General features: G+C 50.1%; 2 protein-coding genes across 6 annotated transcripts; one reads left to right on the top strand and one right to left on the bottom strand.

Moving 5' to 3' along the window:
• Positions 1 to 13,633: 13,633 nt before the first annotated feature.
• FNDC11 (fibronectin type III domain containing 11) lies at positions 13,634 to 18,851 on the top strand. Its single transcript, XM_050918377.1, has 2 exons — positions 13,634 to 13,742; positions 17,902 to 18,851. The coding sequence occupies exons 1-2, from the start codon at positions 13,634 to 13,636 to the stop codon at positions 18,849 to 18,851; spliced, it is 1,059 nt and encodes a 352-aa protein (XP_050774334.1).
• Positions 18,852 to 21,398: 2,547 nt separating this feature from the next.
• HELZ2 (helicase with zinc finger 2) lies at positions 21,399 to 68,633 on the bottom strand. 5 transcript variants are annotated; one of them, XM_050918243.1, is made up of 20 exons: positions 68,409 to 68,629; positions 51,724 to 52,872; positions 51,306 to 51,489; positions 50,399 to 50,506; positions 49,105 to 49,628; positions 45,656 to 46,288; positions 42,805 to 43,588; positions 41,980 to 42,055; positions 36,476 to 40,001; positions 35,445 to 35,530; positions 34,038 to 34,172; positions 33,571 to 33,729; positions 32,966 to 33,110; positions 32,126 to 32,242; positions 31,124 to 31,319; positions 29,638 to 29,772; positions 28,125 to 28,343; positions 26,140 to 26,296; positions 25,382 to 25,549; positions 21,399 to 24,205 (listed from the first exon to the last, which is right to left on the bottom strand). In XM_050918243.1, exons 2-20 carry the CDS (start codon positions 52,728 to 52,730, stop codon positions 24,084 to 24,086), a joined length of 8,481 nt encoding a protein of 2,826 aa, XP_050774200.1. In that variant the 5' UTR covers positions 52,731 to 52,872; positions 68,409 to 68,629; the 3' UTR covers positions 21,399 to 24,083. The 5 variants fall into 5 exon arrangements, with proteins under 5 accessions (XP_050774200.1, XP_050774201.1, XP_050774205.1 ...); XM_050918244.1 differs by having other exon boundaries at positions 34,038 to 34,169; XM_050918245.1 differs by lacking the exons at positions 21,399 to 24,205; positions 25,382 to 25,549; positions 26,140 to 26,296 and adding an exon at positions 26,297 to 26,378 and having other exon boundaries at positions 68,409 to 68,631.
• Positions 68,634 to 70,839: the final 2,206 nt, after the last annotated feature.

The raw sequence follows: 70,839 nt of genomic DNA, 5'->3' as shown, positions 1-70,839 counted from the left end.
GGCCTGGGTTGGAATGGGCAGGGGGCAGCCCTCACTGGGCCTTCTTTTTCTGTCTCAGATAAGCTGCTTGGGTTCTCCCATCACCAACTGGTCGAGCAGCCTGTTGTCAGAGGAAGCAGAAGCCTATGGACACTGCATCCCCTTCTCTGAGGGCATCCTGGACAATCACACCTGCTCCCCTAGGGGCACTCACGACAAAAATGTTGTTTGCCCCAGAGTGCGGCCACCAACTCTTGCTGGTGGCTGCTCTGACAATCTTTCCTACAATACTTAATCAGCTTTGGGAAAAACAAAGAAATATGCACATATCCATGTCCAAACAACAGATCAGAACAAAGCAGGTGCTTTGCATGTTGTCTTTTTTCTTGTTTCTTTTGCTTTTTCAGTTGTTTTTTGGTTGTTTTTTAAAGCCTTGCTAGCTATTAAGTCTGCTGAGAAACGTGATATTAACATCCAAACAAATATCACTTTCCCAGCAGACTTGCTCAGCCCCGACAAGCCTGGGGACAAATTAAGTCCTGAATGAGGAAGTGGCTATGGAAGCAGTGGGGGCCAGGGGTGATGGAGTATTGGGGGAGGCAGCGGGGGCCAGGGGATGTTGCACTCAGGGCCAGAGCCTGCCACCGCGTGGCTGGGGAATGGAGCACAAAGCCCTGTGGCTGGAGCCTGCCACCCAACACCCCAGGGCTGAAGCCCAATCTCACAGCCCCTGGGAAGGTGGGGAACTCATTGGCTGCCTGCTTCTCCAGCTTTTGTGTCTCGGGGGCAGGGCCCAACCACTGCTTGTGGCCCTGGGGGAGGGGCCACTGCTTTGCCCCTTCTCCCCCCAGTCACCACCCAGGCAAGGAGGCTGTGGCCACAAGAAAAGCTCCTGGTGGCCACATTTGAGAAACACTGCAAGCCCCTTGTCCTACCAAACTCGTCTCCCCTTGGCAGGAGCCCAGCCTGCTTCCTTCTCTGTTCTCTGCCCTTCTCTCTACGGACTAATGCTGCCGGGCCCTCCCACCAGGCTTGGGTTTGTAACAACTTGTGGGTGGGGTAGATCTGAGACACTGTGTTTGGGACAGACCCTGCCTGCCCTGGCCCAGTATGTGGGACTTGTACATCTCATCCCAAATGAGCAGCTCCTTCACCAAATGAAGATTATTTCTGAACAAGTGGCTGGGGAAGGAAACGATACTCCCCGCTCCGCTTCTTTCCAGGGCCACCCTTTTCCCCCAGACCCTAGTGGACTATTTACCTTTGAGACTACGTGCAAGGCAACATTGAAACATGGGATCAAAGACAAACTGTGAGGACCAAGGCCCCCATTGCCCACCCCTTGTGATGACAGGGAACTGATCATATTGGATGTAGCCAGTTGATCATGATGTGCCTTCCCTTCTTGGTGCTCCAGAGGAAATTCTTCCAAGGTCCCAGTCAATATGGCATGGAGATCAATCCCTCCCTGGCCCGCCCACCCGCGCCCCTGATGTGGGTCAGTAGCATGTGTGAGGAGTCAGGTGGCTAGCAGTGTCCAGTTGGAGGATCACGGTAATGTCGTGGAGTTCCACTGCACAACTGCTAGGAATGGATGTGACCACAGAATTGGTGGTGGCAGGGAAGTGGAATGTTATTAACAAGGCATCCTAACATCCTAAAAACTCAAATCCCCCAGGGATTGGGCCCATTGTACGGCTTTGTGTAAACACAGACCACAAAACAGTCCCTGCCCAGAGAGCTCATAATCTAGTCTCCCCAAACCCTCTACCGCTTCTGAAGCAACTCCATCTGCCCCAACTTTTTAAAGGGGGCAGGGGCAGAACAACGTGCTCAAAAATAATACAGCCAAGTATTTCACTTTCTCCTCTGATGGTTTATTTATCAGTAAATTACTATTTCATTAAAGCAATAGACATGAAATACGAGGACAGAAATTGCCAGTGACTTTTAATTTGGGTACTGCTGATTCCTCTGTTCCAGCTATTGATTTTCCGCAAAGATGAACCCCAGCTCCCCAGCCCACAGTGACAGGCAGTATCTGAGCATTTTGCTCACTCCTCAAGATTGGAAATATTTGTTTTATTTATTGTCAGACCGCACTAATGAGGAGAGGAGGAAAATCAATTGGCTCCTTATACTTTGATCTTGAAGACAGAACCAACCAGTTCTTAATTGGAATGGTGTGGGAATGGGGACAGGACAGAATAACTGACTAATGCCACAGATAGCAGCTGTCAGCACTCCTACAGGCCTATCCTGGCTGATGAGAGGGGGAAAAGGGAGTACACGGAGTTCGATTGCTTCATGTTAATTTATAGTCATATTAATTTATAGAGATTCACAGAGTCTTGTAAAGTCTCATGGGCAAACCAATCCCTGGCGTAATGCCACCAAACTCAGTGGAGTTATAGTAAGGATGACAAGAAACTAAGATCATCAGCCAGTATATTTTTACATTCCTAAAGTCAAGATGGAGGCCCACAGGCTATTTGGGATTCTCGGTGGGGTGGGGAATTTTTAAGGGGACCCCATCTTTTTCTGATTACATTTGGGGTAGATAGTGGTATTTATGGCAGTGAGGAACTGATAGCGCTCCCTGGAGCAGGATCTGTGCAAGTTTCTCCACACAGCTCTAGCAATGCCCCAATTCAGACGTACAACACCCTTACCGTTAAAAAGTACTGGGGTGAAATCCTAGGCCTCTCCAAGTCAGTGGGAAAACTCCCACTGACCTCAGTGGGGCCAGGATTTCACCATAGGTCCCTAAAGAGCTGTGCCAATGCACCTAGTTTAGATTGCAACATTTCTACTTTTCTAGTCTTATGCCCCCATCTTCCTCAACTCAATCCTGACCTACAGGGACATGTCAGTGTCATAAACAGATAGCTAAGGGTTAATGTCTCTTTCACCTAGAAAGGAGTAACCTGAAACACGTGACCAGAGGACCAATCAGGAAACAAGACTTTTTCAAATCTGAGTGGAGGGAAGTTTGTGTGTGAGTCCTTTGTTCTTGTCTTGTGTCTGTTCCTCTCGGCTATGGGAAGGATTTTTCTATCTCCTGCTTTCTAATCTTCTGTTTCCAAGTTGTGAGTACAAAGATCATAAAACAATAGGGGTTATTGTTTTTTTCTTTTGTATTTACATGTGTGTAGTTGCTGGAGTGTTTTGAATTGTGTTCTTTTGAATAAGGCTGTTTATTCATATTTCTTTTAAGCAATTGACCCTGTATTTGTCACCTTAATACAGAGAGACCATTTTTATGTATTTTTCTTTCTTTTTACATAAAGCTTTTCTTTTTAAGACCTGTTGGAGTTTTTCTTTAGTGGGGAACTCCAGGGAATTGAGTCTGTAGCTCACCAGGGAATTGGTGGGAGGAAGAAGTCAGGGGGAAATCTGTGTGTGTTAGATTTACTAGCCTGACTTTGCATACCCTCTGGGTGAAGAGGGAAGTACTTGTGTTTCCAGGACTGGAAACAGGGAGGGTGGCGTCCCTCTGTTTAGACTCACGGAGCTTGCTTCTGTGTATCTCTCCAGGAACCCAGGGAGGGAACACCTGGAAGGGAGAAGGGAAGGGAAATGGTTGATTCCCCTTTGTTGTGAGACTCAAGGAATTTGGGTCTTGGGGTCCCCAGGGAAGGGTTTTGGGGGGGACCAGAGTGCCCCAAAACACTCTAATTTTTTGGGTGGTGGCAGCTTTACCAGGTCCAAGCTGGTAACTAAGCTTGGAGGTTTTCATGCTAACCCCCATATTTTGGATGCTAAGGTCCAAATCTGGGAATATGTTATGACATGGTGTGCAGTGGTGAGATAGATAGAATCCAGAAGCCAGTAGGAATATTATATTTTTCTTTTCTCTGCTAGGGGCTTTTAAGCAGAGACAGTTTGGTTTCAAAAGGAATCAGAGAGAATTTTTTTTTCTCTGCTCTCTCTTGCAGTTTCTGGCTTGCATATTAAGCAAGGAACCATTAAGGAACTATTATGGGTCTTTTGTCACACAATAGCACTCCCATTAGGAGTCAAATACCAGCACTATACACATGCAAATAAAGTGGTTTTTCTGGTTTACTTTACATTTAAAAGATTAACTAGAGGAAGAAAGGGAAAAAGGCACTGTTGCTAGGCAGACCCTAGGAGACAACAGAGCCTGCAGTTCAGACAACAAACACCAGAGGGCACCCCAACACAAGAAAACAGGAACCATGACTTCTAAGGCAAAAATGGAGGCTGAAGAACAAAGCGAAGGAGCAGAACACAGGCGACAACTGGAAAAAAGAGAAAAAGAGGTGGAGCTGAAAGAAAGAGAAGAACAGATCAAACAGGCAGCCCATAAAAGAGAACAAGACGCCAAAAATGCAGCCCACCACAGGAAACAAGAAGAAGAAGAGGCAGCCTACAGAAGACAGATAGAACTCCAGAGGGAGACCCACCGACAGGCCATGAAATTAGAAAAGGCTAAGCAACAGGCTCCAGCCAATCCTAACAACCCTTCGCCAATTATGCTTCCACATCCCAAGAAATTTCCCACCTACAAGGCAGGTGATGACACTGAGGCCTTCTTGGAAAATTTTGAAAGAGCCTGTCTTGGGTACAGCATCCCTGAAGACCAGTACATGGTAGAATTGAGGCCACAGCTCAGTGGACCTTTAGCAGAGGTGGCAGCTGAAATGCCTAAGGAGCAAATGAACGACTATAAACTTTTTCAAACCAAGGCCAGATACAGAATGGGGATAACCCCGGATCATGCCCGTCGGCGTTTCAGAACCCAAAAGTGGAAACCAAATGTATCATTTCCCAAACACGCCTACTACGTTGGAAAAAATTATAAGGCCTAAATATCAGAACACAATGTTAAATCCTTGGAAGAACTGCACCTCCTCATACAAATGGAGCAGTTCTTGGATGGTGTTCCTAAGAACATAACACGGTACATACAAGATGGAAAACCCAAAAATCTCACCGAGGCGGGGAAGATTGAAGCCAAATAAATGGAAGTGGCAAAAAGCAAAAAAGCTACTGTCAAGAAAAACAAATACCCCAGGGGGCACACCGACCATAAACCCTACAACCGAGGACAGCCAAAGACCCCACATACAACCCAAGTAAAGCCACAAACGCCCTATTCTTCCACCTCACCAGTCTCCAGTAACCCACCTCGACCCAGTGACCAGTCAGATGGAAGATGCTTCAAGTGTAATGAACTGGGACATATCAAGGTCAACTGCCCAAACACCGCCAACCGAGTGCAGTTCATTACACCACCAGCACACCAAAGATCCCCAGGCCCACATGCCTCTCAAATACCCTTGGAGCGAAGGGAAAATTTGAGAGTGGGCGGAAAGAAGGTTACTGCGTGGAGAGACACGGGGGCACAAGTGTCAGCTATCCACCAATCCTTCGTACACCCCAAATTCATCAACCCAAAGGCCCAAGTGACAATTTACCCCTTCATGTCACAAGCTGTAGACTTGCCTACAGCTAAACTGCCTGTCCAGTACAAAGGCTGGTCAGGAATGTGGAATTTTGCAGTCTATGACAACTATCCCATCCCCATGCTACTGGGGAAGACTTGGCCAACCAGGTGAAGCGGGCCAAGAGAGTGGGAATGGTTACACGTAGCCAAACCAGGCAAGCTTCCAGACCCATTCCTGTTCCTGAGCCGTCCACAGGGGCCCCATCTGTGTTACCAGAGACCCAGACAGAGGTAGTGGACCCGGATTCCATGCCAACCACTGAAACAGCCACAGCACCTCCAGTCCCAGACCCGGAACGGGAACAGCAACCAGCACCAGCAATTGCAACCACATCTTCAAACTCAACGCCAGTGGGCGCCAGCGAGCCAGAACTGGCAGAAGCAGCAGACAGCCATACCCAAAAGGCTCAGCCAGAGCCTGAAATACCCTCAGGTGCACCAGCGGAGAGCGGTGCACCAGCAACGGAAACAACCCCATCACCTACATCGCTTCCAGAGGGACCAAGCCCAAGTCCCCAGTCTGAGGAAGAACTGGTGACCCCAGCCGTTATGACAGTCAGCTCTCCAACTCCTTGGCCTCTCGGGCCCCAAGACTCAAATTCAATGCATTACAGCGTGGCAGACCTTCTCTTGTGGAGCCCAAATGAGCTCATGTCGCTTATTTCACTTGTGATCTAATCCAGATTCGGTTACTGGCCTCCAGAGATGAAACCTCTGCTCCATCACTTGACCCTTTTCAAATGAAGTCCTTTTATAAATTATACTGATGTGCAAAAAGCTCCTAGACTATACAGGCAGGGGGCAAAGGACAACTCCAAGCAGCAGTGCACAAGGACCAAACAACAGCATCTGGGCCTATGAAATGAAAATATCAGTGTATCATTTCCTGATTAATTTCATTATTTCGGTTACAGACCAGGTACATCCACTGCCCTCCTCATCAGCACCCATTGCCCATGAAAAAGGACACTCCGCTTTCCTTTTTACCCATATTTATTTCCTCAAAATCTGCAGCAGGACTGCATCTGACAATTGCCTAGTTAATCTTGCCACGACTGGGAAAAGAAATGGCAAACTCATGCTGCCTTGGAAAACTATGCTGATTTCTTAAAGTGACAGCTCTCTTATTCCTATGCTATTCAAACTCTTCCTCTGCAGGGGCTCAGGCCTGGCATTATGGAGCACAACTCTCATTCAGTTAAGAAACTTCAGGAGAGATGCACCAGCATGTCTTACATGCAGCATCATTTTTGAGCTCTGATCCAATGATTTCTGCACAGAGATTCTGCAAGCTGCTTCAGAGGACAGGACACATGGTAGATTTGCTGATGAAAGGACCAGTCATTACACTCAGCTCTCTAGGAGTGATAGCAGAGGGTCTGTTATCTGTAATAAAGCACCAGTGAGTGTTTGGCCAGTCACATCCCTTAGGTAACAGAGTATCCAAATCTCATCACTTAGAAAAGAGGTTTTGCCTCATGATGGGGCAACTAATGCCCAGTCCCAGTGTCACTCTGGGGAGGAAGGTCTTTAAAAGAGATGTGTTTATTTGTTAAAGAAGTTAACAAAACTCTAAGGTGAGGGAGAGTCAATAGGCAGACCAGGGGCCAAATCTGAACCGCCAGATGCTTTTGAACGGACTCCAAAATCTTTTAGTTACTTATTATTATCATTATTGTTATTTTCTCTGGAATCCGGATCTTGACTAGACCTTGCCCAAGAAATAATTGACTACCTCTGTCCTAGGAACGTCATGAAATAGCACCAGTCCTATGGTGGATGGCAAAACCCAAGCATACTTAGAGTCACAACTGTCAGACTGTCAACTCTGTCAAAGAAAGAATACTTGCTTTCATCTACAACTCGTCAGGAGAACGTGCCCCACTTCACCAAGCACAGAGCTGTCTGTATTGCTCCAAGTCTCAAGATTGGATCACTGCAGCTCACTCCATTAAGGAACGACACACCAATATTAACCAAGCTTAACGAAGTCCAGAAAAGCAGCATCCGCCTCCTCGGCGTGATCAGCTGCAAACAGCACACGTTGCTTTGCACACCGTACTGACTCTCTGCAGAATGCCAGGCCAAATTCCAGGCCTAGGAGTTAAGCTTCAGGGTCACCCATGGAACTGGCCCACGGTAATGAAGAAAGCATCTCTCCTCCCCTAACAGCTCTGTTCCTCAGGAATGGTGGAGCTGTTACCCTCAAAGGCAAAGCTCATGACAGTGGCAGCAGGACTTTCTCAGCTGCAGAGTCAAGGCTTGGAGACTTAGATCAACCACAAATCACACAGCCTTCAGGACATTAGCGTTCCCACAGCCCAGATGAGAGCAGCGAGAAGAGAGAAATAACAGTGAATCACAATCAGCCTGACTGCCACAGGGGAAGCAGGGAGGAAATTGGGCCCAGATCCACAAAGGCATTGGAAGTTAGGCACCATCATGCCTTTTGGCTCCAGGCCTTAGTGACTTTTCTTTTTTGAGGGCTCTCAGATACCAAGAACCTAAACAGTCAGGCAGACCCTGCAAAGACCCTCCTCAGCATCGCCTTCAAGCAGAGACACACCTCACATTTAAAAGTACAGGAAACTGAATCGTAAGATCTGGCAATACACTAAATGCATCACTCTAGGATAATGTTAGCCAGCCATTGTTCTCCAGCTCATTCTCAGCAGCCTGAGTCACAGCTTCAGAAGGAAAACACACATATCTAATTCAAAAGGAAAACATCACTCTCCCCTCCACAGACTCCAGGGAGGAGCACAGAGGCCAGCTCCTGGCCCTGTGGGAGTGGGGTTCTAAACTACTGTGGTGTGGAATTGCTTTCCTGTTTGAAGCATGCACTGTGTGACATGGAGACAGTGTGCATGCAGGCAGCATAGCCTATTGGTTTGGAGTAGGAGAGAGGGAGTCAGGACTTCCCAGCTCTGCCACTGACTTGCTGTGTGGCCTTGAGCAAGTCACTTAGCAGCTCAGTGCCCCAGTTTTCCTATCTGTAAAATGGGGATAAGATTTGCTGCCTCCCAGGGGTGCTGTGAGGCTTAGTTCATGAGTGTTTGAGACAACTGGATGAAAGGCACTGTAGAAATGCAAAGTACTGTGGTTAGCTGGAGTGTGGCAGGAGCAGTGCCACCTAGGAACACTTCCAGCAGCCAGCCAGAGTTCTGGGGAAGTAGTTCAAAATCAGATCTCTGGAAGACCTCTGAGAGTCATAGTCTTCCCCTCCCTAGAGATGAAGAGAGGCAGATGAGATCTGAGCTGTTCAGTCCCACTTACTCTCCCAAGATGGGAAGCATCAGTGTGAACAATAAGGGTACAAACAGGAGACCTGAGATTTGCCAGGGTGATTGTCTGATTGAACTTGGCCTATGGACCCGACAGCAAAACAAGATCCTGGGACCAAACACTACACCCTCCAATGCAATCATGATGTGTCACATCACCACCACACACGAGTTGTAACAGGGCTACCAAGGGTGCTGTGGAAATCACCACTTTAAAAAGCACGTCTGGAAGAGATCTCAGCATATACAATACACTCAGATGCTGATATATTCGGACATCATCCAGAGACACACATGTCAAATTGTCAAACACAATGATGAAGGAAACAGACTGGGATCTGATTTCAGGGATATGAAACACTATTTGTGTATTGCTGACAGGGTTTGTTATCGTGCAATGAGCACTGAATACAATTATCCACTGCAGTCATGGGACAGCTGCTGCTTTTCTGGTAGACTGTGATGATGTGCCTGTCACGACACCTTTGTCTAGGACATAAAGCAGGATTTTAAAAGGCTGTTGAGACTGGCTTTCCACGTATTGCTCAGCTAGCTATTTGTAAGCACTGCACATTTGCTGACAGAAATCACCTCCAAGTTTGATCCCTACCCTCCCATACATTGGTACTTTGGGTGATTTTATGTCACCATACCAATGATGGGAAATATCACTAGTTAAAAAATACCAGTGGGTGAGCAGATGCATTTTGTCAAGAGCTCTTTGGTACCCAACTAGCCCTAGAACCTCTTCAGAGCAGTGACCATTTATTCTGCAGCTACATCAAAACCCAGGGGAGGGGCCCAGATATTCTACCACTAGGAGAGGACTGAGAAGATAGACATTGGGGAAGAACTAACCTTTGGTCTCGCTGTCAGCAGAAATTTAGCACAGTGCTCCTGGTGGATATAAGTTATGAGGTGACCATAAACTGCATAAAAACTGTGGAGGCCAGATGAATCCATTGCAAAACCAAAGTGCATTTTACAGTTACTTTGCTATGCAACAGTGAGAGCTTGTGCTTGCCAGCGGATGGAGCACAGGGCTGGGAGCCAGGAATTTCTCAATTCTAATCTTGGCCCTGCCCATCACAGGGTCAGTGCTTTGCCTCAGCTTTTAAACTGTGTCTTAGAGGAACCCCTTCAGCAAGCCAGCCCCCCAAGAACTCACCCTTCCTTCATGGTAGGCCTCATGGCCTCAACACCTCCGAGAAGTAGCCTCTGGACTCAAGCACCCCTGCTTCACACCATGAGCTCTGCCCTTCAAGTCCACACTGAGACTTGTGCCTCTGCAGAGACCAATGCCCCTCAGCAAGGATTTGCAGTGACACCAAGTAGCATTTTCAGAACAGAGTAGCATTAGGCACCCGGAACACGGCACTGGAAGTGCTCAGGTTAGCATGGAAATATGAAGATTAAAACACAGGCTGTCTGGCCAAGCCAGAGCAATCAACTAGCCAAGCTGCAATGGATTCCATTTCAGGTTCTATCTCTCCCGGATGCATTGGTCAGATCCTGCTGCAAGCAGCCAGCTTCTGCCAGAAGCCCACCCATTGTCCCCAGCTGGTCACTTCCCAGTTCTGTGTCTCCAGGCAGGCACACTGAGTTTCCCACTGTTGAGTGCTGATTGTTCAGTCACTGGAGATTGCATTCTCCCTCTGAACCCTTGGTAATCTGTTCCTTAAAGACCTATTCATTGCAACCCAGCCAGCAAGCTGACACCCACACTATGTCCTGAGCTGTTCCAGGAGCCCTGTTAACCCTTTTGCACCCACTGCGTAGCAATGCAAAGTACAGAGGGAAATTGAGGCAAGCAGAGTTCATAAACATATACAGAAAACTCCCCCTTTGTCAAACCTAGGGCGAGCAATTATGGGCCAGCATTCCTAGGCACTGATCAGTGAGGTTCCCATTGACTTCAGTGAGAGCTGCAGGTACTCTGCACCTCTGAAAAGCAGACCATTAACTGCTGTGCCTTGGGTTCCTCCTCTGTAAAACCGAGCTGCCTGTTTCACTGGGCGCTGTAAGGCTTGGCTGACGTTTGACAGCATTCTGTAGAGGTACAGTGCCAGAGCAGTGCTAAGTAGCATGTTCACAAAGGGAGTCACTGTGCATCGAGAGGAGGAAGGAGCCTGGATCAAGGTATAATAAGCTATCATAAATTGTGTGCAAGAAGAGAAGATGTAGTGGGTGGCAGGTGAAGGTCATGGGTACAGAAGGTTTAAACCGAGTGCTGTGCAGGGTGGGTGGCAGCAGAGAAAAATGTGGAGAGGGGGAAGTGAGCGGCATGTGTGCAGTGGGTGACAGGTGAGGGAGGAGGGTCTAAAGGCTATAGAGTGATGGCTTTACAGTGGGTGGCATATGAAGGAGATGCTCATAGAGGGGAAAATGAGCAGCTCAGTTCTCTCTCTGCACTGGACCCTCTCAAACCCATCTAGTTTTCCCTCTTCTACTCTGGGAAAGAGTGTGGAGGGGGTTGTTTCGGGTAGGTGACTTGGATGCTTCATGTTGGGCAGCCAAAAACATCTCACCCGTATTTCTTCCCCTGCCTAGTCACTATTCAATAGCACGCTCCTACTGCAAGGAGGCAAAGTTTAAAACAGCATAAATCTTTCAGTTTTCTCCACTGACAGAGGGGGGAAAACAATTTTGCTGCCCTCTTGTGGAGAAAGGATACAGAAAATTATCTTTCATCCTTAAGTTCTGACCTAGCAATGGGGTCCGAGGGGGAGTAGAGCAGAATCCCTCTCCTAAGGACTCACTAAAAGCTTGTTTTTCCCACAAGGTTAATTCCTGTAAATCAAACCCCATGGACACTCACCTTCTAGCCTATGAGTGCACTTGAGGTTGACCGGGATTCTCCTGTCTGTTCCAGCCGGTGACACTCCCAGGAGTGGATGCAGAGCAGTCTCAGCAGAAGGCCTTTGCAGCTTGTCCCTTCCGGCTGCCTAGCAGGTCCTTTGATTCCACTTTTGGGATAGTTCTCTGTCCACTTCTCTATATTCTTCCAGTCTTCGTACATAGAACTTAAATGTTAAGAGCCACACTAGGATCCCCTTACTCACACCCCTTCCGCCATGAATACACCAATCAGCCAGCTCCAGGAATCAGGTACTACACAGTATCTGAGATCTGGCCCTAAGGCAGGAAGTTTTGTAAACTCCTTAAAGAAAATTAATTGAAAATGGGCTCAGGGCCACATATCTGCACCAGTTTGTTTTGTGCAGCAAAATGTATTTATTAGGTCCTAAGCATAGTTCTCAGTGCCCAAACCCCACGCGGAAGGAGGTAGGAATCAAATCTATAATAGTAATGCAAGCCCAGGATGGGGTATGGGCCCAGGGCCACCCGGGGGAGGGGAAAGTGGGGCAATTTGCCCCAGGCCCCACAGGGGCCCCCACAGAGTTTTTCAGGGCCCCTGGAGCGCGGTCCTTCACTCGCTCCGGGGATCCCAAAAAACTCTCGCAGGGCCTGGGCCCCCTGAGCGTCTTCCGCTCCGGGTCTTTGCTGGCACTTTGGCGGCAGGGGGTCCTTCCTGCCTGGTTTTGGATCCTATGATTTCATTGTCCCAGCTCAGACCCTCCCATCCTGCCCAGCACAGCAGAACCAACCCAGCTGCCCCACACTCACTCACTCACCCACCCCTCGTTCCCCACTCATCCAGACCCCCACCTGTGCCTCTCCAACCTCCCCAGCCCCCTCCTCTGCCTCTCCCTGCCCCCCCCCACAGCCCTGCTCAGCCCCCCCTTCTCTGCCTCTCCCAGCCCCTCACAGACCTCCCCAGCCCCCTCCTCTGCCTCTCCCTGCCCCCCCCACAGCCATGCTCAGTCCCACTTCTCTGCCTCTCCCAGCCCCTCACAGACCTCCCCAGCCCCCTTCTCTGCCTCTCCCAGCCCCTCACAGACCTTCCCAGCCCCCTCCTCTGCCTCTCCCTGCCCCCCCACAGCCCTGCTCAGCCCCCCCTTCTCTGCCTCTCCCAGCCCCTCACAGACCTCCCCAGCCCCCTTCTCTGCCTCTCCCAGCCCCTCACAGACCTTCCCAGCCCCCTCCTCTGCCTCTCCCTGCCCCCCCCACAGCCATGCTCAGTCCCACTTCTCTGCCTCTCCCAGCCCCTCACAGACCTCCCCAGCCCCCTTCTCTGCCTCTCCCAGCCCCTCACAGACCTTCCCAGCCCCCTCCTCTGCCTCTCCCTGCCCCCCCCACAGCCCTGCTCAGCCCCCCCTTCTCTGCCTCTCCCAGCCCCTCACAGACCTCCCCAGCCCCCTTCTCTGCCTCTCCCAGCCCCTCACAGACCTTCCCAGCCCCCTCCTCTGCCTCTCCCTGCCCCCCCACAGCCCTGCTCAGCCCCCCCCTTCTCTGCCTCTCCCAGCCCCTCACAGACCTCCCCAGCCCCCTTCTCTGCCTCTCCCAGCCCCTCACAGACCTTCCCAGCCCCCTCCTCTGCCTCTCCCTGCCCCCCCACAGCCCTGCTCAGCCCCCCCCTTCTCTGCCTCTCCCAGCCCCTCACAGACCTCCCCAGCCCCCTTCTCTGCCTCTCCCAGCCCCTCACAGACCTCCCCAGCCCCCTTCTCTGCCTCTCCCAGCCCCTCACAGACCTTCCCAGCCCCCTCCTCTGCCTCTCCCTGCCCCCCCCACAGCCCTGCTCAGCCCCCCCTTCTCCGCCTCTCCCAGCCCCTCACCCCACAGACCTCCCCTTGCCTCTCCCACCTCCCCAGCCCTACTTGTGCCTCTCCCAGCCCCCCACCCCCTGACCTCCCTGTGCCCCCCCAGCCCCCTCCTCTGCCTCTCCCCGCCCCTCACCCATTTACCCCCCCACTCGAGCCCCCCTCAGCCCAGCGCCCTGCCCGCGGGGGGCAGGCGGGGGGGCCCCGGAACCCGCGGGGGGGGGGCTGCACGAACAATGGGTTCCCATGGCAGCTGCCTGGGGCTGGCCGGAGCCAGGGCAGCCCGGCCCAGCAGAGGGGGCGGCGGGGAGCTGCCCCGGGACACGCCGCCCGGCTCGGCCACAGGTCAGGACCCCCCCGCGGGAAACCAGCCGGAGGGGACCCGGGGGCAGCAAGGGGGCTGGGGGGCCATGGAGGAGGGACACCTGAGAGGGTGGTGCAGGAAAAGGGGGGAGGCTGCAGGAAGGGGGGGGTCCCGGGGGGGGAGCATGCAGGAGGATCCCTGAAGGGAGGGAGGGAGGGTGCACAAAGGGGGGAATTCCCAGGGGAGGGGCAGGAAGGGGGAGCCCAGGAGAGGGGCATGGAGGGGGGTCCCCAAAGGGAGGGAGGGTGCACAAAGGGGGGAATTCCCAGGGGAGGGGCAGGAAGGGGGAGCCCAGGAGAGGGGCATGGAGGGGGGTCCCCAAAGGGAGGGAGGGTGCACAAAGGGGGGAATTCCCAGGGGAGGGGCAGGAAGGGGGAGCCCAGGAGAGGGGCATGGAGGGGGGTCCCCAAAGGGAGGGAGGGTGCAGAAAGGGGGGAATTCCCAGGGGAGGGGCAGGAAGGGGGAACCCAGAAGAGGGGCATGGAGAGGGGACCCCAAAGGGAGGGAGGGTGCAGAAAGGGGGGAATTCCCAGGGGAGGGAGCAGAAAGGGGGGAATTCCCAGCAGAGGGGCCTGGAGAGGGAAGGACTCCCAGGGGTGGATGGCGGGCAGAGAGGAGGGGGTGGACACCTCCTCCCAGGAGCCAGCACAGAGGCTATGGGGAGCCCCCCAAGGCAGTGGGGGGTCCCTTCTCTGTGCCTCCCTGCTCTGGGCACAAAGGGTGAAAGCCAAGGAGGCCTGGCACTCCCCAGCTGGTGTGGGGCAAGCCCCGGATCCCCTCACTGCCATTAGCAAAGCACCCAAGCTGCTCCCTTCCAGCGCCCCACCTGCCCCTCGGCTGGAGCATCAGCTGCCCCCCGAGTCAGGGTGTTGCATCAGGGTCGGACTGGGCCCTGCGCTGTCATGCCCATAAGGAGGAGGAACAATTACCTCTTTCTAGGGTACAACAAAAAACACAAAAGCAGCCACAGTTCAGCACCACCAGACCCTGTGTATCATACTGGCAGCACCAGGCTGTCCCTAGCTTAGGCCTGCTGGCTGGGATTGTCCAAGGTTCCGCAGGGAATTAGGCACCTCCCTCCCAACAATTTACATCAGCCTCAGTTACTAAAGCTGAAGACATTGTTAAAATCTAAATTCACTTCTCCCTCATCCCCCTACCTCTTTTGTCTTTCTCTGACCAAACTGCAAAGCATAAGGTCAGTTATAGTCAGTTTCACTTTCAGCATCTTCCCTGCTTTCATTTTTGTCAGGCCCTACTTCCTGCAATTGTTGCATGCAGCTAGCTCAGGGGTCGGCAACCTTTCAGAAGTGCTTTGCTGAGTCTTCATTTATTCACTCTAATTTAAGGTTTCACGTGCCAGTAATACATTTTAATGTTTTTAGAAGGTCTCTCTCTACAAGTCTATAATATATAACTAAACTATTGTTGTATATAAAGTAAATAAGGTTTTTAAAATGTTTAAGAAGACTCATTTAAAATTAAATTAAAATGAGAGCCCTCTGGACCGGTGGCCAGGACCTAGGCAGTGAGAGTGTCACTGAAAATCAGCTTGCATGCCACCTTTGGCACACATGCCATAGGTTACCTACCCCTGAGCTAAATCCTCACTCCTCCATAAAGCCACGCAGGTGTTATAAAAGCATCTCTGTCCAATGGAATGCAGAAATAATTATAGAAACATTTCTGTTTGATTTAGCTTTGTAAGAGCTCATTTTTACATCATCTAAAGTTTGGGGCCATATAACCCAATAAACTGCTAGCTCTATATTACATTTTATACTGTGGTACCCTGGGACTGATCTCTGTCAAATTTTTGGCTTTATCTTGTTTTCCTGCATTGTTCTGGTGGAAAGAATAAACATTTACAAAATTCAGGACATCCTTGAAAAAGTATCCCTGGGAATGAAGGGATTATCATTAAAATAAGTGCATGGAGTGTTGGTCCCAGGATACGAGAGAGATAAGGTGGATGAGGGAATATCTTTTATTGGACCAATTTCTGTAGGTGAGAGAGAGAAGCTTTCCATCTACACCAAATTCTTCTTCAGGTCTGGGACAGGTACATGCTAAAAGTTCAAAAGCTTGTCTCTCACCAGTAGAAGCTGGTCCAATAGAAGATATTCCCTCGCTCACCATGAGAAATAAGTGACACTTTTGCACTTCTATAATCCAAAGACTGAAAGCACATCACAAATTGAATTATACCTCATGATATAATGCCCCATGAAGTTAAGTATTACCAACGTCATTATATAAATGGTAATCATTGGGCACAGATTGGTGCCGTTCTACGCACCAGGTAACACGGTCTTGTCAGAAAACATGTGAAGAGGAAGAGTAAAATTTCAGAATCATGCACTGTAACCACTTTATAAAAAACAATTCTCCAAAAAAAAAAAAAAAAAGCCGCTAATGCCATGGATGTCAGATAGCTACTTGAGAACTATTCTCCGGGTGGAACTAGCACCCTCTTCGTGGCACTGAAGCCTAGCTAGGGCTAGCAAAGCAACAGCTCGACATTGCACATTTTCTGTGTCTTCCATATCAACTGTGTTCAGTTTTCAAGCCTAAATATGAGCTTCAAACTGGCATCCAAAACAAGCTGGATTCTGGTTCAGTCATTATCACTGTCAGTGAAGATTCAAGAACCGGAATTTAGCTGACAATTCTGTTTTTGATACCTAAGCCATAGATACCTCAACTAAAAGATAATACAGGTAGGTCTTCCATGGCTACATTGGCTCAGCAGTGGCATCAAATAGGACCCTTGCCTTGGTCATTGTAGGAAATAGATACAACGAAGGAGACAGAACAGATGTGGAGTTATAAAGGGCCATTTCCATTGTCCCTTTTCTGACTGATTAACCATTACTTCGTTCACGGTTGTTTTTCATGTGTTGTGTGTCATGTTACAGTGAAACGCATATAGAATTACACGTTACATCCACAGGCAAATTAATATAATTCATTTTGAACCATTATAATGTAAACTAAACAAAAGGTGGGGAGAAGGATTGGTCATTCCAAACATTGACATTCAGCAATGGGTTGCACTGTCAAACAGAAAGGACATGTGATAGTTCCTCTCCTTACAACTCTGGTGAGGTAGCACTGTGACCATCACATTCAGTTCAGGCCACTGCACTCCCAGAAAGATGTTGATAGATTGGAGGTCTTTTAAAGATAGTAGCCAAGCTGATTTGAAGCCAATATCCTAAAGGAAAGCCTAAGACCTGAATATGTGTATAGCTTGGCTAAGCAAACTAAGGGAGGGATGCAGACATCTGCAGATATGAGAGATGCGAATGACCAGCAAGAATGGAGAAAGAGATAACTTAAGGTGGTATAAAGTGGTCTCAATAGAACGAATGAGATAAGGACAAAATGTGAGAGTATCAGGATCAGTTATTTACCCCTTCACATAACACAAGAACCAAGGGTCACCTAATGACATTAACAGGCAGCAGATTTAAAACAAACAAAAGGAAGTATTTCTTCACACAACATACAGTCAATCTATAGAACTCTTTGCCAGAGGATGTTGTGAAGGCCAAAGCTATGGTGGGGTTAAAAAACAAAACAAACAAACAAAACAAATTAGATGAGTTCATGGAGGATAGGTCCATCAATGGCTATTAGCCAAGATGGTCAGGGATGCAACACCATGCTCTGAGAGAGGCCCTAGACCCTGATTGCTAGAAACTAAGTGTGGACGACAGGGGACGGATCACTCGCCAATTGTCCTGTTCATTCTCTCTGATGCATCTGGCATTGGCCACTGTCGGTAGACAGGATATTGGGCTAAATGGACCATTGGTCTGACCCAGTATGGCCATTTTTGTGTTCTTATCCATTAAATGAAGATATAGTCCCTCAAGGGAAATAGCAGAGCCCAGTTGATTGGGATATTTAGGACTAGACTAGACAAAGCACTCAAAATCATAATGTTAGAAAAACATTCTTGCATTGGCAGGGAGCCTAATTGAGTCTAACAGTTCTTATCCCATCTCTAATTTCCAAGATAATTTATAATTAATGTTAAAGTATAAGGAAAAAGCAGTCACCATCATGGTATGCTCCATACTGACTGCTTTTCCTTTGGTTCTTAAATGATGTTATTGTTACTTTCCTGCACAGAAACTATGAGTTTTGGAACCATGGATGTGTATTTGAATGAGATAGAAAACCATCTGCAGAGTATTTTGTACAGCGAAGAGGAGGATCAGGAGAATGAAACCTGGAAGATGTACATGGAGAGGAAAAACATTGTGCTGGAGTTCCTGCACTCTGACTTGAGTCTCCACCTGCTGAAACGCCACCATAAGCGAATTGAGCTTCTGAAAAAGTGCTCTTATTACATTGAAATTCTGCCCAAGCATTTGGCACTGGGAGACCAGAACCACCTCATGCTGCCCACCACAATGTTCCAGCTGATTGACCCCTGGAGATTCCAGAGGATGAAGAAGGTGGGAACAGTCCAAACCAAAATCCAGTTGTTGCTCTTAACTGACCTGTTAGAACAATTGGAACAGGGGCGGGAGGAGCTGGTCCACTTCCTGGAGACCTATGACATGATAACATTCCTCGCCAGGTGGGACTTAGTCAAGCAAAAGCTGTCAAATTTGTCTGAGCTGATGGATAATTTCCTTGCCATGCTAGTGCCTGGAAGGCTGTATGTCAAGCATCGTCTGGTGTCGGATGTTGGGGCTACCAAAATCCCACATATTAGGCTTGTTCTGAGTACCAAGATGCCAGTGATGTTTGATCGAAAGGAATCAGTGGCACATGAGGACTGGGTGAGCCTCAAGTGGTTTATCACAAGTCAACAGTCACAGCCTGAACAGTATGAACTCAGGTTTAAGCTATTGGAGCCCCGAGCCCAGCAAGAGAGGATCCAGTGTGGAATTATGCCAGTCACGTCCAACATGTGTGAAATCCGGAACCTGCTGTCTGACAGATCCTATAGATTCACAATTAAAAGGGCAGAGGCTTACACACTCGTCTATGAACAGTGGCGTGATACCATCACATTGAAGACAAAACCTTACCCTGATGAAGACATGGAGAGCACCATGTGCGAACCCTGATGGATGAAGCAGCAGATGAGAATTTTCTAATTTTATCAATTCAAAGAAGTTGAATAAGTAAAATTTAAAATGTATTTTTAAAGGTTTTTGCATAAAAATTGAGCTTGTTCTGTCTTAAATTGTAATTTCACAAAGTGCCTCATATACATCTTTATGGTCTGAAAACAACACAGTTTAACAGTCACCACCACCTTGTGCCTCCACCTACCCTTTGTGCCATCCGTTGCCGACGAAGGCCAGCTACCCCTTGTAGTGAGTAGGCTAAGCAGACTATAGCAGTGGGTAAAAGATGACCACATTGTGTGTGACACAAAACAATTTAGGGAAAGTTTCTCCACTGTCTGGTGCCTACCTACAAATAAAATAGCTGACCCAGTGCCTTCTTCCCACACAATGTCCTCACTTTTCATTGCCCTTCCCCCCCCGACTCCTTGTGTCCTTTCCTCATTGCCCCTTGTCACAGTAACAGTGCTCTTTTTACGCGCACATACACACCTGAATCACAATCCCCCTGGTCGCTTACCACTGCCCAGTCTCCATGCCCAGGTTCCTTCCACCAGCCTCTGCCATGTAGTTGCCCTCTCATTTCCCATCCCATGGTAATGCTCTACAGTGCAGGAAAAGATCTTTTGACTTAAAACAGGAGAGGGCAAAATCTCCAGGGATCAACCTCTGTAAAACAGTTTCTTCTGTTGAATATTGGGGTTAATGCTAACTTCCTCTTTTCCCATGTTTCTGTCCAGATTCAGTTCTGTAGAGTCCTTTCAATTAAATACAGCACAGAGTCTATTCACGCATGGACACATACAGAGAGAGACCTTGTCTCCATAAATAAACATTTTTCATTTAATAAATTCAATCATCTTTACAATTATGGCTTAAATATGAAATAGGAATGTTGATGTTCTCATTTAAAAACATTAGGGGCAGATAAAAATATTTTTATCCAAAATGTTGTTCCAAATCTGTTACAAGTCACACGTTACAGACACACACAAGATAAAAAAAAAACCTGTCACGTTTAAGGTTCCTTAATTTGCATTTCACAACATGTAACATTTTATTTCCATTTAAAAACTGATCTATTGCAGTGGATCAGATTCTACACAGCTGAACGGCTCCTCAGGAACAGCACCACAGTCTATTCCTACTGAAGCCAAGGAGAATTTTTCTATTGGTTTTACTGTGAGCTGGAGCAGACCCACAGGAGATTGCTAAAATTACAATGATCTGTCATCTTGAAGCCTGAGACATTGTTTACTCTACATAGAATAGATTATTAGGGTTGGAAGGGACCTCAGGAGATCATCTAGTCCAACCCCCTACTCAAAAGCAGGACCAATCCCCAGCTGGCCCCCTCAAGGATTGAACTCACAACCCTGGGTTTAGCAGGCCAATGCTCAAACCACTGAGTTATCCCTCCTGCTTCCTGAACTCACATAGGGTCAAAGTCTAGGCAGTGCCGGGGAAAGCAACGCTACCCTCCAGTATGAATGGACATGTACCACAAAGGCAATTTTAACAGGTGCTTGTTTTCTGGCTGAGAACTCAAAGACAGCCCCTTACCCCAATCCTGCAGAAAGAACAGGCTGTATGGAGTAGGGGTGGTGACAGGGCCAGTGCAACCATTTAGGCGACCCTAAGATTTGAGGGGCAGCATTTTCCTCAGCAGCAACCACGGTGGCCGAATCTTGCCTGCAGCAAGGAGGGGTGGCAGCACGTAGGGGAACTCCCCGCCCCAGCTTATCCCTGCCCCGCCTCCTCCCCGAGCACTTTATAGCTGCTTCACTTCTCCTGCCTCCCAGGCTTGCGGTGCCTAAGCTGATTGGCGCTGCAAGCCTGGGAGGAGGGAGAAGTGAAGCAGCGATGGCGTGCTCGGGCTGGCGGTGGAGCAGGGGTGAGCTGGGGTGGGGGGGCTGCCTCAGGGCAGAGGGTGGGGAGCTGCCGCAGGGGGGCGCCTCAGGGCAGAGGGGAGGAGCACGGGGACAGGGGTGGGTGCAAGGTGGAAGTTTTACCTAGGGCACGAAGCATCCTTGCACCGGCCCTGGGTGGTGAGGGTGCTGTGCTTAGATTGTACTCCAACCTCTTAGCTACAGCCCATACCCACCCCGCCACGACTCCTGTCAGACGCACGGCATAGTGGGCTGTTCATGACTTTTCAGGGGTTTCAGGACTGGGATGGACACCTTTTCACCCAAACTGCAGCCATTGTGCTGTTCTTTGGGCATGCACCTATGGTCAGCACCAGCTGGAGTTCAACTCCTGATGCGTACGATGAAAGACTATTCCCCACTCATAGCATCTCCCTAGGAAACCATCCTGATCTCCTACTTAACCATTCACAAGCCTTGTTTTTACTCAAACTCCAAGATGTGGTGCTTGTGATGTGGCTGACAAACTGCACACCATCATGCCAGACGCATGCCAGGGAATTATAGTGGGGGCTTTTTTCTTCCCCCCAATAATAAAAAAAGGTTTGTCTTTATGTCAATAGTTTTATGTAAAAATCCTTCCATCATAAATAACTGATTCAAATCTCTCTACGCATCAGAAGCTGGACTACATTTAATGAGTCTTTTCCATATTAACTTATCTGATTCCGTATATCCAGAAGCACAATATCCATAACGCAGTATTCAGTTATCAGTAATAGTCTTTACAAAACGTTCCATTAATTGCCCTTCCTATTAACCCCTGGCTACTGAGGCTACATGATCAATTATGCAACTACCTATTTACAACATCAGTGCAACCCAGCAGTCTGAGCTGCGATCTCACTGTAGTTGGTAGGCCACAGGGCAGCATTTTCAAACACAGGTTATGGGACCGATCTCTTTCAGAATAAGTTTCTGGAGAAGATGCTGCTCTGTTGCCTTGTAAGATAACAAGGACTGGACAAAGCACTTCACTCCAGACTTTGCCTCACAAGGCAGTAGTTTGGTGGAGAGGGGGGTGTTTTTTGTTTTTTTAAATACAAACAAGTGGAAAATGGTACACGCCAAGGTAACACAGCTAAATAATGCTCAGCAGTATCAAACTAAGCCCCTACAGTGTGTCTGGTTCTCCTCTCACTTATACCAGTTGTACTCTGGTGTAACCTGCTTCTTTCCATGGAGAAACGCTGGATTTACACCAAAGGGAGGAGAATAAGGCCCACTGGGTTTAACGGGACCATGATGAGTGTGTGAACTATACAATGTTCTCTCTGCTAGGGTGTGTGCGCTATACTGAAGTGTTTAATTTAAGGATTCCAATACTGTCTGTCACCATCCGTTTCACTAGTCCACAAAGCGACCCTTGTTTAGACTTTATTCTGGAGTCATAAAAACAATTAGTTTGCAAAAACAAGGCCCATTTAGAATCCTTGAGATAAGAGGCTTCAAAGTGGGACAACTGTCAGGCCTGAGAACTCACCCGTTCTCTGCCTGTGGCACATAGAAATTTGGTCTCTTGAGGCTGTAAAACTTTGGTGGTTGGGTTTAGTGTGCAGTGACCTGTGATACACAAGAGGTCAGTCTGGATGAGGTGGTGATCCCTTCCGGCCTCAGAGTCTATGACCAGCCTTTACTCAGTGCCCCTTAGAAATAATGAGGAGGCCTTCTACAGTCTTTCCTCAGACATGGGCCTTGGACCCATATGCTGCAGTACTAGAAGAGCAGATGTGTGTGTTCTCTTTCACCAGAAACCAGGTCTATTACATGGCAGGAGAGCAAGCAAGCAGTTTCAAACCAAGAAGTAGAGGAATAAGAACCTTTCTCCACAGTTTCTGTCCTTTCCATGGCTGCACATGACTCAAACCTAACAGGAAGGATCACAGAAATGGAGCATGACATTACATGCTGGCTGTTCAGGTTTTCTTATTGCACATTCCTTCCCATTGGGGAAGAAGCCCTGCAAAACACAACACTCATTCATCCCTGCTACAACCCTTGTTGAAGTCACAAAGGTCAGTACAGGGACGACACTTGGCCCACCTTGTTTTCATTTGATTTAAAAAAAATGTTGCAATGGCAGCTTGGATCAGTCTTACACGGACATAGATTCACAGGTGTCCATGTGTTTGGTCTCAGGGAGCGCTGAGGCAGGCACACATATAGTCAGAACTGAACTAATGAGATAAAGGCGCTATCCCCCAGAAATACCACGCCTACATAAGCAGCTCCAGCTTAACAAGGCTCAGTGCTGAGCACCATTTCACTACTACACAGGCATGACCAGAACTGAATTAAAGGGAAAAATAATTCCTGTTCCCATCAGCCTCCTGTTCTCTACTGATTTACATCTCCCAGTTCACAGGAATTTGGCTATTTTAAAAATATATACACATACATATCACATGGCCAAAAGTATGGGCCTTTGATTGCAAAGCAAAGTTCACTGAGTTAAAAGTCAATAAGTTAGAAGCAGCTTTAAAACAAAACAAAATGAGGAAACATTCTTTACACGAGGAAACATTTTCAAGTAAAACTAGGTGGGCAGCTTAAAAATATCTTTACAATGTCAAAATCTGCTGGTAGAGGTTGTTCTGCATGGTCTTCATTTGCTTTATACTGGTCATCAGAATCTCCTTTGCACTAAGAGTCGATATGTCTATTTATAAAAATACTTGGCCTTGGCTAATTGATATTTACCAATTCTTAAAGGCCAAGAATATTTCATGTTCTGGGTTTGGTTTTGCTGGTTTTCTCCCTGTTTCTTCCTTCATTTAAAGTAAAACACAGATTGTTCTTTCTGCTTTGAGAAATGAGATAGCTGTAGCAGATTCCTGGCCTTGGGTTTCAGAATTAGTGGGAGCAGTCAGCAGCCTTGATCCTAGTATGACACATCACAGCTCAGCTGGAGGTCTGTCACACACCATCCTTCGGCTCCTGATGAAGTGGAAATATCTATTTGGTCCCCAAAGAATAGCTGCTGTCACAAAAAGGCAGGTTGGGAATTCCCCTGAGGCTCTCTTGGCTTCCACAAAATAGCACAATCTCCCCCTGCAAACTTCCAAAGCCTTTTGGTTTGCAAATGCTGAAAGTCTTGATCCAAGGTTGCCTTTTCATTAAAAAAAGCTTAAGGTGAATGGTCAACATGCAAGGAAAGTGCAGCTTGCCAATCCCTGGTGCCTTTTGTTCACTGGTTAATGCCTGACGGGTGGAAAAGAGGCTTGAACACAGCATTGTTCCCCAATGGGCCCATCAAACATTTCAGGCAGGGACTGGTTTATCCAGTTGTGATCCATTCACATCAGCGAAGGGCTGACTTCTTCCTGACTCGAATGTCGTGAGCCAAAGTGCTGCATCCCATCTGTTTGTAATGCTCTAGCAGTCTTCTCCACAAAGGGTTGGATTCCAGGAGATAACGGTTTCCTGTTGGTAGAAGGGAAAAACAACTGAGCAGAAAAGGCTAATCTGTTTCCACAGAACACTTGGCAGACCTGTCTGTAACCTTTGGGCCTAGAGAAAAAAGCCAAACTGCTGGATAACTTGGGGGGACATTTCCTTCAGCTCCAAAGTCCCCAGCCAGGGCCCACCCATTGCCACATCACTATAAACATATCCTGTCCATGTGACCAACAGAGAAATACCAACCGGTCAAATTCTGCTTGTAGTCAGTAGCTACCGGTGTGGTACTCTGCTCTTGCACAATGGTAACAGTTGGCTGCATGCGTGTTCCCTCTGTGCGCTGCCCTGGCTCTGCGCAGAGAGCTGACACAGCAAACCCTGAGAGACCCCCAAAGACCACAGGCTCTAATAAGGTACGAAGGAACCTGGGCCAGGTTTATTGTCAAACGAAGCACGGTAAGAGTTTCCTACAGACTTTACAGGACATACTATGAATATGTGCCCCCTGGCAATGGACGCAGCTCAGTCAGTGGTGGGACACTCCACTGACCTCTAGGCTGGACAAAGATGCGCACTCTGGGACCTACTTTTATACAGTTACAGGACAGGTTACTCATCCCTACTGATGTATTGAAGTACAGCCCCTTGGTTCATTAGGGGCTGTCTCCTCCTTTGATCATGTTGTTTCAAACAGATCTATCCATCATGCTGGCCTTTTGACCCTGCCTTTAAGATGCGCCTGCTTCTAGCAGCCCTCTTCTCGCCAACTTCTGTGAGTGGGGCCTGCCTCTGGCTCACAGCCCAGCTTTTGCTTAGCAATGCCTGGAAGTACTTTGGTTCAGGCTTCAGGCCTCAGACTGGGCCTCTGACACAAGAGTTTATGTTTCAGGGCCTCATCTTACTACACTGCTGGACTAGAGATCCAGCATGCAAGCAAAGAAAGAATACGATCAAAAACAGAGAAACAAGGCAATACACTCTGAATGTATGTTAACAACATGCGAGAGATGCATATGATCACTGCTCTCCACTCTGATGGGTAGTTCCAATACATGGGTTGGTTCCCAGCCACTCGAACTTCAAAATCATTGACATTGTAACGGATAGAAAAACGAAGACAGACCATCTTCTTTTGGTTCTAAGTTCAGATCCCCACTTCCTTCTCCCACCCTGCTTCATGCACCTTCCCAGGAGACTCACCTATAATGCAGAGCCCCTCTTGAGCCCGAGTGATGGCTACATTGACCTGGTTTGGGTCAATAACAAATCCCAGATACTTCTTCTGCCAGCTTTTGGTGGGTTTCCTATCAATATCCGATCGTGAGCAGGAGCGTACAGTGGACAGGATCACGTACCTCCATTCACTCCCTAGAGAGAAGGAATTGCACCAGTTTTATTGATGGAGAAGTTAAAGGCATTTAGCCAGAAAGTGTTTAGTTATGCTTCCCTACTGGAATAACATCCATTCCTCTACAGCAAAAGTCTAGAATATCGCAGCTTACAGCTGTGTTCCTACAGCATTTGGAGCCCTTACTGTATCCCATCGTCATTTTTACGAGAGCAGCTGTCTTACTGCAAACCCTGGCTCTATGAAGAACGCTCACTTCAGGAACCCCGACCTCCCCTCCAAGCGTCATTCACATTTAACTTCTTCACTTATGTTCAACAATTGCGCTCCATCCATGTGGCTGGTTTTTTCTGACACACAAAGATTTTGGGGATTTCTCTAAATAGGTATTTCAAGGGCTCCCTTCACTGCTGATTGCGACCAAGAATCACCCAGAAAGCCAGCTCCGTGGGGTCTCTCCTGGTGGCTGAAGCAAGCCCTGACCCATGAGATTTGGTGATTCAGTGTGACAAGGTGCTTGACCCCACAGGAGGGTGCAGAAGGGTAATGACCTTACTTCACACCAGCTGGAAGCTGAAATAGAGAACTCTGCCGTTCCCTACGACCTTACCTTGGCTTTTCATGATGGTGCAAACTGTCATCCCGCGGACACCCTCCTGGGTGAGACGCTTGTTGATCTCCGACACCTGGGCGTTGTACGGGCTCAGAATGGCAACACTCACTGGCTTGATGGTGCCATCCAGGGTCAGCTGCTTTGCTATCCTCACCTGAGGGGGGACACAACGTGAGCTCCTGCTTGTTTGGGTGAAAGAACAGCCTTTCCCTTCATTCTGCACATAGGTGGAATCACTATGGAGGGACAGAGGAGAACAGGTCCCTCAGATTGGGAAGGAAGAAGGAAGAGAAGAGAAGACACAAGGTTCCCTCCTGCTTTATGCCAGCCCATTGACACCCCACTCAGTGATGCATTCTGGCTCCTTGTCCATGCGGCCCCTTTCACCAACACTGTTTTGGTATGTGGTTGCACTGCTCATCCCAGCCTCCCCCCACCTCTGTCCACACGGCGAGGAGACCAAGGGGGTGGAGGAAGAGACTGGTGTCGAGCTAGTCTTGGGCAGCAAAGCCAGAGATTTTAACATTAAAGCAAGGAAAATCAGCCTGGCTTTCCCAGCTCTACCCATGGCTCTCCGAGGGCTCAGTGAGGCAGAGCACAACTCCTTGCTCACATCACTGTGTCAACCTGGGAACAAGACAATTAAAAAGAAAAAAAAAAAAAAGATGCAGGACAATCTCATCTTGGTTTTGTGCTAGTAGCCACATTAACTAAGGGTGAGTGAGGGCTTCACACTGACACACTGCGGAGAGCCTTTGCTAGCTGTGACATCAGCAGGACCATACATCTTTGAACTGGTGCTGGATATTTCAGCAAACCCTGACCAATGCTCCCTTTGGGGCCCGTCTACAGCAGACCAGAGCTGTGCTGGCTACAGCAGCATTTAAAGGCAGCAGTTGTTATCACTCCAATGCTTTCCCTGTGACCACCCTGTGCACTGGCTTGTGCTCACCAAATAGTGATGTAAGCCGGGCTTTCCTGAACAACGTGGCCCAGCCCCGCTGTCAGACCAAGCCTAGGCCTGGGCCTTTCACTGGATGTGTGAAAACACGTGAATGCCAGGGGCTGCCTAGGACAGTCTCTGAGATTCCCCATGAGCTCCTGTCAGCTCCAGTACCTCCACCAGGACTCCATGGACACCAACCGGTCACTGGGGCCATTCTGTTCCTGGCACTGAGGGCAGGGAAGACTCATCTACTCTCAGTGCTTCCTCTGCTGCTGCCAGCCACCAGGGAAGAGAGCATGGCTAAGAGGTAGTGGTAGTCTGGCTGTATCAGGGATTTGATAGACAGAGGGAATAAAGGGAGCAGCCTGAGGGATGGGGAGACAGGAGTAGCCCGATCCTTCCCCCCAGCCGAGTCTTTTGGTGGGACTTGGCCCTCACTCTCCCGTTACCACTGGAGTCCGTCCTTTCCTAGCAGGATACGCTCCATGCACAGAAACCTGCTCCTGCATCTCACCGAGAGGCATTGTGGTATTTCACCAATGGCTGATTGATACAAAGACTGTCTCTAGTACACAGGAAGGTGGGGCCAGAGCTTGTTCGCTATGCGGAAAACAGGTGGCCGGCAAGAAGCATAAGGCTCCCTGGCAGAATTTTATGAACGAAGACTGATCGTAAGTGCCCATCAGCACCGGCCTGAGAGATGGTGCAAGAACCGTGTCATCACAGCTTGTGCAATGGGCACAGCGAGGGCCGTGTTGTTTCGATGGATGCACTGACCTTATTAATGTTTAGAGCTTATGCGTCTCTTAGCAACTCCTTTCAGTGACAAAATGGCAGCTGGGTTGCATAGACTGAACACCACCGTCAACGTTCGCAGCTAATTGGCTGAAGAGCATTTCAGGCTGGATGACTATTATATGGGACCCACTCAGCAAGCAAACAATACCAGATGCCAAACAATATGTCCCTAAGTCCAAGTGCTGCCTTATTCCACCCCCACCATCTGCCAGCAAAAAATGCCCTGCTGGCTACTCACCACCTGTTCCACTTCTTCCAGGTTAGCCCTGGAATTCTCGTTTCCCTCCTCGGTGGAGACCATCAGACTCTGCTCCTTTCCCTCTATGTGTCCGAAGATGATTGGACAGCTGCTTTTGTGTCTGTGTTCAAGTGCGCTGGGAAGGCGTTTAAGCTCAGGGCAGGTTGTCAGCTTGCTCCTGTAAAATTCCTGGGATGGGAACCCGCAGATGTCCTTTTGCTGACAGATCAAAAGGAGAGAACCTTGGGTGAGTAACAAAAGTGACAGCTCCGGGTCCCGCAGTACCTCTTTAAGCAGGCTGTCTACTAGCAATTTCTCAAGCCATAGCTTTTCATACAACCGGCCACAGAGCCATTCTTAATAGCCTCCAAAATGCTGCCCCTATGGAAAGGGCAAGAAATTCAATGTCACCTGTTATACAGATAGATATTGACAAGAGAGCAGGTGTGTAAACATGCATTCCGCATGTGCCAACAGCCAGTCATGACAACTGGGTACCCAGCCCCTTGAGTTGTGTATTCCCATATCAATCAATTGCATGGGCAAAATCAGAGGCCAACCAACATTTTGCCCATCTGCTATTTATAATATGTCCAATGCTTTACAGAAAAGCTCTTCTGACAGTTAAACTGGAAGGCAGCGCCCGCTCAAGCAGCATGGTGACTGCCTTTTTGGCCTGCGTCACCTAGATCAACAGCTGTGCATTCTATAAAGCAGCAATTCCTCCAGTATTGAACCCACTGAAGGTGGCTACTGCTAATTAATTAATTCAGAGCCATCCCAGAGCCTGCATTATACAGGAGGTCGGATTTGATTATCACAATAGTCCCTTCCAGCATTAGGACCTATGAATTATTTGTATTGTGACAGCACCCGAAGGCCTGAGTCAGGATCAGGGCCCAATTGTACTAGGCACACTGAGACAAGGACTGTCTTTCCATAAGAACAACAAAGAGTCCGGTGATACCTTAAAGACAACAGATTTATTTGGGCATAAGATTTTGTGGATAAAAAACCTCACTTCTTCAGATGCAAGAAATTACAGTCTAATTTATGACAAGACAACCTGTGGGTGAAGGTAACAAATAGGAGTATGGAGCAGGGTATCAGTGATAGGAATGTGTATTTACTGGCTAACAATATGCCAGTTAGATCGGCTAAAGGATTACACTAAACATATCAGCAACCCCCCCGTGACCCTGCACCTGCCCATTGTCAGCTGGCGATCTAAGAGGTGAGAAGAACTAGTGAAAAGTTGGCCAACGTACTAGGGAAGCTGAGAAAACCAAGTTCAGAAAGCTCTTCTGCAGTGGAGAGTAGCCTATCCTGACTAAAACAGTATCTAGGAAGGCTCCCCTAAAGGTAAATACTCAGGGCAGACTCTGGATTAGCAGAGGAGCATCCCCGGCAGAGGAGATGTTACAGCAGAATATCCACATCCCAATGGGCTGGAGCAAGTCAACAACACTTCCTATGGTGGGAGGTGGGAGAAAGACCACCACGGGACTCCTACCATGCGGTACTGTGTGTCCAGCATCTGGGCTTGGTCCTGGTAACGTTCAAAGAGGGACGTCTCCATGCCAAGGCTCTTGCAGAAATCGTTGTGGACCACAGGCCGCAACTGCTTATGGTCCCCAAGCAAAACAACCTGGAATACATGGAGTGAACACATAGGCTCCAGTTCTCTGCCTCTCCCACCCTACTCCTTCAAGCTAACTTGTTGGAGGAGTGTGTGTGAAGGCACATACATTATTACTCTTTATTTCTATTCAGACAGCCCTTACGAACCCCAATCCAAGATCAGAGTCTCACCAAAGAACATAGTCCCTAGCTTACAGTCTAGGTGTCACCTGTTATTCAAGACACTTTGCTGAGCAAAAGCCTGCCAGAATCTCCATTATATTCTCCAACTTCAGGGCCAGGGCCAGGGCCAGGGGGGTCAATATGACAAGCACGGCACATCTCATCACACTGAGACTGTCTATCTGGGCCAGCACCTTTTCTGGTTGCAGTGACAAATGCCTATTTCAGAGAACGCCAAAATAGCATCCACATCTTCCATCTACTTTCCTAAAAGCACATTTGGAGCTGGAGAGAAGAGTCAAGCCAAAATATAGATTTAGCATGTTTGAAAGATTGCACTTGTGGGGCTGAGATGAGATACTTGGGGCTAGTGAGCATACAGACTAGTTTAATACTGCAGTTGTCACCATCATAATAGACCCCTGTTAAGTGTGTGTGTTTATACACTATACTGACGTGTGTGCGCATGATCTTTTTGGTTATGTGTGTTTATGCAGAGGGGTGTGAATGCAGATGTACAATGTACACCTGAGCTTGGGATGCATCACACCAGTTTGACCGGAGCGGAGCCTCACTTGCAAGTTAAAAGGGTGATTCGTAATGGGGCAGAAAGCCAAGCACCCTAGTGCTTCTGCTTGGTGCTCCGTGCTGCCGAAAACAAGGAGGAGACACCACAGAGTGCATGCATCACCACAGGGGCCATCAGGGACAGTCCTGAAATACGACTGCAAACTTCAGTGAGTAGTGAGGTATGGTCTAGACCAGTGGTTCTCAAACTAGGGCCGCCACTTGTTCAGGGAAAGCCCCTGGCGGGCCGGGCCGGTTTGTTTACCTGCCGCCTCCGCAGGTTCGGCTGATCGCAGCTCCCCGTGACTGCGGTTCGCTGTTCTCAGCCAATGGGGGCTGCAGGAAGCAGCACGGGCCAAGCGACGTGCTGGCTGCCACTTCCTGCAGTTCCCATGCGCCGAGATCAGCAAACCGCGGCCAGTGGGAGCTGTGATCGGCCGAACTGCGGACGCGGCAGGTAAACCACCTGGCCTGGCCCACCAGGGGCTTTCACTGAACAAGTGGAGGCCCTAGTTTGAGAACCACTGTACTAGAATGAGTGCAAAGCCAATGGAGAGATCCTCTGAGCAGGGAGTAATTCCAGGGGCAACTGACAGCATCCTAATGACGCACCACTGGGACGGACTCACCTTTTCCGCCATCTTGTAGCTGACCAGGGGTATGAGAGTCTCTGGCTCAGTGGACATGGCGCACTCATCAATGAGGATCTGCTTGACATTCAGGAGGTCCACAAGGCAGGCGGCAGAGGCAGCAGAGCACGTGCACAGGATCACATTGTGGAGCTGCAGCTCATGCACACGGGCTTCTGACAACAGGTTTTTGTACCTGTAGGTTAAGGTGAAGGATGTCAGATTCTGCACTATCGGCAGCACCTGTGAAACTTTCACCTCTGCTCAGTTCCTACTCCGGAAACGGGATACACCTTCCCAAAGGGTTATACCTCACACTCCCCCCAGCATGGGCCTCTCCATAAAGGGTTTCCAACAGGCCCTGCTGGAGACATCCTCCAGTCTGAAATCCATGGAACGTATAGCTTCAGGGCACAAAGTCCAAAATTCTTCCACACTCCCAGTCCTAGTAGCTTCAATTTTCAGTCCAACAGCCCAGTGTTTCATGAACCACACAAGAAGAGCCCTCTAAGCAGAAAGAACTCTAGAAGCACTCACAGCTACAGTGTTACCCTGAGGAAGTATTCCTTTATGCTCAGTTCACAGTAGAAAATGCTTCATCTGATGCATCTTCTCTCTCGGAGGATTCAGAGTTATGATCTCCACAGCATATTCTGTGCTACAGTTTCAATGGGATTTGGTTGTATTTGTTGTTTTTTTTTAAAGCAACCTCAGGAACATAATGTGGTTTGTTCTTTAGTTTCAATTTCCAATCTCAGCAATGGCTAAGAGGGCCAGATTCTTAGCTGGTGTAAATCAGCAAAACTCCATTGACTTCCATACAGCTATGCTGATTTACACCAGCTGAGGTTCTGGCCCAGCAACTTCATCCTAAACCTCTCCCCGGTGAGGATTTGAGTAACTGCACTGTGTTGCATACAGGTACTGGCTATTTCATACCAATACATGCTCCAGTACAGCCAACGATAGCCAGCCCTCTCATGCGGGTCTCTTTTCACTCACTTCTTAACCTCCTCTTCTGATATCGGCTCTTCTCTTTTCACTTTTGCATCAAAGTCACGGATTTTTCGCCAAAAAGGATTGGACGGCTGCCGGATTCGGTGATGCAAAATTATTTCACTGAAATAAATAAATAAATAAATAAATAAATTAAAAAAAAAAAAAAAAAAAAAAGATTTTTCAATATAAACATTACACACACCCACATCCACGCACATTAGGAGATGTCCCACTATAATGGAGTGTACCAGCTTGGTTATACGCCAGCAGCATCTCTAAGAAAATACATCCCAGCTTTTACGTTTTCTCAGGCCCTTTGCTTATTTCTCCCTAGATGGATCAAAATATTTTCTTCTTTCTATTCCAGTTAGTAAACGGAATGAATTTATAACAAATGTCAACATTTGTCAGAGAACTCAGTAACCTCTTATTTCTGAAGTTATCCAGAAAAGAAGATGGCTTCATTCTAAATACATGTCCAAGCATCTGCCAAGGCTGGTGGGCAGCTGGAGGGACACATGAAAGGGGCCAAATCGACAGAAAACCCTCCATACTCAGAGAGGGAAAACGTAGGGGACTTATCAGAGAGGACATGCAGAGAGTGGCCTGGCAAAGGCAGAGATGGTTCATGACCTAAGTGGCATCTGATGGTGCCGGAAGGATTCAGATTCTAGTGCAGAGACCCTCCTGCCCATAGTTCCCCACTCCCAACCTGCAATTCCCCAGTATACTGCAATAGGATGTATTTGCCCTCTCTCGAGCAGACTATAGGATAGCTCCCTCAGCTCTGGGGGGGGGTGAACTCAGGATACACTCACTTTAATCTGCTTGGGGTTGTCCTACCTGAGCTCTGGCTTAGGTTTTGCATCCCGCAGGGCCTTCCGGGAGAAGTGCCGGCTGCTCCCGGGGTAGGGGAATTCCATCGACTCCATTGCCTCGCCATAAACCCTCAGAGGCTTCAGGTTCCCCTTCATCTTCAACAGCATCTCTGGGGAGGGAGCGGAATAGACTCTACTGGGTGACACCAGGACTCCTGCTCTCCTAAGATGCTCCCCAGCAACAAGCCCTTTCAGCCTCAGGGTCCCAATATACAGCCTTGCACTCAAAAGGCACAGATCTCCAAGCTCCTTTGACAGCAGGTCAGTGAGGGGTCTTTTATAGAACAAAGGGATGCAGGAGCAATCCCAGACTTCAATGCAAGCTGCACCAGGCACCCTGAGCGTAGGGACCATCTGCTATTTAAGAACAGGCATTATCTCACTTTGCCAGATATACTATTCCCACCCCCTCTGCAACTTCTGATCTGCCACTGCCTTGTTTGCATTTAAGAATTTCGGACTAAGACGTACGCTAGGATCTCTCTCCTTCTTACCTCCCAGCTCTCCCCAGAAAGGGGTAAATAAAAAGCCTGTATCATGTGACCCTCAGCAGTTAGCATGCCAAGTTACCTGCAACAACGTCAACAGACTTATTGGATGGGCCACAGTACAAGATGCATTTTCTTGCTTTTTCCGCATCGTCCAGAGATGGTTCCTTCTCCAGCCTCTCCTCATTCAGCTTGTTGAACCAGTAGACAATATGGACCCCAACCACCGTCTTCCCAGTGCCTGGGTGAAACAAGGTCTGCTGAGAATGTTCCAACACCCTGTCGTTGGCGAGTGGAGAAGGGAGACTTTCCAGACTGGCGTGTTTGAGAATTTAGAATTGAATGGATTTGCACAGCCCCGAGTGTCATTGCCCCACCCCACTTCTGTCTCGCTTGCGTGTGGTCCCACAAAGAACACGTCACCTCAAGGGCTTGGCCCGAATGTCACGAGCAGAGGACTCTGGTGGAACGGCAGGCCAGGCTCAAGCAGCTTCCATAAAAAATGCTATCACTCATACCAACGCGTGCAGGTACCCCCTCTTGTCTCACCTGGTGGTCCCTGGATGAGAGTGAAGGGTTTTCTCAGAGCATCTAGGATTGCCTTGTTTTGACTTTGGTTGAGTTTCCTCAGGCTCCCAGAGATATCAAAGGTTTTTTGTGTCAGGAGTTTGGATTTCTTCTCTGCTACATTTAAAAAAATAAAAACAAGAACATGCAACAACTTTAAAACGGAGATTACAGAGGGCCCCAAACAAGCAGGACACGTTGCAGTGTCACTGACCACAGCATGGTCCAAGCTGAGAACTCCCAAATTTAATCCTACTTTAACACCAACTCCCTCTGCCACTGAATCACCTGTTAAGATCCAGAGGGTTAAATGTTAGCTGCTCTAATATGGCAGCTAGGTCCCATCACTCCACTCCCTTTCAGAAAGAGGAATCCCTAGCCAGGGAACAGAGAAGAAGCAGATGCTGAGAACAGCTGAGCTCTATCTGGGAGCACACTCGCTTCTCTATCATAAGGACCTGGGCAGACAGCTGGGACTCCCGGGGACATACCTAGATAGAGGCAGGTAGCCACAATACAAGGGAGCTGGCGCAGCCCTGTGAATGACCTGCTTATTGACTATCCATGAACAAAGGTAACCTGTGTCAAACCCAGAACCAGGACCGTGCACATATCTGGGACCTGTAAGATCTCAAACCTCACATCAGCTAAGAGACCCCATGCAGGAACTGGGGAAGATTTTTTTTTTAAACTTTTTCTGCCTCGGTTTCCCCATTCACAGAGGAAGGATAACTGTTAGGCCTGGTCTACACAGGGGGGTGGTGGGAGAAGAGTCGATGTAAGATGCATTGACTTCAGCTATGCTATTCCTGTAGCTGAAGTCAACATACCTTATTTCGACATACCTCCTGCCCTCATGGCGTGGGATCGACAGACGCAGCTCCCCCGTCGACTCCACTTCCACCTCTCGCCCTGGTGGAGTTCCGGAGTCGACGGGAGCACGTTCGGGGATCGATTTATTGTGTCTAAACGAGACGCGATGTATCGATCCCCACCCACCAATCCAGCAGGTAGTGTGGACGTATCCTTATTCAGCTGCCTCACAGGGGCACTAATTAATGGCTCCCAAGGGCTCCAGCGAGAGTGGTATAATTACAATGGAAGTGGCAGTGTGGCCTAGTGGATAGGATACTGAACTGGAACTCAGAAGACCTAGATCAGTTCCTGGCTCTGCCACTAGCCTGTTGGGTGATCTCAGGAAAGTCACTTCCCTGCCCTGCGCCTCAGTTTCCCCATGGGAAGAATGATAATTGACTTCTCATGACTGGAGAACTATGTAAGAGCCAGATTGTTTTATTATCACCACGAAGTATTGTCTTAAACTTGGCCCATTTCCTTTGGCAACTGAGCAAAAGAAGCCTGCTGCACCCTATGAACGTTTGCACATACCTGTCTGAGGAGGCTCCTGGCCCAGCGCTATGCTCTTGGCGAGCATAGAGGCATTTTTCAGTTTCCAGATTGCATTTTCCTTCCGGCTGACAGAAGGGAAAACAGAGAGTTACTGAAACATAGCCCCACATGGTGAAAAATGTGACACGCAGCTTTCTTGAACTGCCTTTCATTATCCTACCACTTTGCTTTGTTCACTCAACAAAGGCTCTAAGCAGAGAACTAAAAGCAATTTGTGAAGAAGTTGTACTGGAACAGTGTTACTCTGCACAGGTGACAATTTTCCTGCCTGCATGAAGAACTGAGCCAGGCAGGATTTGGGGGGCAGAGGATTATATTTCACAGAGCAGCAGGGAGCACAGATGACATCCCAGCTGGCACCAAAGGAGAGGTCACTCCATAACGAGAAAAGCTAGAGCTGCCTGTAATTGTAGCTGGGTTGATCCCAGGGTATTAGCAAGATGAGGTGGATGAGGTGGTATCTTATTGGACCAACTGCTGGTGAGAGAGACAAGCTCGAGCCACACCGAGCTCTTCGTCTGCTGGAGCGACCTCGAGTGAGACTGGCCGCCCAGCCTGTTAATGAGGCTTGATTCTAAAGGTAGGCCATGGATCCACCCGAAGAGTGGCTGTCTCAACAAGGCACACTTGCAAAGGAACCAGCATAAAGGAGAATAAGAACGAGAAATCAGGGGGCACGGGGCTACGAAAGAAACCAGAAACAGCCTTTCAAGCTGAGTGTTTTGTGAAAGACGCTGTAGCAAGGTGAACTGCTACAGTAACAGAAGTCGGAGCTGTCACCCCAGGGCTGCCTCTTTTCTCAGCCCCTCAATCCTTTGCTCTTTAAGAAAGCTAGGACTGCAGGGAGCAGGGTGTTTCGGGAATGGCTGAAAAAGTGACAACCCAAAACACAGAGCACCCTGCCAGAAGCCCAAGGGCCTGGGTGATTTGTGCAGGGACATGAGGATTTCCAGCGGACCGGAAATGACTGAAATCACCAGCTACGCGCTGAATATCACACCCACACTTACACATCCGGAAGCATCTTTGGAATGATCTCCACCGTAAACCTGGCTGAGTCTTGGGAGATCTCCGCAGGAACCGTCTCCATGGACAGAAAATGGATGTAAAAATTCACAGTCTTCAGACCACTTCTGTCCAGTTTCTCATTTTCACTAAACTCTTCGGACAGCCCATGGGCTACCCAAGTGTACGTAGCTGGATCAACCATGAAGCTGCCACCTGCCACGCTCTGGTTGGACAAGCTGAGTTTCTGGAGGCTGTGGCTAAGACATGCCTCGTCGTCACGGCGTTCATGGAGTGTCAGACCCTCTAGCCGGATGCACAGGTAACAGTGGTTGAAGTCTACATCAATGGCGCACTCCTCTAGGAAGCTTTTGGTTAAGGAGAAAGTCCCCTGCAGCTGCCCTTTGCTGTTCCTTTGCTTATCCCAGGTTATTTTGACATCCTGCAGGACAATAGAGTCGTTTTCTGCCACAGCGCACGAAGCAGATTCCATAGCACTGAGCGGCTGCCACACCCTGCTATAGTCTGATGGATTCTTGTACTTGTCCTTGGACACGTGTGTGGCATAATCTGAGAAGCAGTTGATTGGCTTTTCCGTGTGCTCCAAACAGACGTCGAAACCTGGCGTCACGCTCCACAGCTGCACAGAAGGCACCAGAAATCCCCGATGAACCCCCGTAGTGAGCTGCAGCTGCACAGCATCCCCAGCACTCAGTTCTAGAGACAGCACCACATAGTGCGAGCAGTCGCTTCTCTCCATTCTCCCCACCTGCCTCTGGCGCGTGGCCCGGCCCTGCCTGAGGAGAGCAATCACACTCTCAAACTCTTCCTTTCTGATGGCCGCCAGCACGTCTTCCCACACCTGAGCGCTGAAGAGGGTGATGTGGCGGTCTCGAAGCGGCGAGAACCGCGGGGTGAGATCCTTTGAGCTCACCACAGAGTACATTCGCCGCCTCCACGTCAGCCTCATGCTGTTCCGCTCTTGATTAAACAAGGGCTGTTCCACTAACTGCAGAGCCCGATAGTTGATCACTTGGGGATCCGGAAGGGTCTCCTTGTTCAACGGGAACAAGGCTTTAAAGAACCTATCAATTCCCTCAACACTCACAACGAACGCGATCTTCTGCAGGACTTGGCACCTCAGCCGGGTGGCCATCTGCAGGGAATGGGCCCTCTTCTCGTAGGTTACTGCCCGTAAGTTCTTCCTGTTGAAGTCATGGCAGAGAAATTCGATGTCCTCCAAAGAGTACAGCACTGGCTTCTTGCAGAGCACAGAACGAAGGTGCCGCTGGACCACGATGTCCAGGTATCGGCGGATGGGGGAGGAGGCCCAGGTGTAAGAGTCGACGTGCAAGGAGTAATGTCCTGCCTTAGACTGAGCAGTCGAGTTGGAGCGACTGAAATAGGAGCGGCTCAGCAGCCTCCTGAACTCCAGGACAATGGGGGCGAGCTTTGGGTGAATGTCATCGGTAGCAATGAGGTCGAGCATCTTGTGGACATCATGAGTGTCTGCAGCTGACTGGAGGTGCTCCCACAGTGGGGTCAGGAGGCTGAACTCACCCCGCCCAGCGGGGGCTGGGCCAGCAGGCAGAGCTCCCAGGTGGTGTGAGAGGTGAATAGACAAAGGGATGATGTGGCTGTATTTGTTCTTTATTTGAGCCACCTGCTGGGGGTTGGGCTCCATTTGACACCGGAGAGGAGTGACGTTCTTGGTGTGGTCTTTGTTGGTTAGAAACTCAGCCACGAAGCTGTTGAACATGATCATGAACTCCTCTATCATCTGGTGGGATCCCCTGTTGCCCGGAGTACTTTCCTCGTCCAGCCGGTCATAGTAACAGTCTTCCTGCAGCCTGAACTGTCGATGGACCCTGGAGAAGTGATAAGCCACAGCTATACAGTCCTCAAGCGTGTCAAAGCGAAGGGCCTTCGATTCCCCACTGTCATGGTTCTTAATGATGCTCTCTGCTTCCTCGTAGGACAGCTGCCGGTTCGAGTGGATTGTGGACAGGGCGAAGTTCCCTTTCATCACCCTGTCTGTCGTCTTTTCTACAGTGACAAACAGGGAGATCACGTGGCGATCCTTTTGGGGCAGGAGGCTGCAGAGGTCTTGGCTGATCCGGGCTGGAAACATGCACAGCGGCTCCTTACCAGGGGCATAGTAAGTAATGCCTCGTTTCTTCGCCTCCATATCCAAAGCACTGTCTTTGGAAACAAAGCCAGCCACGTCGGCAATGTGGATCCCAATCTCGTAACAATCACCCTCATCTCGGACACTTATGGCATCATCCAAATCTTTAGAGCCTGGGGGGTCAACAGTAAAAGTCAGGTAGCCCCGGCAGTCCCTCCGATTCTCCTTGGGAGGGTTGGATTTGCTGGAGGTAATTTTGGCCAGCTCCTTGGTCACTTCGCTTGGGTACTTTTTTGCCAGACCGTACTCCAAATCAAGAATCTTCAAGCCTTCTTCCAGAGTCAAAGCCATGGGCAGGATGTCTGTTACTATGCCCAGAGGGTAGTAAAAACCTTCCCGCCAGGAGATAATTTGGACACAGAAGAGCTGACTTCTTTTCATCTCCTGGTTTATCTTCTCACACTTGATCACCTGGTACTTTCCCTTCACCAGTTTGCGGATGGGGACGACACTGGGTTTTTCTTTCAGCCCTGGGACGAATATTTTCGTGATGGTGTGGTCGATGGGGATCATCACGCGGGGGTCGAACTCATCCATCGTGCAGATGAAGGTCCGCTCTCGCTCGGCCCGCGTCAGCACCCCCACCACTCTCCCCTGGGGGCGGAGGGTGCCGCCCTCAGGGGCGCAGGTCTGAAGGAGCTCCACTAGCACTTCGTCGCCAGTGAAAGCCATGCCACAGCGAACTCTGCCTTTGATCTGAATGGTGAGGGGAGGCGAGTCATCGAAGGCGAAGGCAGATGCTCTGTCAAACCCCTCTTTGACCAGCTCACACCTCTTGTACATTTTGGGGTGCATGCGAAGATATTCCTGCATTGTGTGAGAGGAGAAGTTGACATATTCCAGCCAGCCGTTCTGCTGAGCCGACGCCTCGGAGTTCACGTTCAGCAACCCTTCTTCGGAAACGGTCACCTGGACGTTCTTGCTCTCATCCAGGAGCTCCTGGAGAATGGGATCATCGGGATTTGCATTATCCAATTCAGAGGCCCAGGAATCCGTGTCGCTGTCATCATCCTCCTCACGCAGCTGCTGCTGCTCCGCGCTTCCCCGGATCCAGCTCTGCTTGTCCGACACTGCCTGCTTAATCTGCTCCAGCGTCAGCGTTTCCGGAGACACGCTGCCCTTCTCGATGCACTCCTGAAGGAAGCGCTTCCAGACCTTGCTGCACTGGCCATAGGAACACAAGGCCACAGCATCTCCCACCACGATGACCTGCGACTGGGCCCTCGTCATGATGGTGTTCAGCACCCTCGCTTCGTTGAAGAACTCCATGTTGGGGGAGGCGGAGCTGAGCAGGCTTTCCTTGGTGTGAACTGTGCTGATGATGATGACCCGGAACTCCCTCCCTGCATGGAACAAGAGGAGAGAGAGGAAAAAGGTTACCGACAGGAACTGAGTGAGAAGGACTCTCTCTGGGAGGAGCATGTGTCTTTGGGAGGTGTCCGTGCCTACACAGTGCTGCATGTGGACCCCAGGAGTGACAGGCTAAAAACACCCACATGTGATCATTTCCCTAAGTTATAAGAGTGACTTGAGATGTAACCCAATGAAACAGACTCCTTGATATTGCAGGGGCCTCACACACAGACCAACACCCAGGTACCACATGAGGAGTCCAAGATAAAGCAAGAGGCCGAGCAAGGTGACTAATACAAGAGCAGTGTTTGTGGACTAACGTTCGGATTCAAGCCACTCGGCGGTTTGACGGTGTTCTGCCCCTTGTTATCCGCTCCTCGTGAACACGTGGGAATGGGGTTTGTTCACAGGGACATTTGGGAACAGGCTTTTCTGTCCAAAAATCCCAATGGGAACCAGAGGTTTCGTGCAGGAAGGGAAGTATTCAACATTCACCTGTTTTAAAAAAAAAGTTTTGATCGTCCAGTCCGAGAGTAGAAACAAATGTTGTCTGGCTCCAGTAACCATGGGGAACACTAGTGATAACAAACAGCCAGTCAATGAGTTCATAAACCAGACAGAGCCTGAAAATGGTTTGTTAAGAAGGAGGGATGTGGAGATGGGAAACGCACACAAGGCATTCATTATTTCCACCACAAGAGGTCTCAGCTGCGCCATAACTAGATCAATCTTCTCTGGCTTGAGAGTTAAAAAAAACAAACCAAAACCCTCTTCCTTCAGCTCCCATGGCAGAGTCACATTTCAGCAAGCAGCCTCACTGGGAAGTCATGTGCCAGTTATACTGTGTCAGTACCCAGAGGCCTTTGCACATGGATGCCCTGTTGATTACAATCATTAGACTCTGCCTTTGTATCCTGCGAATTTTAAATATAGACATGAATCACACCAAGATACCCAGTCTCTGGGGCTCTGGCAAGTACGCGCATTTCTGCTTGTATGGCTGCAGGCCGGGATTATAAAAGGGATCAGGACCTGTGTCCAGGCTTCTCAGGAAATAGAGAGATAGGCCATGAAATTAGTTGGGTGAGACTAGGATACGGACGTACTTCAGGAGCCCGGTTTTCAGTTTAAAACCCTATTCATGTGTAAAAACCAACCGGGAACCATTTTAAACTAGCCAGAACACTTCTGGGCCCCTAACTCCTGTAGCCACCACTGCATTGTGCCGATGCCTGGGCAGGACAAGGCAGTGATGGGGAGGTGGGTAATGTGGGAGACAGGAAGAGATCCTCAACACTGCTGGCAAGGGCTGAAAAGAAAGGCAGAGCTTTCTAGGCCAGCAGCAACATGGAAAGGAGCTAAAAGCGACTCACCAATTTCTTGCAGGGAGGGGAGGAGTGTGCATGCACTCATTGTATCCTGTATAAAAATGTTAAAGTGATGTGTGATTCTGGGCACCCAATTTAGGTACCTTAAAGGGGCCCAGTTCTCAGAGTGTGGTGCTCAGCAGGGTCCCTTCAAAAGGTATCTGAAGCGGGGCACCCAACATATATCTATATCTATATCTCACACACACCCCCCTCTAGAAGGCTCAGCCAGCAGTTGTACAGTGGGCACAGGATAAGGACCTAGATGGAACAGAATGGCACCGTATGCCTGTGTGGCTGCCCCATATCCATATGGACACATCTGCTGCAGCTGCTCTCCCCTCTGCGGTTTACAGAGGAGGATTCTGAAGGTGCCAGAGGCGCCTCTGCTAGTCATCCAGCATTTGGTCCAGGTTGCCCCTTTATCCGTCTGTAGCGCCCAGCAGTGTGGGAATCTTCTCCCAGCTTTTCACTGGTGTGAGCACGTGAGTTCTCACCAGCCTAGAGAGAGAGCCCGGAGTGGAATGGCTCCTTTTTCCTGCCACCGGGAATGGATTCCATTCCTGCCACAGCAAAAACAGCCACTCAGCAAGATACACACCTGGTAAGTTTTCGAAGTTTTCCACTGCCACCTCTCCCAGATGCTTCTTCCTCAGCTCCTGCCTTATTGCACTGACCTGGTGGGAAAGGGAGGCACAAAGTTACAAAGCAGGGAGCAGCTCACCAGCGCCTGATCTCCAGAGAGCAGCTATCCTACGGCCACTAGGTGAGAAGAAGATTTGATTGGCTCAAGCTTGTGTTATTTCCACCATCACTACCGAAGGGCTCCCTATCAACACGCAACGCAAGAGCATCTTGTTTAACAATCCAAGGCTCACCAGCCATCTGGGAAGGCCAGGCAAGCCAACCTTGGTGCATCCTGCTAAGACCCTGCCCCTCAGCTCTGCGAGCTCTACCCAGCAGCCCGGGACACACACACACTCGCTGAGGTAACCTGCAGCTGCGGGCGGGCAGTGGGAATCACATTCAAGAGACTTCAAGAACAAAATGGACCCTTGAGGCTCAGGGGAGGAATGACATCAAGGAGAAGGGCAGGAAAATTCTGGATTGCCAGTTGGGCTGAGAAGGACTTTAGCAGATTTGCGCTCTGCCCTACCTAAAACCATCCCCTTATAAAGCACCCCTGTTCCACCCGTCTCTTCCACTCCCATACGCTGTGAACAACCCCTCAGCAAAATGCACTGGACAAAAGTAAATTCACGCTTCCGGCAGCAAGGATTTGCCAGCAACAATAGAGAAGGGTGTTTACAGAAAACAACCCAAGTCCAATGTTTGGCATTTACAGACAACAATGCATCCCATGCAGCTCCAGTGCAGAACGATAGATCGACAACACATCGGCTCGCCCTGGAGCCGTTCTGCCTACCTGCATGCCGTGGGAGACCACACAGATTCTCTTCAGGTCCCGGGCTCCCCATTCATCTGGCCACTTCTGGTGCATCTCTTGCACTTTCTCGATCACCTGCATGATCTCGGAGACATTGTACCAGGACGTCATGGCCATATCCCGCTCGGTCGAGCCGGGCACATGGCAAAACATTAGCGGGTGGAGCTCAGGGTGGGGTGGGATGTTGCCACTGGCATGGATGGTGTTGCCTTTGCTGACGTAGAAATGCTTGGAGACAAACTCGATGATGCCGGCAGTGGAGCGGTAGTTCTCGTTGAAGATGATCCTGCTTTTCAGAGCTACTTCGTGTTTCTCCTTCTGGTAGTACTGGAAGAGGCGATTCAGCAGGGTGTGGTCGGCCGACTGCTCACCTCCCAGGCAGAACAGCTTAGGGGTCACTTGCATGTGGTCCCCAGCTAGGACAACTCGGGTCTCAAAAGTAGCATACGAGAGCGGGATCAGAGCTTCGCATTCCAGCATCTGAGCTGCCTCATCTATCAAGATGTGGGTAAAATATCCAGGGGGAACCCTCAGGTTCTTGGACAGCATGGATGTGGTGATGATAATGCGGTGCCTGTCGATCTCTGCTTGAGTGGGTTGCCTGAAGGTCCTCTGGTCTGGAGAAAGGCAGCAGTACAGCTGAGTGATGGGGTCGGTCAGGCTGATGGAACGGTCTGTGTATTTGATCCTCAGCGGGACTGCCCCAGGGTGCCCGTTTGTGACATACTCGTGGAAGTACTCACGGATGTAGATGTCAGCCGCACTGGAAGCGAGAGAAAACAGGAGTGTGATGCAGGTAAACCAAGTGCCAGCTCTGGCCAAGGCCACAGATGTGAGCTAAGAGCTGACAAACTCATAGCTGGAAAGCAACACCAGCTCACCCATATGTTAGTATTGTTCAAAATAGGTAACGGTCCTCTAAGAACGTATTTAGTGTTCAGACTATGAAATGCTTGTAAGCTGTTCCATGCATTAATCTCATTGGTAATGTCCGTATTTCATGCTATAAGGAAATATAACTTTGAAAACTGAAGCAAAAGATCCCTCAGGGATATCCCTGGGTCTGCCCTGAAAGACATTTCGAATGACAGAATTGTAGTGATTTGTCCACTCTTAGAAGCTGGCTTCTAAGTCATTTGTGTGTAGATGTTTGCTTGCTTTCACCTGTAAATAACTCCTCTGTTTTTCCTAGTTAATAACCCTCTAGATAATTACAGGACTGGCTATAGGTGTTGTCTTTGGTGTAAGACCTAGGGCACCAACTGATCTGGGGTAAGTGACTGGTCTCTTTGGACTGGGAGTAACCTGAATATCTTGTGGTTTTTGGTGTAAGTGACCATTTATCACTAAGTCCAGCTTGCCTGGCTGGAAAGATCGACGAGAGACAGTCTAGGACTCCATGGCAAGACTGTTATAGTGATCCAGGAGCTCATGCTTGTTACTGGCTTGGTGAAGTCTGATTAAAGAACACACCACCAGTTTGGGGTGTCTGCCCTGATGCAGGCACTCACGGACCAGGCAGCATGGCAAGGGAAGGTGAGTGGGAGTCTCAGACAAGCCCTTCATCCCAGATGCACTGGGGTAGTCTGTCCCATTGTTTATTCATTTGGGAACGGACGCTTTGGACAAGGAACACACTCAGTCACAATTTCCAGAGCTCTGGCACCTGATTTACAACCTGTAGGCAATACTCACGTACGTGCAGGAACTAGAGTATGGGATACACACGGTTATCCGCATTGTGCACACAATGAGCCCATGCTCATGTTTTTCAAGAGTGCGATTTAAGGTCTAATCAGTGGCTGCGCGGTGCCTAGAGCCTCACTTACCAAGGGACCTCTGAATACATACACTTGGGCCCTCAGTCACAACGCCACATGCCCAGGGATCACATGGGCACAAGGATGTGTAAGGTCCCAGGTATCAAAGTATAGCCCCAGGCATTCTTCATCCCATAACCAACCTTCCTAGAAGCCTGTGCTGGTGGAGTATGTGCAAACATCTCAGAGAGTAGAACAAGTCCCAGTGCAGCCAGAAGGCAGGACACAGGCTAAGACTGAAAGTCATCTCTTTTTATTATACCTTTCAAAAAAAATATTAAGGAAATAATGGTCCCCATAGGAAAGGAAATGGACCCTCCACCGTGCCTTCCTTCATGCACTGTCGCTTTCATTTAAAAATCTCGGAATAACAAAGGTCAGTTCAGAGCCTCCCACATTTGCGTGCATCTCGACTTTCCCTCCCCCTAACTCTCCTCTTTATGGGACCTGCAGAATCAATATTGACGTATACACATGCAGCACAACAGCTTTTGGAAAAAGTCAACATCGGAAGGCAAATACAAGAATGAAGTCACCTGGGCAAGACCAAGAGGGGAAATTAAGGGGCAGAAGTGAAGGTATTTCCATTTCACCTGGTGTGTAACTGTTACCTATGGTGTTGTGGGGGAAAGGGGGAAGAGGACCCAGAAGGGAATGACTGTAGCACACCATAAAACACATCCCTCTCTAGCTTAGAATCAAGGTTCCCATCAGGAATGTATCCTGGTCTCCTTCCACCCACATCTTTCTGCCCCGCATCTAAGCTCAGATCTCTACCAAGAACAGGAGAATGCTTTTCTTTAAGAAATAATGTTGTCGTATTTCAATAACGGACCAAATGTTTGGATTGTTTGCAAAACTCTTGGCATCAAAACACAACTGAGTTGCCTTAGGAAAACCCGCACATCCCCATCACGTGGGAATCTGGCACAGCTGAGCACCCAGCCTTCAGTCTATGGCCTCCCAGCGTCTTCCCCTGGAGAAGAGCCACGGCAAAACTAGCAAGTTACCTGTTGGTGTGTGTGCAGATCAGCACTCGTGTGTTGGGCTGCTTGATGATTTCCTGGGTGGCCATGGCCAAGGTGAAGGTCTTCCCTGTGCCAAAAGGCCCATAGATCAGAAGAGGAGGGACCTGCCTGGTGCTGGTGGCCTGGCCGGTGATGAAGGAGATGGCCTGCATCTGCTTCTTGTTCCCGCTCAGCAGCAGCGTGGGGGAGTGAGGGATGGAACAGGCTGCAACGTCGGGCAGGATCAGCCGCTCGTCCAGCAGCTGGTCCACCGCGTAGTGCCACAGCCGGAACTGCAGTCGGTCGATCTGGAACTGGATCTCCACCTTGCGGGAGGTGCCCTGCTGGAAGCCAAGCTCGGAGCAGCATCTCTTGGGGATGAGGAGCCAGATGCTCTTCTCCGTGATGGCCTTGCTTTCCACCTTGACCTCGTACACCCGGTTGTCTGTGGGTGGGTCAGGTACCAGGAAAGCGGTGCTCACAGACCGGCTCAGCAGGTACCCCTCGTTGGTGTCCGGTGTTAGGGCACAAGGGGTCGGTACTTCAGCAAAGAGCTCACCAGGGAGGGCGAACTTCATCCCCATGGACAGGGTCTGCAGCATCGGGGTCAAGGATATGGTGACCTGGAGGTTGAGCCTGAGACAAAGAAGGCACCAGAGCTAACAGTGCTGACTGCACACCTCAATTCATCAGCAATATTCCCACCTACGTGGGAGGGACTGTTTGCATCACGAGGATCCCCTCCCAATTCCCCACCTCTTCACCCCATCCTCTCCCCTGAAGAGGGCCAGTGCCCTGGTCCTTGTCCCCTGGTGACAAGATTCTCTCTGTGCTCCCCTAGATCAACCAGAGATCACGCCCAGGAGAGTTTTGAAATTAAATGTCACTTGTTTAAAATTACATCATGCAGACTTGTTGCGCCTGCAGGAGAAGCTGCTTTGGAGACTTGGTCACGTCACTTACTGAAAAGCTGCACTTAAAAGAACAGCAGTTTCGCAAACAGGTTGTCAATCTCCAAGAAACTCAGCAGCACTAAACTCCTACAGGACACCTTCAAAACAAGGCTTAGAGAGCTGCCTGCCTATGGAACCCCTGCAGGTTGCTGGTAAGTAGAGCTACACCCTAGGCACTCATCTACCCTACATCGAGCTGGTGCAACAAGGATCACAGACATCCCAGATGCATTCACTTTTTTCAGGGTAGGCTCCTCGTGGTGGGTCTGGCGGGGTGCACAGCACAGCTCCCTTTGTTTCTCCCCAGGCAGCAGCACTGAAAATCTCCACTTACAGCTGGCTAGTTCTCAGCACAAACCAGAGCCCAGGCAGTAGCCAAGATGTGGAATGCACAGCACAGCATTAGCCAGCCATACCAAATGGTGCTCTCTGGAGACTCAGGGCAGGAGATTTTGCCTTGCCTCTTGAGATGGGACAGGGGAGAGTGACCAACCATTGCACTCCAGAGGAAAGCAGGCCCCGGAAGAGGCCATTCCCCTCCCACAGCTCGCTTTGCCTTCTCCCCGTCACAGACACAGACATTTCTCCTCCTCTAACCCCTCTACTTACCCCCGTGACCCCATCTCCTGACCTCCCTTGTGCCCACTCTCATCCCCTCTCTTATTCTTCTCCGTAACCTCTCCCTCTCCTCTGGCTCCCTCCCCTCACAATACAAACATGCTCTAGTCTCTCCCCTCTTAAAAAGCCCTTCCTCAACCCCACTTCTCTCTCCAACTACTGCCCCATCTCCCTTTCATCTCGAGCTCATTGGACACACTGTCTACAACTGCTGGCTAGCATTCCTCTTCTCGGGTTCCAGCCTAGACCCTCTGCAAGCTGGCTTCCGTCCCATGCACTCCATGAAAACTACTCGACAAAGTCTCTACTGACCTCTTCCTAGCCAAATCTCAGAGACAGCTCTCCATCCTCATCCTCCTTATCCTGTCAGCCTCCTTCAACAGTCAACTATGCTCTTCTTAAAATCCTGTCCTCCCTTTGCCTCTGGGACTTGTCCTCTCCTGGTTCTCCTCCTCTCTCTCCAATCATTTGTCCACTCTTTCCTTCAGAGGACTCTACACCCTATCTCTGGGTAATCTCATCTGCAAACCCAAATTCAACTGCCATCTCTACCAACCCACAGATCTACCACTGTCCTCTGGACCTGTCGGATTCTGTCCATATTAAAGTGGCCACCGGTCTCTCTGACTTCCCCTTCTGGATGTCCAGTTATCAGCTCACGCTCAACAGGGCTAAAGCAGAGCTCTTCATCTTTTCCCCAGCCTGCCTGCTACTTCCTTTTCCGATCTGTGTGGGCAGCACCACCATCCTGCCTGTCACTCAGGCCCATAACCTGGGTATCAGCTTTCACTGAGACCTCTCGCTAGGTCCACATCCAGGTTATGTCTAAATCTTACAGACTCTCGCTGCAGAAAATCTCTAAGCTACAGCCCTTGCTATCCATCCACAAGGCTAAGACTCTCATCCTCTCACACAGCGACAACCTTCTCTCCAGCCTTGACAAATGCAGCCTGGCCCCCCTCATATCCATTCAGAAAGCTGCAGCAAAGATCATTCTTCTTGCCTTGCCGACATCCCCTCTCTCCTTACATCCCTTCACTGACTCCTCGCTTCTATATCGCAGCAAACATAAGCCGCTTGCCTTCACTTTCTAGGCCTTTCACAGCCTGCCCCCGCCCCATCAGCTAACTCACTATCCTGATGTTGCTCCCACCTGCGATCAGCCCATGACACTAGCCTCCAAACATACACTTCTTAAATTTTCATGCAAGTGACCTCGGGAGGTGCTCCCAACAAACAGCGGCAAAGCCACCTCCTTATCCACCTTCAAACTCTCCTTTCCGTGCACCTGCCAAAAACCTGTCAGTGGTTAGGCTGCTGGTGTGCGGAGATCACTGCCTGTCATGCTGACCAATAGCGTCTCACTGTTTCCTAGTGCTCCCCACCATCTGTGGTCTTCTGTCTTGTGCTTCGATTGCAAGCTCTGTGGGGCCAGGACTGTCTTTGGTCTGTTTTTGTACGGCCCCTAGCACAACGGGTCCCAGTCCATGCCTGGGCTGCGAGATGCTACAGTAATACAAAGAACAAATACATAATAGCTGTGGAGAGTGGAAGCTTCCTATCTCTGCCCCTTGCCCTGTTTACAGCCTACAGAGCAGAATCTAGCCCTATATTATCATTCTCTTTCCTGTTCCACACGTCACCTTCCATGACAGCACCCCACTTCTCTGTGACGGATCTGACCTGCAGTGGTCCCTTGGGACCATTCCTGCACAATGGGCACGGGGGGGAAATATGAGGACTAGACCTGAAATAGCACCAGGGATTAAGATACAGAATTAGCATTGGCACTGGGACCACTGCAGATGGAAGGAAGGCAGGCCCCTGCAGAGGACGAGTCCTTCACCCTCCTGGATCTGACACTACCGCCGGGACACTTACTTGTCAATGAGGGTCTGCTCAGCTTCCTCCTCTCGGAACAGGAAGTCGTGCATCCTCTCCCTGTAGTTGAGGTGGGTGATGGGCATGTTCATAGTGCTGCCAGGCCGGAACTCCAGGGAGAGCGTTGGCGCTTTGTACTTGGCTAGCAGGTCCACCTCATCACTGGTCATCTCCACGCTGGGAACGATCACCCGGTTGCCGCTGTGCCAGCGCTGAAAATTCACAAAGCGGCTGCCCTCCATGCCAGCTGGGACGTGCCGAGGGAGCTCCCGCTTGCCAATCTTGGCCTGGATTTTCCGCACCAGGACGGGGCGGGTGCCGAAGTCAAAGACAACCCACTGCTCATAGACTCCGAACGTGCAGCACTCCATGCAGACCTCCACCAGGCACGAGAGCGGCGGTGACGGCAGAGCCTTCAACCGCTCTCCCCGGATGTAGGTGAGGCCCCGTGGGAACCCATCCCCTGCCAGGAAGAAGGTGGCTCCGGGATCTCTCTTCAATAACGCCACATGCCTCAGAGGCATCTGCCAGTTAGAAGGGAACAGAATACCCAGTGAAGAGAATCTCCCTGCATGAGACCTGCCATCTGGCCACCCCCTCTGCAAAAGCCCAACAGAACTAAATAGGGAATGAGGTTTTTTCCCCTCTAATCACCCTATGGAATTCCGTAGCAGGGACAGACTTCCTGCTAGAATCTACAAAATGGCCCCATTCCCTCTTCAGTTCTAGAGGGGTTTAGAGTGATTCCTATGGAACTCTGTGGGGTTTCATCCCTATTAACCTCTTAAGGAATTTTCCATAAAGGGTCAGTCCTGGGACCTAGCAAAGAGCAAGCAAAAGGAGCACAGGTGGAATGAGCAAGACGAGATCCCTCCCTGGCCACATTCCCTCCCCACAAGGCCTGTGCAGGCATAAGAACGTTTTATTTTGTCCTGAACAGCATAGCAGGCAATAACGGGGCTTGATCAGCACAACCAGACCCACCTGCCCAATAAACACTTGGCCGGCCCCTGCTTTCAGAGCCCCAGCCCAGCACGACCCAGGTCACAACTGTAAAACCTCTGGGCAGGAGTTCTCTCCCCCTCTCTGCTCAGCAGGCCCCAGGGCGCCTGGAACAGATCCTCCTCTGCATGCCCCAACCTCCTCCCACTCCTTAACGGTGCAGAGACTCTCTCCAGCAAGCCCCTCGGGGCGGAAGAGCAGGCGATTCTCTACCGGTGGGAAGAGCAGACTATGTGGGGGGACAGAGCTGGTTTCAAACCTCTGGACTTTCTTTACAGAGAATCCGACTTACCTGGGAGTGAACTTTGAACTTCCACCAGTATCGCATCTTCCTGTCCTCTGAATGCACCCGCATGGGCTGCTCGCAGGTAACCATGATGCCATCAACCTGCTCAGAAAGCTGATGGAAAGGAGACAAGAAGAGCCAGGTGTTTCACTTTGCAATCGCACACCCACAATGCCTGTCGGTAAGCCCCAGCACTGTTAGCTGTAGCAGGGCAGCCGAATGGGCAGGGCGAGGGATTCGAGCCCCAGCGCTTCTCACCAGCATAGCCAGCGAGGGCTTGAAAAGGTGGAAGGACACATGGCAGAGCAGGATAGCTTGATGCACAGGGTGTGTTGTTTAACAGGCCCATTCCTTCCTCAGACGAGCATGGGAAATAGGCAGCGCGGGGCGCGCTGGGGGCTGGAGGGCAGGAGCAGCACACACATTCAAGATTAAGTCTCAAATACATTTTTAAGATCTAATTTACATTTCACCATTTATCTCCTTCATTTGCTTTCTGCCTCTCTCATGGTCTACAATGAAAATGGTCTGTACTCATTAATTTCACTTCCATTTCTAGTCCACTTCACTTCCAGGCTCCCATGCATTAGCCTCAGGGGTGCACACCCCACAAAGGAAGCCTTATTTACTAGATCAGGCCCCGGGGTGATCAGCCCATATTGCCAATGCAGTGGAGAGATATTCCAAGAGCCTCTGAAAACACCCCCTTCAAAAAAGCCCACAGGGCAGCCAGGAACTCCTGCACGCAGCCAGCCAGTGCAAATGCAGGGATTTTGCATGTGTTAATGCTGCCGCCAGGTTTTCGCAAGGCCCTTTATTGGGATTCAGCTTTAAGCAAACTCAAAACCCTTCCAATCAGCCAGATCATTCAGGTGCCCCACAGCCAGTGTCCACCCAGCAGATGGTGACGTACAATGAACACTTCGTTACGGCACTCCTTGTACTCAGCAATTAGACGGTCCTGGTAGGAGAGGAGCCCATCTCTCCTGGCAGATTTCTTGTTCCTCTCAGCAGCCTTCGCTCTCTGGATCCACTCCTGCAGCTCCTCCATAGAATGGGCTTTGGTGCACCGTTCGCCATATTCGCAAATGTCCCCTCTGTGAGGGAACAAATTCCACATGCAAAACAAAGCATACAGATTAATCTGAACAGCCCAAGGCTGCATGGGAAATGAGGCACCCCCACCCCATGCCCCCGCACCGGGACAAGGATTATCTGGGGATTCAAGAATAGAATCAAGTCATCAGCCCGGTGAGCCCCCTTTGCAGGGACCCATGCAGTTTGCTCATGGCCTGCTAGGCACGGCCGGTTGCGCAGGGCTGCCCCCTTACCTGTTGCACAGTGTAAATGTGGTCAGCCCATAGGGAGGCGTGCGGTGAGCCCACTGGATCATGGTGTCGGCTGAGACCATCTGTGCGTGCTCCACCAGGGAGCAGTGGTTCTCAAAGCTCTCCTGGGAGCTGAAGGTCACCAAGCAGGCCCGGCAGTAGAACTGGACTTGGGGCTGCACTGGCTCGTCACCGTTCTCGCTGCCCGTCACCATGGCCAGCAGCAGGTCCGAGCGCACCAGGCCACGCTTCTGCTCAGCCTCCCACACCGCCATCTCCACCTCGCTGTGCGCGTAGTTACACCGCTGGGCCCCATGCTTGCACGGGTTGCCTCTGGAGACGAACATGCAGTAGCTGAGCTGTGACATGAACTCCGGCCATGGCCTGATTGCCGTATACTGCTTCTTCTTCCTTCCGTCGGTAACCACATGGACCAGGAGAGCTTTCCAAGCACTGTGCTCCTCACAGAGCCCAGCCAGCCCCCCAAAGGATATTCTCTGGGGACTTTGGTAAAAGCAGAGTTTGCAGATCTCCTGGAACTGCCCCCCAAACTCACTCTGGATTTTGCCTGCGGCGCTGGGCGCTTCCTGGCTTGGGAGGCCTTTTGTACTGCCTGCCGTCTGTGCCTGGAGCACCATGGCTTTCAGCACATGCCGCTCCAGGTCGTGCTCTCTCTCGAAGTTCCACACCATTGCCTCCTCCTTGCTGGTGGCAAAGGTGCACTGGTTCCTGTGCTTGTGGCACCCTGAGCCGGGGGAGTAGTATCTGCAGACCTCGTAATGTGCTGGGTTTGGGAAGCCTGGCCTCCTGCCTACCTTCTTCCATAGCTGGCTCCTCTTGCTTCTGCACTGGGCCAGGAGGATCTCATGCATGCAGCGATGCTCCACCTCTCTCCGCCCGTAGGTGCTCTCGTTCTCCCTCACGCTGCACCTGGAACACACCAGGCACAGCTCCAGCCGCTTCTGCAGGCCGTCCAGCATCAGGGGGACGAGGCCGTTAACGGCAGGCATTTTCCCCAGTGGCCAAGTAAAAACAGCTACGAATCTCTAAAACTAGATCAGATGCTCAGGAAGGCTCCAAGGAGCAGGCAGGGTCCTAGCTCGGTTCACCCTTCCTGGCCATCGACGCAAGTTTAAAAGCAAGTTTAAGAACCTAGAGAGAAACAAACAACAAGTGAGGTACACCACTACCCTGACATAACACCACCTGATATAACATGAATTCGGATGTAACGTGGTAAAGCAGTGCTCCGGGGGGGGGGGGGGGGGGGTGGGCTGCGCACTCTGGCGGATCAAAGCAAGTTCAGTGTAACACGGTCTCACCTATAAAGCGGTAAGATTTTTTGGCTCCCAAGGACAGCATTATATCGAGGTAGAGGTGTATAAGGGAAATCAGCCTCTCCCTCTGCTGCATGCATTTTGAGGTATTAAACTAACCCATCCCAGCTCCTCAATTTCCTGAAGTGAGCAAGGAAAAATGCATCATCTTGACCACAGGAAAACCAAACAAAACCACCCACTCAGCACGTTGTCAGATTCTTGTGAAACCAGACATCTTGCTGTTTGGCAGAGTTAATGCCCTGACTGCTGCCCCACTGGGGCAGGGGGTGAGGAGTGTTGTCCTGCAGGACATGTACCACAGTCGTATAAAAAGGGCCCCTTCATTCAGTGACTGCTACCTCCAGCTCACTGGTGAACCCGCAAGTTACAGACATTCAAGGCATGGCTCCCAGCCTCCCTTGCTGGATGGCCATGTGGGGCCCTTCGCGTGACCAACTTGCTGCCATCTCTGCAGCCTCACTGTCCCATCCTGCTTGGGGAACATCCTCATTTTTTCTCTCCCTTTTCCATATGTTTTGCTGACTTCCTCCCCCGCCTTTTGTCCCTGCCTTTACCATTCCCCCACCCACGGCACCGCGCCGGAAGCCTGCATGATGCTGGGGCGCGGCAGAGTAATGATTAGTGCCCCAAGGGCAGACTGTGGAAGCCTGGTCTGGCAGCCTGCAGCCCTGTAGCCTTGGAGGTCACATGGGAGGCAACAGCACCAAGCTTGGGATGGAGACAGAAGGGGAATGGGGCAGCTCCAGGGTCCTGCAATTTTCCCAGCCCACAGTGTCCCTCTCCTCTGTCTGCAACCCCTGAAATCAGCCTGCCCGCTCCTCCTCGGCTTGGGAAACACTGCCCGAATGGACCACCACGGGAGACAGGTATATCCCACTGCAGCCTTCACTGCTGTTCCTTCATTCCACCGGCATCTGTGATTAGCTGCAGCCTAGCTGCCCTCAGGCCCCCCTCAATCTAGACACTAAGTGCTCAAAGGTTTCCTTTCTGTGCTAACTGCCTCAGGGTCCTGCTGCCTCTTTGTCCCATCAACCCCCCACCCCCTACGATCCGATTGCTTCCACCGAAAGCGAGCTTGACTATCACAGCAGTGATCCTGAACTGCTGCATCTGACATCTAGATAAGGTGGTGATGGGGGCGCATCAGCAGAAACGAACAAGATCTAGACAGCCAGCTGAGCACACACCCTGTCGGGCTGCTCAGCGCTGAGAGTCCAGCTGTGGGAAAGGTGACTCACTGCTCAGTGCACAGCCCCATGGGTAATGGGTTGGAAGCCTTTTGCGGGCTGTTGCCTGGGTAACCAGTGGCTGGGAGCGTCCCATAAGCAATACTTCAGATCTCAGGGGGAAACTGAAGAATGACGGGGGTTGTGGAGCTGCACTGCTCACAAGGGGAAGGCCTGTCCCCTGCCCACCTTGACCACATGACAAAGCACCTGGAGTAGACAGCTGGTGCAGGGCCAGGCATGTGCCTGTCTCTTAAATAAATCAATCCTTCTGGCACCACAGGCAAAACCTGAGTTCTATGGCGAAAACCCACATCAGTGGCACCTCCAGCCTCTTGTTAGCACCTCAAGGGGTGGAATCTCCAGAGAAAGGGCTGAAGCTACGTCAAAGAATGAAGCCGAGTGCAATATCTTGCATTCGTTTTATACAGAAGGTTCTCATTGCAAAGCATTTTCACAAGCCAGGATCCTTCCACCCACCTCTGGGGTGAAACACAGCAGCTGTTTAACAGCACACAGAAGAACCAGGCACAAGCTTGGGATGAGACACAGCCCACCGTCCAACTGAAACTGCAGAGGGACTCAGGTAACAGAATCTACTCATGTTGGAATTTCCCCAGGATACAATGGCCAGCCCTCCCCTGCCCCCCTTACAGATGTTGAAAGTGCCCCAGAAATTCTGATGGCTATATGTGATCAAGACCTTTATCTTACCCCTATCCAAATGCCACTCTAGCACCCTGGCATCAGAAGACAGGCTGTGACCTACAGAAACCCCCGATATCCTGTAAGCACTCCAAGGTTCTCCTATCACACTCATCAGGCCCAGTCCTCTTCAGCTTCTAAGATGCAGCGAAATCACAGCCTGATGAGAGGTCACTTACTGAAGCAGGAAGTAGTCGTTAAACTACACAGCAGAAAGTCAGTGCATCGTTAGAATTTCTCCGTTCAGATTCAGTCACCTACGCTGTGTCTAGAAATAAATCATCCCTGACTCATCTCTGTGTGTTTCAAAACCTTTGCAGACAACACACAGAATTAAACTATCAAATCTCACACTGGAAGGCTGAACCTACAAGCTGCATGCCTTTATTTAGCAGGGATGGCACTCTGTCTCTTACTGTACAGGCTTTGTATATTTATCCCTGTAGCCATCTGTTGTCTCCTTAGATGTCAATTGTCAAGTCCTTGAAGCAGGGACCATCTTTCTCATCTGCATTCACACGGCGCCAAGCGCAAGAGGGTCCTGGGCCACAACCAGGACTCCTAGGTGTGATAGCAAAACAAATCACTGTCACTGCCATATCCCTGAAAAACACACCTAGATACCGCAGAGAAGTGTAAATACAGAGCAAGGCCGTAAAGCAAGGACCTACAGGCCTCAGCTCTGCAGGACAGTTAGCTTAGCACGGCTAAGCCAAGGCCTAAAGCAGGGGTAGGCAGCCTATGGCATAAGTGCCAAAGGCGGCACGTGAGCTGATTTTCAGTGGCACTCACACTGCCCGGGTCCTGGCCACCAGTCTGGGGGCCTCTGCATTTTAATTTAATTTTAAATGAAGCTTCTTAAACATTTTGAAACTTTATTAACTTTACATACAATAGTTTAGTTATATATTATAGACTTCTAGAAAGAGACCACCTAAAAATGTTAAAATGTGTTACTGGCAAGCAAAACCTTAAATTAGAGTGACTAAATGAAGACTCGGCACAGCACTTCTGAAAGGTTGCCGACCCCTGGCCTAAAGCTTTAAGTTAAAAGGAGGAACTAACTGACAGACTGCACTACAAAAGGGAAGTTTAAGGAAAAGTTTTAGTGGCTGATGAGTTTAACCAAAATGTACATATACTAACTGCAGAAATACCATAGCAACTGACAGGCATAAATGCTTGTGATTAGGATGCCATGGGTTAATTAACATATGGGAATTAGGAACCCCAATATTATTGTGATGTGGAAGTATGTCTAAGGAAAACAGGCTGAAACCAACGCTGAATATGAGCAGGGTGTAGCAGGTGTTGGTGTATCCCTTCCTATGGGCGGTGGGATACACTGAAACGCACTAGCCTGATGACTACGCACAGATCACCTGGCCTACTTTGGGGTTCTCCACAAGGATGATGCGAGTAATGCATGTGCTAGACATTCTTTATTGGCTCTGTCTCCTTTGCTATATTACAGAGTTCATAATGTTGTTAGTTTCACTGATATAAAATTTATACCATTGCTAGTCAGAGAACATGGACTGGATTGTTTCTCGTAGGCTCCTCAATTTATAACAATTTCACTCCTGTACCTGATCTGGAGGCAGTAGCCTCTCAGGCCACTGCATGTTTAAGTAGAATCAACGCCCATTTACCGATTATTTATTATGTAGCTTAATTATATGACTGTTTCCTGGGGGAGCCGCTGGACACTGCAGCAACACAGATGTAAAAGAAGAGACATTCTTTTCCAATCTGGTGTGGATGGTGGGTGGCAAGGAACACAAGGGAATGCTCAAAAGGCCGTTTCTCGGACCATACTGATCAGAAGGAGGATGCTCTTGGGGTTCAGGAAACAGAACAGAATTTGGGAGATCCAGTTCAACCCCTGCTCTGACAGATTCCCTGGGGGACCGTGAGCAAGTGATTTCACTTCTCCACATCTATCCACCCATCAGTACAATGCGGATAACAAGACTTCGTTTCTCCCGCCCTTTCCCCATCTAGATGCAGAATGCTCCCGACTATCTGAACAGCAGCAGGGACATGGATTTTAATCAGGAGTTCGGGTAACAGAGAGGACAGGAGCCCTCCCATGACAGCAGGGCTGTAGAGGGCTCCACACTGTCACAGGAGCCATTCAGTTGCTGGGAGACCCCCGCCCCCAGCCAGGGGGCTCTGCTCTCTTATCCAACCTCTACATGACCCGAATCTCTCCCTTGTCCTCCCCAGAACGGACAGTGCAGAGGTTTGGATAATAGGGCTTTGGAAAATGAGGCGTATACTGCACACTGCAAGCTCTTTGCGGCAAAAACTGTATCTTCCCAGGTGTATATGCAGCATGTAGCACAGAGAGCACTTGGTGGGGACACTACTGTGATAGAAATAATAATTCAGAATAACTCTCATCCTCAGCATCCCTAGCACTGTGGTCCAGTCACTGATCAACTCTCACGCCACCCCTGTAAGGTGAGTAGGTATTAGCCTCCTCACCTATCCTTCAGAGACACCAATGTGGACAGGTTTGGGGATTAGAGCTGACATTAGTGCCCAGGCATTCCTGGCTTCCCCAGCTGGGTGAAATCCCCTTCAGATGCTGCTTTCCTACCCTGCAGTCATAATCATAATGGGATTAAAGCAGCAGACGGGCTGACCTCCACAGGTTTCTCAGTGCTAGAACGATTGCTTAGTCTGCCAGCGGCAACAGCAAGTTTCTAGACTAGTCCGTTTCCTGAGCTCCCCAAGGCCAGAACAAGTAACAGCGCTGGGAGTGTAACCAGGCTCCGGGTCCACGCGCAGCAAGGAGAAATCTTCAGGGGCACAGGAGAGCGACGGCTCAGCATAGGAAAGGCCAAGGAGGGGTTAGGAGCACGTGCATGCTTTGGGGTGGGGCTATAGTGATAGTGATCCTGTGTGTGTACCAAGCCTGGCCCTTAGGGGGCGCTGACCTGCTTAGCCAGGTACAATCACTATGCAAGTGTTAAACAACAGTACAGGGACAGGCTGATGGGGGATGTGGCATGAGGACTGGAGATTTCAGAGAGTTCAATTAGAAAGCCAGAAGGGACAATTTTGAGCCTCGTACACCACAGCCCCTGGACTTCCCTGCAATAATTCCCGTTTGAAGCAGAGCAGATCTTTTAGAAAATCCTGCCATCTTGCAGGGGCTGCACAGTACCATTTAAAGAGAGAGAGAGAGAATCAGAGGTCCTGCCTCTGGCAGAAACTGGAGTATACCCTGCACTCACCCCACAGCAGCTCCTGTCACTGCTCCAGCCACCATCCTTCTGTGACACCCCACCCCCATCCTGCCCTAGAACTGCCGGATCTCCTGCTCCAAGTTGGGACCAAGAAGTGGCTGGGCCGTGGCCCCCTTGGCTCTGCAGCCCATGCAATCTTAATTTAAAAGTGCCAGTGATGGACCATCCACCACAACGCAGCACCATGTGCACAGAGAGCATGCAGAGGCTGTGGCACTGGACCACGTAGGAGGAGAGAATTAACATAGTGAGTGCAGAGCTCCAGTGGTCGGGGTATGCGTGGAATGGTCTGATGGGGAAATGGAACCAGGAAGCGAGCTGATGGGAGACCAGGATGGTACAGTGTGTAGCAGTACAATATCGATCTCTCCAGCTACCAGAGAACAAAACCCCCCTGATCAGGAAGGACATTCATCTTGAAACACAGCCACCACGTACGGGTCCTTGCAGTAACTCTCCAACAGCCTGCAGTCCCTTTTTTCCCCGTCGTCGTCAGTATCTCATTGAGAACATTTCCCTCCCCCCACCACTGCACCACCGCTTTTTATTTTTGTTACCAATTTTGTTAAAATTTCACCAATAAAGTTCCGAGCAATGGAGTCCATCAGGGCAAAGTGCGTTTGGAGAGAAGATGAAGGCACTTCTGCGTTGTTTCACTTGGCTCCAAGCTCAAGGGATTTCTATCTAGGGTGGACATGTAGTTAAAAACCTAAAATTTACTCAAGTCTAAATATCAGATAAAACTCTATGCTAGAAATTCGGGATTAAATGCTGCAATGTATCGGCAAGTCAAGCTCCTCTGGGACCCAGCAAAGTTCATTTGGTCCTAGGCCAATCCTTGACTAATGTGGAACCAGCATTTCTGGCTAAAAAAAAAAAAAAAAAAAAAAGCCTGGAAAATAAAAAAATAAACGAGAGAATCCAAATCAGTGTTGGACAAACCTATCTGCAGTTCCAGAGACTATCCTGCCTCAGAGGAGCAGTGTGTCTGGGCTCTTCTGGGGCCTCTGGGTAACCAGATAACCTGCTGATATACTAACAGCAAAGCAAAGACAACGCAACACTGACACAGGTCTTGAGTCCCTGACCCCACGCAGCTCACTGTGATAGGAGGATGCTCAAGGTCTTCTGCCTATTAGCCAACGTTACAGTAACAAGGCCTAAGGCCTGGGAATTCACAGCTTTTTCCCCAACAGCCACGCTGAGTCAATCTGCTGCTGCATTTTAAAGATAGATCTCATCTGCATCAGCTCTAAGGTCATTCCTAAGAAAAAAAGTGCTTGATCCTAGTCCAGAGTATTCCTACACACAAGCAAGGCACCTTCCCAGCTTCACTGAGTCCTCAGCCTGCCATTTCTGACACAGCATCCACCAGGGCTACCTGCAAGCCTTATGATATAACCAGAGATCATCTGCTGCCCTGCAGCCACACGCAATGCTCCCATTGACCCAGCAAGTTCTTTGTACATAGATCAGGCAATATATGGCTTTTGGGCCTGATTTTCATATTGGCGCACTTAACTGTCTCCTACAAATCTGGTATGCATGCAGCAATGGGGCACACAGCAACTTGCACCCAACCCGGCTTCCTGGTTGCTCTGGAAATCAGGCTCCACACAATTACCACAGCAGGCTGGAAAAGGTAAAGCCACAAATCTTCCCATGGGCCAAATTCTTTCCAGATGGAATGCTACCATTTCAACTGACTTACGCCAAGGATGCATCAGAACCCCATGTCTCAATTTCCCTGCATGCAAAGTGAGAATAGCACCACTTCCCTTCCTAGCACGTTGTTAGGAGAGTTACTTATTGTTTGTGGAGGCAATCAAGACGTTAAGTGCCAAGTAGTATTATTGCTATTATTATTTAGCTGAACAAATTGCATGATCACGCTGTCAGGCTGGTAAGCCAAGTGCCAGCTCTTGCCCAAGGCCGCAGGTGTGAGCTAAGAACTGCCGAACCCATAGCTGGAAAACAAACCAGCTCACCTGTGATAGGTGTGATTGTATTGTTAGAAGTATTTAGTGATTAGACTCTATGAAATGTCTTACGCTGCTACCCACATTAATCTCACTTGGGATGTCTGTATTCCACGCTACAAGGAAATACGAGACACACAAGGCAGGTGAGGTGATTAAAAGATATTACTTCACCTGCCTTGTCTCGCTATTATCCTGGGACTGACACAGCAACAACAACTCTGCAAATACGGAAATATGTTAAGTGTCGCTTTATAACTTTGAAAATGTTTGCTCTGAACTTGTGGACCCAGGCACGGGACTCGCTCCCTCAACCGTTCAGGAAGCCTCTGAAAAATTAAGCGGGACATTATGAGATAAAGCTTTGTTCATTGCCCCATCCACTTGTGCAGAAGGCCTCCCCAGCCATTTGACTGCTGGAAGAGAGAAAAATAAAAATAGCTAACACGATGATTTTTAATCTCTTTGCTGTTTGAACTCTCACAGGGGGAGGGATAGCTCAATGGTTTGAGACTGGCCTGCTAAACCCACGGTTGTGAGCCCAATCCTTGAAGGGGCCATTAAGGATCCAGGGGGAGAGGGAATGTCAGGGACAGTACTTGGTCCTGCTAGCAAAGGCAGGGGAGTGGACTCAATGACCTTTCAAGGTCCCTTCCACCTTATGAAATAGGTGTATCTCCAAATATTTTATATTATATTTAGAGAGACTAGCTCAATGGTTTTCAACCTTTTTTCACATGCAGACCCCTGCAAATTTCAAATGGAGGTGAGGACCCCTTTGGAAATCTTAAGAAATAGTCTGCAGATCCCCAGGGGTCTGTGGACCACAGGTTGAAAACCACTGCTGTAAACTGAAACAAGAGATCTCTCAGGGTTATCCCTGGGTCTGCCCTAAAAGACATGTCAAACTGAGAGATCACTACAATTCAGTCACTCTTAGGAGCTGGACTGCAACTCATTTGTGTGTAGATGTTTGCTTGCTTTCACCTGCAAAGAACTCATTTCTTTTTCCTCGTTAATAACCCTTCAAACAGTTTATGACAGGATTGGCTACAGGTGTTGTCAGATCTAGGGCAGGGATTCTCACAACACCTTTTTGGTGGCATCAGTGTGTTGCCATCAACTCTTACTGGTGGCTGCTATGACATTTTTTCCTAAAATACTTAATTAACTTTAGGAAAAAATAAATATGCAGATATACATGTCCAAATCACAGTAATTTATGTATGCAGGGGTTTTTCACAGACTGAATAATAAAAATAACATACAGTTGCCTCTATTTCTGTACTGGATCTAAACAGAATAGAAACACAAATAAGGCGCTTTGCATGTTCTTTTATTTTGTTGCTGTTGTTTCTTTTGCTTTTTTGGTTGCATTTTCTTTTTAGACTTGCTAACTAGTAAGCTAATAAGTCTGTCTGTGAAAAGTTATATTTATATGTTTATTAATATCACTTTTCACAGGCGCAGACTTGTTAGTTACCTGGGAGGCAGTGAACAGTGATATTAACAAACATACAAATATCACTTTTCACAACGGATTTACTCAACCCTGGCAAGCCAGGGGACAAATTAAGGCTTGCATGGGGAGGTGGGTAGGGAGGCAGCAGGGGCCAGGCGCTGAGTGGGATAGTGAGCCCTGTAGTTAGGGGATGGAGCCCCCCCCCCCCCCGTGCATCCAAAGCCCAGAGCCAGCAGCCCCACGTCCAGAGCCTGCCGCCTGCCACCCCAGGGCTGAAGCCAGAAGCCTGAGCCCCATTACCCCCAGGAAGGTGAGGAACTCTCACTGGCTGGCTCTAGCAGGGGTAGGGCCCAAAACCTGCTGGTGGCCATGGAGGAGGGACCGCTGCTGTCCCGCTCACCCCCACCCCAATTACCGCCCAGGAGGCTGGGACTGCAAGAAAAGCCCCTGGTAGCTGCATTTGAGAAATGCTGATCTAGGGCACCAATTGATCCGGGGTAAGTGACTGGTCTCTTGGGCCTGGGAACAACCTCAATGTTTTGTAATTTTTGGTGTAAGTGACCATTTATCACTAAGCCCAGCTTGCCTGGGCGGCAAGACAGACAGGAGAGCCTCATGCGACGTCTGTGACTCCATGGACAGACAGTTACAGCGATCCAGGAGCTCCCATTTGTTACTGGGCAGGTGAAATCTAATTCTAGAACACACCACCCGCTCAGGGTCTGCCCTGTCTTCTGACAGTCTGCCCTGCAGGCTGAAGTCACTACTCACGCTTCTGAGCCACTCCAGACAACGCGACACGTGCCCTGGGAGGAAGTATCAGTAACCTGGCACGAAAGAAAACCTCTCCTTGTATCGGGGGCAGGACTCTCTTGTTCCGGTTAGTAACTCCAGAGTCAGTAACTCCTCCTGACAGGAGTCACAGGTTTGCCAAAAGTCGAAGGAGGCAACACATTCCCACTGGCAGGTCTGCTCATCTCAAGGCATCCAGCTTTTAAAGAGCCATGACTGGTAGAGAAAAAGGTTTCAATTACGTAGCTCCATTGTTTCAACAGAGCCCCTTTTACTGTATGGTGCATGGAGACTATATTCTTTTAACCAATCATATTTAGGTTCATGGTATACAGCGGATCTACTGCACTGAACAGAAAGCCCTTTGCATGCCCTGTCGAGACACCCATGGCCCACGTACATCAGTTACAACAGCCAGAGAACTCCTGTTCAACAGACCTTCCATCTGCAGCATGGACAGACTAGGACCATGGCTAAGTGGGTCGAGTCTGCACCAAGGGGCTACGCTGGCATAGCCTTTGCAGTGTAGACACAGCCTCAGACGGGAGAGGAGGGTGTTCACTACCTTGCAGGAGGTGATCAGTGCCTCACTGGATCTAGCCCCAGCAGCCTAGCTACCCAGCTACAAAGGGCTGGAGGGTTCTGGGTATACCAGTCACATCCCCGTGCTTGCCCACCTTTGACTATTTATCCTGAGAGAGAATTGGCCTGGGAGCCAAGAGACCTGGGTTCTATCCCCAGCTCTGCCACTGACTAAGTGACCTTGGGTAAGTCATGTCTCATCCTGGTGCCTGTGTCCCCTCTGTTAGAGATTAACACTTTTGTACAACGCTTCCACACCCAGGGACGAGAAGCACCAGGTAAGAGCAAGTGCTGTTATAACCTACAGTAAAAAATTGATTTCTATCACTGGATGGTTGTTTTTTTTAAAAAGATTGTTATGCCCCATCCACACACCCCTGCTGCCAGAGGGCAGCTCAAGGCATGAGGGCTGGGCTACACTGCAGAGTTAGGTCAGCCTAACTACAACGCTCAGGGCTGTGAAAAACTGTGTGCTGTAATTAAGCCCCAGCATAGACACTTGTGGGTGAATAGAAGAATTCTTCCGTCAACCTAGCTACCACCGCTCAGTGGTGGATTTGCTACAGGGACGGAAGAACCTCTTCTGTCGCTGTAGCATGTGTCTACACTACAGTGCTGTAGTGGTGCAGCTGCGCCACTACACTGTTTCCAGTGTAGACATAGCCTGAGTCAGCGCATTTCAGGCCATGGCAATCCTGTACCATCTGCAGGGCCAGAAAGGGAAGAATGCAATCCATGCCTCTGGAATTCTGCAGCGAGTAGTGGGCTCCTTGTTAATGCAGACTACACAATGCCAAAAGCTGCAGACTCCCTAAAGCTGTCTCCAATTTCTGTTGCCCTTGCTGCAGACTTACCAGGGCCCTGGCTGCAGGGGGAAAGCTCCTAGCAGGAAACATTCCAGAGAGAACCTGTGGAAGTCCTTCTTGGGAGAATGCAGGACTCCCACACAGTGGATAGGAGGGGAGAGTTTAGGCATAAAGATAGTGCTGCTGAGACTGCTTCAGTACCAATTGAGTTCAACTGCCCCACTTCACAACAATTAGCATTTCCAAAAGGGGCTAATCAAGGTGGTTGGAGTGAAGCTGAACTGGGTGCTTGGATAATAGTTCACACCATTGAATTAGCTATTGTTTGACTGAAGCATCAGGGCCACACCAGGTCAGCTTTCATCCTGACAGCTCTGCCCCAGTCAGAAGGGCTGGACATGTTCATTATCTTAAAACTTATAAAGCTTGGTCTCTTCAAAAACAAAAACCAGTAGAAGTTACAGGGAGAACAGGTCCCTGGACCTCGGATATTGGGTGCTCACAGTAACCACAGTTCAGCAAAGCCCTTAGGTCCACGTTCAAACCTGTGTTTAAGGTTCCACTGAAGCCAGTGTGAATTGAGGATCCGTTCAAGTGCTTTGCTGAATCACCTATGTTCTCCAGCATGCCTGGCTGGATGCATGGTTCAGGTTCACTCTGCTACCAAGATTTCATCTTGTATTTCCTTCAGGGCCTTTAAAATGACCTGAAGACAGGCCCCTGAATAACAATGACCAGATTTCTTCTAGGGGTGCAGAACTCCTCACTGCATGGCGCTTACTGAGAGTGAAGTTTTCAGCACCTACTGCCTCAAAGTCTGTCTGGTCTTGTGGGTAAGACATTAGACTGGGACTTGAAAGATTTGGGTTCTAGTCCTAGCTAGCCTGCTAGGTGACCTTAACTTTCCTGAGCCTCAGTTTCCCCATAGAGATAATGGTACTGGCCTCCTTTGCAAAGCTATAAAAGTCAGACCTCCTTGTGATGTTACTGACATACTCTGGGACCGTATAGATCATTGTTGCAATCAAGGGCCTGTAATAGCACAAAATCTGGTGTAAAGGGGGTCAAATAAGGTGTCTAAGACAAGGTTATGATTATGCTATCTGTATGCATATATTTTTGTATTTAAAGTTATAAGTATTGGCTCTATACTGTCTGTATTTCAAACTTATGCTGTGCTTCCGGGTAACACCCCTGACAAGTTGGTGTCAGCTCTGCCTAGCCTGCTTGATGGCCCATTAAGGACTATCAGTTATCCAACTGACCCATTGAGAGAAGACAGATACGCCTTGTGACTCAGCAAGGTATGCAGGAACATGCCTATGGACAGAACTCCAAGGTTTTTTCTTCCCATGTGCCCAAATGTTTGTCTTTGAAACAAAGAAAGAGGCCTCATGACAAGAGACTATAAAAGGCTGCTGCAGCTCCTCCATCTTGTCTTCAGTCCTGCTGCTTATCTCCAGAGGGACTTTGCTACAAAGGGAAGCTCTACACAAAGGACTCAGATGACCCATCCCAGCTGTGGATGCTCCAGAGACTTGATTTGAACCTGCAGTTTATTCTGTCACTGCTACAAGCCTGAACCAAGAACTTTGCCATTACTGTATGGAATTGATTCCATTTAACCAATTCCAGCTCTCATCTTTATCTTTTTCCTTTTATGAATAAACCTCTAGATTCTAAAGGATTGGCAACAGCATGATTTGTGGGGCAAGATCTGATTTGTATATTGGTCTGGGGCTTGGTCCTTTCGGATCAAGAGAACGTTTTTTTCTTTTATAGGGGTGTTGGTTTTCATAACCATTCGTTCCCATAACGAGTGGCACTGGTGGTGATATTGGCAAACTGGAGTGTCTAAGGGAATTGCTTGTGTGACTTGTGGTTAGCCAGTGGAGTAAAACTGAAGTCCTCTCTGTTTGGCTGGTTTGGTTTGCCTAGAAACCCCAGCCTTGGGCTGCAACTGCCCTGCTTTAAGCAATTTGTCCTGAACTGGCACTCTCAGTTCGGTCCCACCAGAATCAGCCTTGTTACACTCCTCCCCACAACCCACCCCTCACTACAGAGTAGGGGGAGGTCTACCTTTAAACATCCATGCATGAACATTTTGGCCTAAGAGATTAGCTTTTGTTTTGAAAAGGCATTTCTGGTCCTTTGGGCTGTAAGGGGAACTCTCCCAGCTGCAAGGAGATCCAGGGCACTGGGCAGTGTAAAGAGTGGTCATATGCTGTCATCACTGGGACGTATTTTCGCCAAGCCATTGTTTAGGTTGTTTTCAATTGGACTGTTCTAAGCAGCGAGGGGTGCCACCAGAACCCAATCACCAAGAACATTCACTCACCCATCGGGGCCCGTGGATAGTTTTCAAATGCCTCTAGAAGTGCACTCACCCTTCTGTGGGAGAACACTAGAAAGTGTGGCCCTATAGTCTAAGCAGGTTCACTGTTGATCTCAGGTTTAGATGCAAGTCACAGATCCCAACATAGAGGAGGCTGGTTTATTAAACCCCTTACCAAAGTCCAGCACAAACGTGTACAGTGTTCCTGCCTCATCAGGATTAACAGCTGGGCTCATTTCTCATAGGTTACATTTCCTCCTTGCATGAAGCCCTGCCACACTGAACTGCTCCCTTTGCCACTGCTCCAGCCCTTTTCCCGTGCAGCTCATGGAGTCCAATGTGCAATATTCAGCTTGTTCACCTCTACCCCATCCACTGCTTTAAAATTGCAACAACATTTTGCAAGACATTTCGAAGACAAAGACGCAACAACATTTCCTTCAAACTCCAAAAGCAGCACACTCTTGGGGTCAGGGCTATATACACTATGTCTGAACAGCACCTAGCACAAGTCTCCACTCTGGTTCAGGCCTTTAGGTGCTAGGTTAATATGAATAATAAATTACTTCCTAGGAAACAGAGATCCCTGAATTTAAGGCACCACCTCCCACACACGTGTAGAGAAACATATTAGTTGTATTTAAGGGGCTCGATTCTGCTCTTCAGCACACTCTGGCAACTATGACAGCCCGGAAGAGCCACAGATATCCGCAGATACCCACAGCATGGATGCAGGTATCCATAGGCCATTTTCGCAGATTGCGGATCAGATGTGGATACAAATTTTATATCCGCACAGGGCTTTAACCATAACTTCAAAGAGGCTGACAAAAGAATTTGGCCTAGTGTCTTTATAGTTAGGTTTGGCCTTGATTAATTATTTACCAGTGATTCTCTAATGTGTTACTCCAAAGAGAGCCATTAGCCCCCTTAATCAGGGGTGAGTTACATGGGTCATAATACCAGATGTGCCCTTCCCATCTCTGCACTCAGGGCTAGTTTAGCACACCTGGTGTACCCACAGAACACAGCCCCTTCTCTTTGGGCCACAGTTGATTTTGGTAGGAGCAGCTCACCCCATCTTTGGGTGCAAACCTCACCTCTACCACACACCCCAGTGACAGGTGCATTTCTGGAACACCAGTCTCATCTAGGCTCCTGCTCCTGGCGAAATCCTGATGCAAGCAGTCAGTGTTTTCACTTCCTGGCAGAGCGTCCCTGTACTTTGTGAGGCCCCCACAAAACAAATACATATCATTTCCCTTTTGTTTCTAAGAACTTGAAAGAGGTGGCTGAAAAATAAACCCAGGTATTAACTGTAATAAGTCAGTTGGACCCAACAGGACCCCAAAACTACAAGTAAACAGTTGAGACAGAAAGTGTCACACGTCTCTAGCAGCCTGCCTACACTGGGGTTTTATTGCACCATATCTTATTGGTGCAAATTCCTAGCACAGACCCCAGCGCCTGCTACTTTTCACACCAGTGTAGACAGTCTACACTAGGGGTTTGTATCCGCCTACCCACGGCGGTATCCAACCCCTGCCCAGCCTAGACAAAGCTGCCATCGCTTCCCCTAGCACGCTGCCTGTGTGCCTGGCATACGAACTGCTAACTTACCTGGGCCAATATCGCTGAGTCCAGGCTTCTCTGCTGACCAAAATAAACAAACAATCTCCCCCAGCCCCGCAGCCCCCCCGCCCCCGCCCCTGCCCCTGCCCCGGCCTCTCTCCCTAAACCCATACAGGGAGGTTTCAGGGCTGCATCTAACTCATGACCCCTCAGGCACCATCCCGCTGGGGAAACAGGTCACAAACTTCCTCCAAGTCCCCGCAGCTGATCCTGCTCTGGGGACAGCCCCGCCCGAGCTGTAATAACGCCCGCGGTCACTTCTCACTTCCCCATCCCACGTCGGCTACCGGGGAAGGGACGCCACCGGATGGGGAGGGAGGTGTCGGCCAGAAACAAGGGTGCCGCTTCCCCGTCCCCCCAACACCGCCCCACTCGGGGAACAGTCACGCGGGTCAGCCGGTCCCGGGTGGGAATTCCGCGTGGGGCAGCGGTGACCCAGCCGGGCTGGCCCGGGCAGGGGGAGCCAGGGAAAAGCGAGAGAGGCTCGACTCTCCCCTAAGCTGGGACTTTGCAAACTCCCCTGCCCGGGGTCGTGCCCGGCGCGCCCCGCCTGGGGCCACCCAGCTTCTTACCCCGGCGCCCACATGGAGGGAAGGAAACTTTGTGCCCCTCTGCCCGGCTGCGCTCCGGCTCCTGCCGCCCGGCGCTGGCGGGTCCTGCCCCCGGGCTGCGACTGCGGCGGCGACTGAGCTGGGGCTGACTCAGTCCAGCCCCTATAAGCCGGGCTGCGCCGCGATCGGTTTCGTTTCTGGGCCCTCGCTGCATTCAAACCTATGGCAGCGCCTCGCGGAAATTACATCACCGCAGCCCCGTGGGAGCCCGGCCGGCCCCCTCCAGCCCGGGGGGGGCGCGGGGGACAGAGCCAACCCCGCCCCGTGCATGCACCGCCCCTTGCATGCACAGCCACTCCCCCCAGCACCGCCCCCTGCATGCACAGCCACCCCCTCCAGCACCGCCCCCTGCATGCACCGTCCCCCAGCACCGCCCCTGCATGCACAGCCACCCCCTCCAGCACCGCCCCCTGCATTCATCGTCCCCCACCAGCACCGCCCCCTGCATGCACAGCCACTCCCCCCAGCACCGCCCCCTGCATGCACCATCCCCCAGCACCGCCCCCTGCATGCACAGCTGCCCCCCTCCAGCACCGCCCCCTGCAGTCATCGTCCCCCACCAGCACCACCCCCTGCATGCACAGCCACCCCCTCCAGCACCGCCCCCTGCATGCACCGTCCCCCAGCACCGCCCCCTGCATGCACAGCCACCCCCTCCAGCACCGCCCCCTGCATGCACCGTCCCCCAGCACCGCCCCTGCATGCACAGCCACCCCCTCCAGCACCGCCCCCTGCATGCACCGTCCCCCAGCACCGCCCCTGCATGCACAGCCACCCCCTCCAGCACCGCCCCCTGCATGCACCGTCCCCCAGCACCGCCCCTGCATGCACAGCCACCCCCTCCAGCACCGCCCCCTGCATGCACCATCCCCCAGTACAGCTCCCTGCATGCACAGCCACACCTCCTTTATGCACCCCCTCCAGCACAACCCCCTGCATGCACAGCCACGCCACCTACACTGCCCTGTGCATGCACAGCCCCCTGCACACACTGTCATGCCCCCTGCACCGCCCCGTGCATGCAGAGCCATCCCCCTCCAGCACCGCCCCCTGCATGTACTGTCCCCTAGTACCGCCCCCTGCATGAACAGCCACGCCCCCTGCACTGCCCCACCAGCCCTGCCCCGCCCCTGCATGCAAAGCCACACACCGTGCATGCATCAGTCCCCAGTACCACTCCCTGCATGCACAGCCAGTCCCCCTAGCCTCCCTCCAGCCCTGAGAGCAGACCCAGCACAGCCCCCTGCATACATAGCCTCCAGCCTCCAGCACCATCTCCTGCATACCATATCACCCTCCCACCCCAGCCTCCCTCCAGGCCAGAGGCCAAAACCAGCCCTGCCCCCTGCATGCAGAGCCCCCCTCTCCATGCCCGGGGAAGGCACAAAGCCAGCACCACCCTCTGCATACACAGCCACCCTCTACTTGTCTCCAGCACCAACCAGCCCACTCCAGTCCATGCTGACTACCCCCATCTCCTTTCCAGCCTAGGGTGGGGCCAAGTCAGAGTCAGCACCACCCAGTCTCCTGCATGCACAGCCCTTCTGTTCCTCCTTCCCTCCTGCATCCAACCCATCACTCCAGGCAGCTTCTTCCCCTCCCGCTCCCCTTTACTGCTGCCCTCCTTGCCTTTCCATCAAAAATAACCTGGCCCTGAGGGGGCAGAAAACACACAACTTGCTGCATCCACGCAGTCTCTGCATAGGCACTGCCCCCCACAGAGCTCCGGCTGAGCGTCCTGCCTAGCCAGAGCTCCCCCACGCCCTGAACTGAAGCACCGAGCAAGACCCCTGCCCCTGCCAGCTTGTTACAAATGGTCCCTGGGGTCCTGAACTTGGGCTCCTGGGTGGTAAATTAGATCCATAGATTCCAAGGCCGGAAGGGCTCACTGGGATCAGTCTGACCACCTGCATAATAAAAGCCATGGACTCTCCCCGAACTAATTCCTGTTGCCCTAGAGCAGATCTTTTAGCAAAACATCCAATCTTGATCGGACAATGGCCAGTGCTAGAGAATCCATCACAGCCCGTGGTGAGTTGGTCTAGTGGTTAATTACCCTCGCTGTTCAAATGTTGCACCTTATTTCGAGTCTGAATTTGTCTCGCTTCCACTTCCAGCCATTGGATCTTGTTCAATCTTTGTCTACTAGAGCGAAGAGCCCATTGTTCAATATTGGTTCCCTATGTAGGTGCTTACCGACTGTGATTAAGCCAGCCCTTAATCTTCGGTCTTTGTTAAACTAAATAGATTTGAGGTCCTTCACTCTATCACTTTAAGGCAAGTTTTCCTTAAAACGTGACATACACTGACTTTAGCAAAGCTTTTGATACAGTCTCCCACAGTGTTCTTGCCAGCAAGCTAAAGTATGGATTGGATGAATGGACTATAAAGT

This window comes from Gopherus flavomarginatus, chromosome 11, assembly GCF_025201925.1.
Source record: "Gopherus flavomarginatus isolate rGopFla2 chromosome 11, rGopFla2.mat.asm, whole genome shotgun sequence".
NCBI classification, from domain to species: Eukaryota; Metazoa; Chordata; order Testudines; family Testudinidae; genus Gopherus; species Gopherus flavomarginatus.
This window is presented reverse-complemented; position numbering and strand designations above follow the sequence as displayed.

Excerpts from the sequence above, each read along its gene's own strand:
- FNDC11 (XM_050918377.1), top strand. The coding sequence starts at position 13,634 with ATGGGTTCCCATGGCAGCTGCCTGGGGCTGGCCGGAGCCAGGGCAGCC. Across the intron at positions 13,743-17,901 it reads GCCGCCCGGCTCGGCCACAG|AAACTATGAGTTTTGGAACC; the intron begins GTCAGGACCCCC and ends TTTCCTGCACAG.
- HELZ2 (XM_050918243.1), bottom strand. The coding sequence starts at position 52,730 with ATGCCTGCCGTTAACGGCCTCGTCCCCCTGATGCTGGACGGCCTGCAG. Across the intron at positions 49,629-50,398 it reads AGTTCAAAGTTCACTCCCAG|ATGCCTCTGAGGCATGTGGC; the intron begins GTAAGTCGGATT and ends TCTAACTGGCAG. Across the intron at positions 32,243-32,965 it reads AAACCTAAGCCAGAGCTCAG|TGAAATAATTTTGCATCACC; the intron begins GTAGGACAACCC and ends TATTTATTTCAG.